Raw genomic sequence first — 72,089 nt, forward strand, 5'->3', positions numbered from 1 at the left:
AGATTTCTTAAGCACTACTGTTTTAAAGAACAGGTTAAAAAGAAAATCCTAATGTGATTACTTTATAATGTGGGTGTTCTTTATCTTATCTTAGTCTGTAGAAGCTTGTGCATGGCTGGACACCAAATAATATTCATTTACGTGCTAAGTGGTATCTAGAGAGTGGGATAGGTTTAATAAATACCCTAAACCTAACGCGTACCCTTACCCTAACCCATACAGTAACCCTAAGCCGTACCCTAACCCTAACCGTAACCCTAACCCTAAACTACCCTTGACTACTTCTGCCTCCAGTAGATTTCCTAAGCACTAGTGTTTTAAGGAACAGGTTAAAAAGAAAATCCCAATGTGATTTCTTTATAATCTGTGTGTTCTTTATCTTATCCTAGTGTATAAAAGCTTCTCCATGGCTGGATGGCAAATAATATTCCTTTACATGCAAATTGGTATCTAGAGAGTGGGATAGGTTTAATAAACACCCTAACACTAATGCGTACTCTAACCCCAAACCATACCCTAAACCTAACACGTACCCTAATCCTAACCCGTACTCTAACCCTACCCCTAACCCTAAAACTGAACCTAACCCTAACCCTAAACAATACACTATGCCTTACGCTCATCCGTTTCCTAACCCGTACCCCAAGCAGTACCCTAACCCTAACCCTAACCCTAACCTATACCCTACACTGTGCCCTCACCCATACCATAACCCGTACCCTTACACTAAATCTAACCCTAACCCTAACCCTAAACTACCCTTGAATGCTTCTACCTCCAGTAGATTTCCTAAGCACTAGTGTTTTTAGGAACAGGTTGAAAAGAAAATATTAATGTGATTTCTATATAATGTGGGTGTTCTTTATCTAATCCTGGTGTCTAAAAGCTTCTCCATGGCTGGACCCCAAATAATATTCCTTTACGTGCAAAGCATCACTAGAGAGTTGGATAGGTTTAATAAATATCCTAACCCTGATGCGTACCCTAACCCTAACCAATACCCTAAACCTAACACGTACCGTAATCTTAACCCATACCCTAAACCTAGCCCTAACCCTAAACCTAATCCTAACCATAACCCTAACCCATACCCTACACCGTAACCTAAGCCGTACCCTAAGTCGTACCCTAACCCTAAGCCTAACCCTAACCCTAACCCTAAACTACCCTTGACTGCTTCTGCCCCAATAGATTTTCTAAGCACTAGTGTTTTAAGGAATAGGTTAAAAAGAAAATCCTAATGTGACTTCTTTATAATGTGTGTGTTCTTTATCTTATCCTAGTGCCTAAAAGATTCTCCATGGCTGGACCCAAAATAATATTCCTTTACGTGCAAAGTGGTATCTACAGAGTGGGATAGGTTTAATAAATACCCTAAACCTAAAACGTACCCTAACCCTAACAGATAACGTAATCCTAACACGTACCCTAATCTTAACCCGTCCCTAAACCTAGCCCTAACCTTAAACTAACCCTAACCCTAACCCATACCCTACACCGTACCCTAGCCTGTACCCAATCCCGTATCCTAACCATAACCCTAAACCTAACCCTAACCTTAAATTACCCATGACTGCTTCTGCCTCCAGTAGATTTCCTAAGCACTAGTGTTTTAAGGAACAGGTTAAAAAGAAAATCCTAATGTGATTTATTTATAATGTGTGTGTTCTTATCTTATCCTAGTGTCTAAAATCTTCTCCATGGCTGGACCCCTAATAATATTCCTTTAGGTGGTAAGTGATATCTAGAGAGTGGGATAGGTTTAATAAATACCCCAACCCTAATGCCTACCCTAACCCTAACACATACCCTACACCTAACACGTACCCTAATAATAACCCGTACCCTGAACATAGCCCATACCCTAAACCTAACCCTAAAACTATCCCTAACACATACCCTACACCGTGGCCTCACCAGTACACTAAACCGTACCCTAACACTAACCATAACCCTAACCCTAACCCTAAACTACTCTTGACTGCTTCTGCCTTCAGTAGATTTCCTAAGCACTCGTGTTTTAAGGAACAGGTTAAAAAGAAAATCCTAATGTGATTTCTTTATAATGTGTGTGTTCATTATCTTCTCCTTGTGTCTAAAAGCTTCTCCATGGCTGTACTCCAAATAATATACCATTACGTGCAAAATGGTATCTAGAGAGTAGTAGAGATTTATTAAATACCCTAACCATAACATGTACCCTAACCCTAACTCACACCCTAATCCTAACAGGTACCCTAATCCTAACCCGTACACTAAACATAGCCTTAACCCTAAAACTAACACTAACCCATACTGTATAATGTACCCTCACCCGTACCCTAACCCATACATTAAGCCGTACCCTAACCTGAAGCCTAACCCTAGCCCTAAACTACTCTTGACTGCTTCTGCCTCCAACAGATTTCCTAAGCACTAGTGTTTTAAGGAACAGTTTTATAAAAAATCGTAATGGGATTTCTTTATAATCTGTGTGTTCTTTATCTTATCCTAGTGTCTAAAAGCTTCTCCATGGCTGGACCCTAAATAATATTCCATTACGTGCAAAGTGGTATCTAGAGAGAGGGATAGGTTTAATAAATGCCCTAACCCTAACGCGTACCCTAACCCTAACCCATACTGTAAACCTAAGACGTACCCTAATCCTAACCCGTACACTAAACATAGCCCTAACCCTAAAACTAACCCTAACCCATACCGTATGCTGTACCCTCACCCATACCCTAACCCGTACTCTAAGCCGTAACGTAATTCTAACCCTAACCCTAACACTTACCCTAAACTACACTTGAATGCTTCTGCCTCCAGTAGATTTCCTAAGCACCAGTGTTTTAAGGAATAGGTTGAAAAGAAAATACTAATGTGATTTCTTTATAATGTGTGTGTTCTTTATCTTATCCTAGTGTCTACAAGCTACTCCATGGCTGGACCCCAAATAATATTCCTTTACGTGCTAAGTGGTATCTAGAGAGTGAGATAGGTTTAATAAATACCCTAACCCCAAACCGTACCCTAAACCTAACATGTACCCTAATCCTAACCCGTACTCTAAACCTAGCCCTAACCCTAAAACTAAACCTAACCCTAACCTTAACTAATACCCTACGCCTTACGCTCATCCGTTTCCTAACCTGTACCCTAAGCAGAACCCTAACCTAACACTAACACTAACCTATACCCTACACCGTGGCCTCACCCGTACCCATCCCGTACCCTAACCGTAACTCTAACCCTAAACTACCCTTCACTGCTTCTGCCTCAAGTAGATTTCCTAAGCACTAGTGTTTTAAGGAACATGTTAAAAAGTAAATCCTAAAGTAATTTGTTTATAATGTGTGTGTTCTTTATCTTATCCTAGTGTCTAAAATCTTCTCCATGGCTGGACCCGAAATAATATTCCTTTATGTCCTAAGTGGTATCTAGAGAGTGGGATAGGATTAATAAATACCCTAACCCCAATGCGAACCTTAACCCTAACCCATACCTTAACCCTAACACGTACTGTAATCCTAACGCGTACCCTAAACCTAGGCCTAACCCTAAAACTAACGCTAACCCTAACACTAACCCATACCCTCACCCATAACCTAAGCCGTACCCTAACCCTAACACTAACCCTAACACTAACCCTAACACTAACACTAACACTAACCCTAAACTATGCTTGACTGCATCGGCGTCCAATAGATTTCCTCACAACTAGTGTTTTAAGGAACGGGTTAAAAAAAAGATCCTAATGTGATTTCTTTATAACGTGTGTATTCTTTATCTTATCCTAGTGCCTAAAATCTTCTCCATGGCTGGATCCCAAATAATATTCCTTTACATGTTAAGTGGTATCTAGAGAGTGGGATAAGTTTAATAAATACCCTAACCCTAATGCGTACCCTAACCCTAACCCATACCCGAACCCTAACACGTACCCTAATCCTAACCCGTGCCCTAAACCTAGCCCTAAACCTAAAACTAAGCCTAACCCATACCCTACTCCGTACCATCACCCGCACCCTAACTCGTACCCTAAACCATACCCTAAGCCTAACCGTATCCCTAAACCTAACCCTAAACTACCCTTCAGTGCTTCTGCTTCCAGTAGATTTCCTCAGCACGAGTGTTTTAAGGAACATGTTAAAAACAAAATCCTAAAGTGATTTCTTTATAATGTGTGTGTTCTTTATCTTATCCTAGTGTCTAAAATCTTCTCCATGGCTGGACCCCAAATAATATTCCTTTACGTGCTAAGTGGTATCTAGAGAGTGGGATAGCTTTAATAAATAACCTAACCCTAACACGTACCCTAACCGTAACCCATACCCTAAACCTAACACGTACACTAATCTTAACCCGTACCCTAAACCAACAGAAAATCCTAAAACTAACCCTAACCGTAACCCTAACCCATTCCCAATGACGTATCATCACCCGTACTATAACCCGTACCCTAAGCCATACCGTAAACCTAAACCTAACCCTAACCCTAACCCTAAACTACCCTTCACTGCTTCTGCCTCCAGTAGATTTCCTAAGAACTAGTGTTTTAAAGAACAGGTTAAAAATAATATCCTAATGTGATTTCTTTATATTGCGTGTGTTATTTATCTTATCCTAGTGTCTAAAAGATTCTCCATGGCTCGTCCCCAAATAATACTCCTTTACATGCTAAGTGGTATCTAGTGAGTGGGATAGCTTTAAGAAATACCCTAACCCTAACGTGTACCCTAACCCTAACCCATACAGTAACCCTAAGCTGTACCCTAACTCTAACCCTAACCCTAACCCTAACCCTAACCCTAAACTAGTCTTGACTGCTTCTGCCTTCAGTAGATTTCCTAAGCACTCGTGTTTTAAGGAACAGATTAAAAAGAAAATCCTAATGTGATTTCTTTATAATGTGTGTGTTCTTTACCTTATCCTAGTGTCTAAAAGCTTCTCCATGGCTGGATCCCAAATAATATTCCATTACGTGCAAAATGGTATCTAGAGAGTGGGACAGGTTTAATAAATACCCTAACCGTAACACGTACACTAACTTTAACACACACCCTAAACCTAACACGTACCCTGATCCTAAACCGTATCCTAAACTTAGCCCTAAACCTAAAACTAAACCTAACCCTAACCCTAACCCATAGCCTAACACTAACACGTACCCTAATCCTTACCCGTCCTCTAAACCTAGACCTAACCATAAAACTAACCCTAACCCTAAGCCTAAACCATGCACTACGCCATACCCTCACCTGTACCCTAAGCCATACCGTAACCCTAACACTAACCCTAACCCTAAGGCTAACCCTAAACTACCCTTGACTGCTTCTGCCTCTAACAGATTTCCTAAGCACTAGTGTTTTAAGGAACAGTTTAAAAAGAAAATCGTAATGTGATTTCTTTATAATATGTGTGTTCTTTATCTTATCCTAGTGTCTAAAATCTTCTCCATTGCTGGACCCCAAATAATATTCCTTTACGTGCTAAGTGGTATATAGAGAATGGGAAAGGTTTAATAAATAGCCTAACCGTAACGCGTACCCTAACCCTAAACCATACCGTAAACCTAACACGTACCCTAAATCTAGACCTAACCCTAAAACTAACACTAACCCTAACACTAACCCATACCCTCACCCGTACCCTAAGCCGTATCCTAAGCTGTACCCTAACCCTAACCATAACCCTAACACTAACACTACTCCTAAACTACCCTTGAGTGCTTCTGCCTCCAGTAGGTTTCCTCAGCACGAGTGTTTTACGGAACATGTTAAAAACAAAATCCTAAGGTGATTTCATTATAATGTGTGTGTTCTTTATCTTATCCTAGTGTCTAAAATATTCTCCATGCCTGGAACCCAAATAATATACCTTTATGTGCTAAGTGGTATCTAGAGAGTGGGATAGCTTTAATAAATAACCTAACCCTAACGCGTACCCTAACCGTAACCCATACCCTAAACCTAACACGTACACTAATCTTAACCCGTACCCTAAACCTAGACCAAACTCTAAAACTAACCCTAACTATAACCCTAAACCATTCCCTAGCCGTACCCTCACCAGTACCCTAACCCATACCCTAAACCATACCGTAACCCTAACCCTAAACCTAAATTACCCTTCACTGCTTCTACCTCCAGTAGATTTCCTAAGCACTAGTGTTTTAAGGAACAGGTTAAAAAGAAAATCCTAATGTGACTTCTTAATAATGTGTGTGTTTTTTATCTTATCCTAGTGCCTACAAGATTCTCCATGGCTGTAACCAAAATAAAATTCCTTTACGTGGTAAGTGATATCTAGAGAGTGGGATAGGTTGAATAAATACCCCAATCCTAATGCATACCCTAACTCTAACACATACCCTACACCTAACACGTACCCTAATAATAACCCGTACCCTAAACCTAGCCCATAACCTAATCGTAACCCTAAAACTATCCCTAACACATACCCTACACCGTGGCCTCACCAGTACACTAAACCGTACCCTAACACTAACCATAACCCTAACCCTAACCTAACCCTAAACTACTCTGGACTGCTTCTGCCTTGAGTAGATTTCCTAAGCACTCGTGTTTTATGGAACAGGTTTAAAAGAAAATCCTAATGTGATTTCTTTATAATGTGTGTGTTCTTTATCTTATCCTTGTGTCTAAAAGTTTCTCCATGGCTGGACCCCAAATAATATTCCATTAGGTGCAAAATGGTATCTAGAGAGTAGGATAGATTTATTAAATACTGTAACCATAACACGTACCCTTACCCTAACTCATACTCTAATCCTAATACGTACCCTAATCCTAACCCGTACACTAAAAATAGCCCTAACCCTAAAACTAACCCTAACTCATACCGTATGCTGTACCCTCACCCGTACCCTAACCTGTACCCTAAGCCGTACCCTAAACCTAACCCTAATCCTAAACCTAACCCTAAATTACCCTTGACTGCTTCTGCCTCCAGTAGATTTCCTAAGCACTAGTGTTTTAAGGAACAGGTTTAAAAAAATTCCTAATGTGATTTCTTTATAATGTGTGTGTTCTTTTTCTTATCCTAGTGTATAAAAGCTTTTCCATGGCTGGACCTAAAATAATATTCCTTTACGTGCAAAGTGGTATCCAGAGAGTGGGATAGGTTTAAGAAATACTCTAACCCTAACGCGTACCCTAACCCTAACCCATACAGTAACCCTAAGCTGTACCGTAACTCTAACCGTAACCCTAGCCCTAAACTTAAACTACTCTTGACTGCTTCTGCATTCAGTAGATTTCCTAAGCACTCGTATTTTAAGGAACAGTTTAAAAAGAAAATCCTAATGTCATTTCTTTATATTGTGTGTGTTCTTTATCTTATCCTAGTGTCTAAAAGCTTCTCCATGGCTGGACCCCAAATAATATTCCTTTATGTGCTATGTGGTATCTAGAGAGTGGGATATTTTAATAAATACCCTAACCCTAACGTATACCCTAACCCTAAGCCCTACCCTAAACATAACCCGTACACTAAATCTAACCCATACCCTAAACCGAGCCCTAACCCTAAAACTAACCCTAACCCTAACCATAACCCGTACCCTACACCATACAATAAACCGTACCCAAACCCGTAGCCTAAGCTGTACCCTAAAACTAACCTTAACCCTAAACCTAACCCTAAGCTTCCCTTGACTGCTTCTGCCTCCAATAGATTTCCTAAGCACTAGTGTTTCAAAGAACAGGTTAAAAAGAGAATCCTCATGTGATTTCTCTATAATGGGTGTGTTCCCTATCTTATCCTAGTGTCTAAACTCTTCTCCATGGCTGGACCCTAAATAATATTCCTTTACCTGCTAAGTGGTATCTAGAGAGAGGGATAGGTTTAATAAATACCCTATCCCTAACGCGTAACCTAACCCTAACTCCTAACCGAACCCTTACACGTACCGTAATCCAAATTCGTACCCTAAATCGAGCCCTAACCCTGAAACAAACCCTAACCCTAACCGTAACCCATGCCCTACTCCGTATCCTAACGGGTACCCGAACCTGTACGCTAAGCCGTACCCTAACCCTAACCCTAACCCTAAGCTACCCTTGAATGCTTCTGCCTCCAATAGATTTCCTAAGCACTAGTGTTTTAAGGAACAGGTTACAGAGAGAATCCTCATATGATTTCTTTATAATGGATGTGTCCTTTACTTATCCTAGTCTCTAAACTCTTCTCCATGGCTGTACCCCAAATAATATTCCTTTACGTGCTACGTAGTATCTGGAGAGTGGGATAGGTTTAATAAATACCCTAACCGTAACGTGTACCCTAACCCTAACCCCTACCCTAACACTAACACGTACCCTAATCCTAACCTGTACCCTAAACCGAGCCCTAACCCTAAAACTAACCTTAACCCTAACCCTAAATCATACCCTACGCCATACCCTAACCTGTACTCGAAACTGTACGCTAAGCCGTATCCTAATCCTAACACTAAACCTAAACCTAACCCTGAGCTACCCTTGACTGCTTCTGCCTCCAATAGATTTCCTAAGCACTAGTGTTTTAAGGAACAGGTTAAAAAGCGAATCCTAATGTGATTTCTGGATAATGGCTGAGTTCCTTATCTTATCCTAGTCTCTAAACTCTTCTCCATTCCTGGACCAGGAATAATATACCTTTACGTGCTAAGTGGTATCTAGAGAGTGGGATCGGTTTAATAAATACCCTAACCCTAATGCGTACCCTAACCCTAACCCCTACACTAACCGTACCACGTACACTAATCCTAACCCGTACCCTAAACCAAGCCCTAACCCTGAAACTAACCTTAACCCTTACCGTAACCCATACCCTATGCCGTACCCTAACCCGTACCCGAACCCGTACGTTAAGCCATACCCTAACACTAACCCTAACACTAAGCTACCCTTGACTGCTTCTGCCTCCAATAGATTTCTTAAGCACTAGTGTTTTAAGGAACAGGTTGAAAAGAGAATCCTCCTGTGATTTCTGTATAATGGGTGTGTTCCTTAACTTATCCTAGTCTCTAAACTCTTCGCCATGGCTGGACCTGAAATAATATTCCTTTATGTGTTATGTGGTATCTAGAGAGGGGGATAGGTTTAATAAATAACCTAACCCTAACGCATATCCTAACCCTAACCCCTACCCTAACCCTAACACATACCCTAATAATAACCCTTACCCTAAACCGAGCCCTAACCATAAAACTAACCCTAAACCTAACCCATACACTACGCCGTACCCTAAACCGTACCCGAAACTGTATGCTAAGCCGTACCCTAACCCTAACCCTAACCCAAGCCTAAACACTAAGCTACCTTTGACTGCTTCTGCCTCCAATAGATTTCTTAAGCACTACTGTTTTAAGGAACAGGTTAAAAAGAGAATCCTCATGTGATTCCTTTATAATGGGTGTGTTCCTTTTCTTATCCTAGTGTCTAAACTCTTCTCCATGGCTGTACCCCAAATAATATTCCTTTACGTGCTAAGTGGTATCTAGAGAGTGGGATAAGTTTAATAAATACCCTAACCCTAATGCGTAATCTAACCCTAACCCCTACAGAAACTCTAACACATACCCAAATCTAATCTGTACCCTAAACCGAGCCCTAACCCTAAACCTAAATCATACCCTATGCCGTACCCTAACCAATATCCGAACATGTACGCTAAGCCGTGCACCCAACCTAACCCTAACGCTAACACTAACCCTAAGTTACCCTTGACTGCTTCTGACTCCAATAGATTTCCTAAGCACTAGTGTTTTAGGGAACAGGTTAAAAAGAGAATCCTTATGTGATTTGTTTATAATGGGTGAGTTCATTATCTTATGCTAGTCTCTAAACTCTTCTCCAAGGCTGGATCACAAAAAATATTCCTTTACCTGCTATGTGGTATCTAGACAATGGAATAGTTTTAATATATAACCTAAACCTAACGTGTAACCTAACCCTAACCACTACCCTAACCCTAACATGTACCCTAATACTAACCCATACACTACACCGAGCCCTAAGCCTAAAACTAACCCTAACCCTAACCATACCCTACGCTGTACCCTAACCCGTACCCGAACCCGTACCCAAAGCAGTACCCTAACCATAACCCTAACCCTAACCCTAAGCCTAACCCAAAGCTACCCTTGACTGCTTCTGCCTCCAATAGATTTTCTAAGCATTAGTGTTTTAAGGAACAGGGTAAAAAGAGAATCCGCATGTGCTTTCTGTATAATGGGTGTGGTCCTTACCTTATCCTAGTCTCTAAACTATTCTCCATGGCTGGACCCCAAATAATATTCCTTTACGTGCTATGTGGTATCTAGAGAGTGGGATAGGTTTAATAAATACCCTAATCCTAACGTGTACCGAAACCCTAACCCCTACCCTAACCATAACCCATACACTAATCCTAACCCATACCCGAAACCGAGCCCTAAACCTAAAACTAACCCTAACCCTAACCCTAACACATACCCTACGCCGTACCCTAACCCATACCAAAACCCGTACCATAAGCCGTACCCTAACCCAAACCCAAACCCAAACCCTAACCCTAAGCTGCCCTTGACTGCTTCTGCCTCCAATAGATTTCCTAAGCACTAGTGTTTTGAGGAACAGTTTAAAAAGGGAATCCTCAGGTTATTTCTGTATAACGGGTGTGTTCCTTATCTTATACTAGTTTCTAAACTCTTCCCCATGGCTGGATCCCAAATAATATTCCTTTACGTGCTATGTGGTATCTAGAGAGTGGGATAGGTTTAATAAATAGCCTAACCCTAACGCGTACCCTAACCCTAACCCCTACCATAACACTAACACGTACCCTAATCCTAACACGTACCCTAAACCGAGCGCTAACCCTAAAACTAACCATAACCATAACCCTAAACAATACCCTACGCCGTGCCCTAACCCGTACCCGTACCCATATGCTAAGCCTACCCTAACCTTTACCCTAACCCTAAGCTACCCTTGTCTGCTTCAGCCTCCAATAGATTTCCTAAGCACTAGTGTTTTAAGGAACAGGTTAAAAAGAGAATCCTCATATGATTTCTTTATATTGGGTGTCTTCCTTTTCTTATCCTAGTGTCTAAACACTTCTACATGGCTGGACCCCAAATAATATTTCTTTACGTTGTAAATGGTATCTAGAGAGTGGGATAGTTTTAATAAATAACCTAACCCTAACGCGTAATCTAACCCTATCCCCTACCCTAACTGTAACACATACCCAAACCTAACCTGTACCCTTAACTGAGCCCTAACCCTAAAACTAACCCTAACCTTAACACTAAACCATACCCTACACCGTACCCTAAGCCGTACACGAACCTGTAGCCTTAGCCGTACCCTAACACTAACCCTAACCCTAACCCTAACTCTAAGTTACCCTTGACAGCTTCTGCCTCTAATAGATTTCCTAAGAACTAGTTTTTTAAGGAACAGGTTAAAAAGAGAATCCTCAGGTGATTTCTTTATACTGGGTGTGGTCCTTATCTTTCCCTGGTGTCGAAACTCTTCTCCATGGCTGGACCCCAAATAATATTCCTTTACATGCTAAGTGGTATCTAGAGAGCGGGAAGAGTTTAATAAATAAACTAAACCTAACGCGTAACCTAACCCTAACCCTAACCCCTACCCTAACCCTAACACGTACCCTAATACTAACCCGTATCTTAAACGAGTCCTAACCCTAAATTTAACCCTAACTCTAACCCTAACCCATACCCTATGCTGTACCTTAACCCGTAACCGAACCCGAACCCTAAGCCGTACCATAAACCTAACCCTAACCCTAAGACTAACCCTAAGCTACCCTTGACTGCTTCTGCCTCCAATAGATTTTCTAAGCACTAGTGTTTTAAGGAACAGGTTAAAAAGAGAATCCTCATGTGATTTCTTTATAGTGGCTGTGGTCCGAATCTTTCCCTAGTGTCTAAACCCTTCTCTATGGCTGGACCCCAAATAATACTCCTTTACATGATAAGTGGTATCTAGAGATCGGGATAGGTTTAATAAATACACTAACCCTACCGCGTACCCTATCCCTAACCCGTAGCCTAATCCTAAACCGTAACCTAAACCGAGCCCTAAATCTAAAACTAACCCTAACACTTACGCTAACACATACCCTATGCCATACCCAAACCCGTACCCGAAACCATACCCTAAGCCGTACCCTAACCCTAACCCTAACCCTAACCCTAACCCTAACCCTAACCCTAACCCTAAGCTACCCTTGACTGCTTCTGCCTCCAATAGATTTCCTAATCACCAGTGATTTAAGGAACAGGTTGAAAAGAGAATCCTCATGAGATTTCTTTATAGTGGGTGTGGTCCTTATCTTTCCCTAATATCTAAACCCTTCTCCATGGATGGACCCCAAATAATACTCCTTTACATGCTAAGTGGTTTCTAGAGAGTGGGATAGGTTTAATAAATACCCTAACCCTAACGCATACCCTAAACCTAACCCCTACCCTAACACTAACACGTACCCTTATCCTAACCCGTACCCTAAACCAAGCCCTCACTCTAAAACTAAACCTAACTCTAACCCTAATCCATACCCTAAGCCATACAGTAACCCGTACCCGAACCCGTACCCTAAGCCGTACCCTAACCATAACCCTAACCATAACCCTAAGCTACCCTTGACTGCTTCTGCCACCAATAGGTTTCCTAAGCACTAGTGTTTTAAGGAACTGGTTAGAAAGAGAATCCTCATGTGATTTCTGTATAGTGGGTGTGTTAATTATCTTATCCTAGTGTCTAATCTCTTCTCCATTGCTGGACCCCAAATAATATTCCCTTAACGGCTAACTGGTATCTAGAGAGTGGGATAGGTTTAATAAATACCCTAACCCTAACACGTACCCTAACCCTAACCCTAATCCTAACACGTACACTAATCCTAACCCGTACCCTAAACCGAGCCTTAACCCTAAAACTAACCCTAACCCTAACCCTAACCTAACCCAACCCTAAGCTACACTTGACTGCTTCTGCCTCCAATAGATTTCCTAAGCACTAGTGTTTTAAGGCACAGGTTAAAAAGAGAATCCTCATGTGATTTCTTTATAATGGGTGTGTTCCTTATCTTATCCTAGTGTCTAAACAATTCTCCATGGCTGGACCCCAAATAATATTTCTTTACGTGCTAAGTGGTATATAGAGAGTGGGATAGGTTTAATAAATAAACTAACCCTAATGCGTAATGTAACCCTAACCCCTACCTTAACTCTAACACATACCCAAATCTAACCTGTACCGTAAACCGAGCCCTAATCCTAAAACTAACCATAACCCTAACCCTAACCCATACCCTACGCCCTGCCCTAACCCATACCCAAACACGTACCCTAAGCCATACCCTTACCCAAACACTAACCCTAACCCTAACCCTAAGTTACCCTTGACTGCTTCTGCCTCCAGTAGATTTTCTAAGCACTAGTGTTTGGAGAAAAAGGTTAAAAATAGAATCCTCATGTGATTTCTGTATAATGGGTTTGTTCCTTAAGTTATCCTAGTCTCTAAACTCTTCTCCATGGCTGGACGCCAAATAATACTCCTTTACGTGCTAAGTGGTATCTAGAGAGTGGGATAGGTTTAGTAAGTACCCTATCCCTAACGCGTACTCTAACCCTAACCCCTACCATAATTCTAACAAATACCCAAATCTAACCTGTACCCTAAACCGAGCCCTAACCCTAAAACTAACCCTAACCCTAAAGCCTACCCTACGCCGTACCCTAACCCTAACACTAACAATTAACCTAACCCTATGCTACCTTTGACTGCTTCTGCCTCCAATAGATTTCCTAAGCACTAGTGTTTGGAGAAAAAGGTTAAAAATAGCATCCTCATGTGATTTCTTTATTATGGGTGTGTCCCTTATCTTATCCTATTGTCTAAACTCTTCTCATGGCTAGACCGCAAATAATATTCCTTTACGTGCTATGTGGTATCTAGAGAGTGGGATAGGTTTAATAAATAACCTAACCCTAATGTGTACCCTAACCTTAACCCCCACCCTAACCCTAACACGTAAACTAATCATACCCCGTATCCTAAACCGAGCCCTAACCGTAAAACTAACCGTAACCCTAACACTAAACCATACCCTACACCGTACCCTAACCCGTACACGAACCCATACCCTAAGCCGTATCCTAACCCTAACTCTAACCCTAACCCTAACCCTAAGCTACTCTTGACTGCTTCTGCCTCCAATAGATTTTCTAAGCACTAGTGTTTTAAGGAACAGGTTAAAAAGAGAATCCTCATGTGATTTCTCTATAATGGGTGTGTTCCCTATCTTATCCTAGTGTCTAAACTCTTCTCCATGGCTGGACCCTAAATAATATTCCTTTACCTGCTAAGTGGTATCTAGAGAGAGGGATAGGTTTAATAAATACCCTATCCCTAACGCGTAACCTAACCCTAACTCCTAACCGAACCCTTACACGTACCGTAATCCAAATTCGTACCCTAAATCGAGCCCTAACCCTGAAACAAACCCTAACCCTAACCGTAACCCATGCCCTACTCCGTATCCTAACGGGTACCCGAACCTGTACGCTAAGCCGTACCCTAACCCTAACCCTAACCCTAAGCTACCCTTGAATGCTTCTGCCTCCAATAGATTTCCTAAGCACTAGTGTTTTAAGGAACAGGTTACAGAGAGAATCCTCATATGATTTCTTTATAATGGATGTGTCCTTTACTTATCCTAGTCTCTAAACTCTTCTCCATGGCTGTACCCCAAATAATATTCCTTTACGTGCTACGTAGTATCTGGAGAGTGGGATAGGTTTAATAAATACCCTAACCGTAACGTGTACCCTAACCCTAACCCCTACCCTAACACTAACACGTACCCTAATCCTAACCTGTACCCTAAACCGAGCCCTAACCCTAAAACTAACCTTAACCCTAACCCTAAATCATACCCTACGCCATACCCTAACCTGTACTCGAAACTGTACGCTAAGCCGTATCCTAATCCTAACACTAAACCTAAACCTAACCCTGAGCTACCCTTGACTGCTTCTGCCTCCAATAGATTTCCTAAGCACTAGTGTTTTAAGGAACAGGTTAAAAAGCGAATCCTAATGTGATTTCTGGATAATGGCTGAGTTCCTTATCTTATCCTAGTCTCTAAACTCTTCTCCATTCCTGGACCAGGAATAATATACCTTTACGTGCTAAGTGGTATCTAGAGAGTGGGATCGGTTTAATAAATACCCTAACCCTAATGCGTACCCTAACCCTAACCCCTACACTAACCGTACCACGTACACTAATCCTAACCCGTACCCTAAACCAAGCCCTAACCCTGAAACTAACCCTAACCCTTACCGTAACCCATACCCTATGCCGTACCCTAACCCGTACCCGAACCCGTACGTTAAGCCATACCCTAACACTAACCCTAACACTAAGCTACCCTTGACTGCTTCTGCCTCCAATAGATTTCTTAAGCACTAGTGTTTTAAGGAACAGGTTGAAAAGAGAATCCTCCTGTGATTTCTGTATAATGGGTGTGTTCCTTAACTTATCCTAGTCTCTAAACTCTTCGCCATGGCTGGACCTGAAATAATATTCCTTTATGTGTTATGTGGTATCTAGAGAGGGGGATAGGTTTAATAAATAACCTAACCCTAACGCGTATCCTAACCCTAACCCCTACCCTAACCCTAACACATACCCTAATAATAACCCTTACCCTAAACCGAGCCCTAACCATAAAACTAACCCTAAACCTAACCCATACACTACGCCGTACCCTAAACCGTACCCGAAACTGTATGCTAAGCCGTACCCTAACCCTAACCCTAACCCAAGCCTAAACACTAAGCTACCTTTGACTGCTTCTGCCTCCAATAGATTTCTTAAGCACTACTGTTTTAAGGAACAGGTTAAAAAGAGAATCCTCATGTGATTCCTTTATAATGGGTGTGTTCCTTTTCTTATCCTAGTGTCTAAACTCTTCTCCATGGCTGTACCCCAAATAATATTCCTTTACGTGCTAAGTGGTATCTAGAGAGTGGGATAAGTTTAATAAATACCCTAACCCTAATGCGTAATCTAACCCTAACCCCTACAGAAACTCTAACACATACCCAAATCTAATCTGTACCCTAAACCGAGCCCTAACCCTAAACCTAAATCATACCCTATGCCGTACCCTAACCAATATCCGAACATGTACGCTAAGCCGTGCACCCAACCTAACCCTAACGCTAACACTAACCCTAAGTTACCCTTGACTGCTTCTGACTCCAATAGATTTCCTAAGCACTAGTGTTTTAGGGAACAGGTTAAAAAGAGAATCCTTATGTGATTTGTTTATAATGGGTGAGTTCATTATCTTATGCTAGTCTCTAAACTCTTCTCCAAGGCTGGATCACAAAAAATATTCCTTTACCTGCTATGTGGTATCTAGACAATGGAATAGTTTTAATATATAACCTAAACCTAACGTGTAACCTAACCCTAACCACTACCCTAACCCTAACATGTACCCTAATACTAACCCATACACTACACCGAGCCCTAAGCCTAAAACTAACCCTAACCCTAACCATACCCTACGCTGTACCCTAACCCGTACCCGAACCCGTACCCAAAGCAGTACCCTAACCATAACCCTAACCCTAACCCTAAGCCTAACCCAAAGCTACCCTTGACTGCTTCTGCCTCCAATAGATTTTCTAAGCATTAGTGTTTTAAGGAACAGGGTAAAAAGAGAATCCGCATGTGCTTTCTGTATAATGGGTGTGGTCCTTACCTTATCCTAGTCTCTAAACTATTCTCCATGGCTGGACCCCAAATAATATTCCTTTACGTGCTATGTGGTATCTAGAGAGTGGGATAGGTTTAATAAATACCCTAATCCTAACGTGTACCGAAACCCTAACCCCTACCCTAACCATAACCCATACACTAATCCTAACCCATACCCGAAACCGAGCCCTAAACCTAAAACTAACCCTAACCCTAACCCTAACACATACCCTACGCCGTACCCTAACCCATACCAAAACCCGTACCATAAGCCGTACCCTAACCCAAACCCAAACCCAAACCCTAACCCTAAGCTGCCCTTGACTGCTTCTGCCTCCAATAGATTTCCTAAGCACTAGTGTTTTGAGGAACAGTTTAAAAAGGGAATCCTCAGGTTATTTCTGTATAACGGGTGTGTTCCTTATCTTATACTAGTTTCTAAACTCTTCCCCATGGCTGGATCCCAAATAATATTCCTTTACGTGCTATGTGGTATCTAGAGAGTGGGATAGGTTTAATAAATAGCCTAACCCTAACGCGTACCCTAACCCTAACCCCTACCATAACACTAACACGTACCCTAATCCTAACACGTACCCTAAACCGAGCGCTAACCCTAAAACTAACCATAACCATAACCCTAAACAATACCCTACGCCGTGCCCTAACCCGTACCCGTACCCATATGCTAAGCCTACCCTAACCTTTACCCTAACCCTAAGCTACCCTTGTCTGCTTCAGCCTCCAATAGATTTCCTAAGCACTAGTGTTTTAAGGAACAGGTTAAAAAGAGAATCCTCATATGATTTCTTTATATTGGGTGTCTTCCTTTTCTTATCCTAGTGTCTAAACACTTCTACATGGCTGGACCCCAAATAATATTTCTTTACGTTGTAAATGGTATCTAGAGAGTGGGATAGTTTTAATAAATAACCTAACCCTAACGCGTAATCTAACCCTATCCCCTACCCTAACTGTAACACATACCCAAACCTAACCTGTACCCTTAACTGAGCCCTAACCCTAAAACTAACCCTAACCTTAACACTAAACCATACCCTACACCGTACCCTAAGCCGTACACGAACCTGTAGCCTTAGCCATACCCTAACACTAACCCTAACCCTAACCCTAACTCTAAGTTACCCTTGACAGCTTCTGCCTCTAATAGATTTCCTAAGAACTAGTTTTTTAAGGAACAGGTTAAAAAGAGAATCCTCAGGTGATTTCTTTATACTGGGTGTGGTCCTTATCTTTCCCTGGTGTCGAAACTCTTCTCCATGGCTGGACCCCAAATAATATTCCTTTACATGCTAAGTGGTATCTAGAGAGCGGGAAGAGTTTAATAAATAAACTAAACCTAACGCGTAACCTAACCCTAACCCTAACCCCTACCCTAACCCTAACACGTACCCTAATACTAACCCGTATCTTAAACGAGTCCTAACCCTAAATTTAACCCTAACTCTAACCCTAACCCATACCCTATGCTGTACCTTAACCCGTAACCGAACCCGAACCCTAAGCCGTACCATAAACCTAACCCTAACCCTAAGACTAACCCTAAGCTACCCTTGACTGCTTCTGCCTCCAATAGATTTTCTAAGCACTAGTGTTTTAAGGAACAGGTTAAAAAGAGAATCCTCATGTGATTTCTTTATAGTGGCTGTGGTCCGAATCTTTCCCTAGTGTCTAAACCCTTCTCTATGGCTGGACCCCAAATAATACTCCTTTACATGATAAGTGGTATCTAGAGATCGGGATAGGTTTAATAAATACACTAACCCTACCGCGTACCCTATCCCTAACCCGTAGCCTAATCCTAAACCGTAACCTAAACCGAGCCCTAAATCTAAAACTAACCCTAACACTTACGCTAACACATACCCTATGCCATACCCAAACCCGTACCCGAAACCATACCCTAAGCCGTACCCTAACCCTAACCCTAACCCTAACCCTAACCCTAACCCTAACCCTAACCCTAAGCTACCCTTGACTGCTTCTGCCTCCAATAGATTTCCTAATCACCAGTGATTTAAGGAACAGGTTGAAAAGAGAATCCTCATGAGATTTCTTTATAGTGGGTGTGGTCCTTATCTTTCCCTAATATCTAAACCCTTCTCCATGGATGGACCCCAAATAATATTCCTTTACATGCTAAGTGGTTTCTAGAGAGTGGGATAGGTTTAATAAATACCCTAACCCTAACGCATACCCTAAACCTAACCCCTACCCTAACACTAACACGTACCCTTATCCTAACCCGTACCCTAAACCAAGCCCTCACTCTAAAACTAAACCTAACTCTAACCCTAATCCATACCCTAAGCCATACAGTAACCCGTACCCGAACCCGTACCCTAAGCCGTACCCTAACCATAACCCTAACCATAACCCTAAGCTACCCTTGACTGCTTCTGCCACCAATAGGTTTCCTAAGCACTAGTGTTTTAAGGAACTGGTTAGAAAGAGAATCCTCATGTGATTTCTGTATAGTGGGTGTGTTAATTATCTTATCCTAGTGTCTAATCTCTTCTCCATTGCTGGACCCCAAATAATATTCCCTTAACGGCTAACTGGTATCTAGAGAGTGGGATAGGTTTAATAAATACCCTAACCCTAACACGTACCCTAACCCTAACCCTAATCCTAACACGTACACTAATCCTAACCCGTACCCTAAACCGAGCCTTAACCCTAAAACTAACCCTAACCCTAACCCTAACCTAACCCAACCCTAAGCTACACTTGACTGCTTCTGCCTCCAATAGATTTCCTAAGCACTAGTGTTTTAAGGCACAGGTTAAAAAGAGAATCCTCATGTGATTTCTTTATAATGGGTGTGTTCCTTATCTTATCCTAGTGTCTAAACAATTCTCCATGGCTGGACCCCAAATAATATTTCTTTACGTGCTAAGTGGTATATAGAGAGTGGGATAGGTTTAATAAATAAACTAACCCTAATGCGTAATGTAACCCTAACCCCTACCTTAACTCTAACACATACCCAAATCTAACCTGTACCGTAAACCGAGCCCTAATCCTAAAACTAACCATAACCCTAACCCTAACCCATACCCTACGCCCTGCCCTAACCCATACCCAAACACGTACCCTAAGCCATACCCTTACCCAAACACTAACCCTAACCCTAACCCTAAGTTACCCTTGACTGCTTCTGCCTCCAGTAGATTTTCTAAGCACTAGTGTTTGGAGAAAAAGGTTAAAAATAGAATCCTCATGTGATTTCTGTATAATGGGTTTGTTCCTTAAGTTATCCTAGTCTCTAAACTCTTCTCCATGGCTGGACGCCAAATAATACTCCTTTACGTGCTAAGTGGTATCTAGAGAGTGGGATAGGTTTAGTAAGTACCCTATCCCTAACGCGTACTCTAACCCTAACCCCTACCATAATTCTAACAAATACCCAAATCTAACCTGTACCCTAAACCGAGCCCTAACCCTAAAACTAACCCTAACCCTAAAGCCTACCCTACGCCGTACCCTAACCCTAACACTAACAATTAACCTAACCCTATGCTACCTTTGACTGCTTCTGCCTCCAATAGATTTCCTAAGCACTAGTGTTTGGAGAAAAAGGTTAAAAATAGCATCCTCATGTGATTTCTTTATTATGGGTGTGTCCCTTATCTTATCCTATTGTCTAAACTCTTCTCATGGCTAGACCGCAAATAATATTCCTTTACGTGCTATGTGGTATCTAGAGAGTGGGATAGGTTTAATAAATAACCTAACCCTAATGTGTACCCTAACCTTAACCCCCACCCTAACCCTAACACGTAAACTAATCATACCCCGTATCCTAAACCGAGCCCTAACCGTAAAACTAACCGTAACCCTAACACTAAACCATACCCTACACCGTACCCTAACCCGTACACGAACCCATACCCTAAGCCGTATCCTAACCCTAACTCTAACCCTAACCCTAACCCTAAGCTACTCTTGACTGCTTCTGCCTCCAATAGATTTTCTAAGCACTAGTGTTTTAAGGAACAGGTTAAAAAGAGAATCCTCACGTGATTTCTTTATAGTGGGTGTGGTCCTTATCTTTCCCTAGTGTCTACACACTTCTCCATGGTTGGACCCCCAAAAATATTCCTTTACATGCTAAGTGGTATCTGGAGTGTGGGATAGGTTTAATAAATACCCTAACCCTAAAGCGTAACCTAACCCTAACCCTAAACCTAACCCTATTGTACACTTGAATGCTTCTGCCTCCAATGAGTTTTCTAAGCACGAGTGTTTTTGAGGAACACGTTAAAAAGAGAATCCTCATGTGATTTCTGTATAATGGGTTTGTTCCTTATGTTATCCTAGTCTCTAAACTCTTCTCCATGGCTGGACGCCAAATAATATTCCTTTACGTGCTAAGTGGTATCTAGAGAGTGGGATAGGTTTAATAAATACAATAACCCTAACACGTACCCAAACCCTAACCCTTACCCTAAGGCTAACACGCACCCTAATCCTAACCAGTACCCTATACTGAGCCCTAGCCCTAAAACTAACCCTAACCCTAACTCTAAGCCATAACCTATGCCGTACCCGAACCCGTACGCTAAGACGTACCCTAATGCTAACACAATCCCTCGCCTTACACGAACACCTCCCCGAACCCGTACCCTAAGCCGTACCCTAACCCTAACCCTCACACTAACCATAACCCTAAGCTACCCTTGACTGCTTCTGCCTACAATTGATTTCCTAAGCAAGAGTGTTTTAAGGCACAGGTTAAAAAGAGAATCCTCATGGGATTTCTTTATAATGGGTGTGTTCCTTATCTTATGTTACTGTCTAAACTGTTCTCCATGGCTGGACCCCAAATAATATTCCTTTACATGCTAAGTGGTATCTAGAGAGTGCGATAGGTTTAATAAATACCCTAACCCAAACACGTACACTAACCCTAACGTGTACACTAACGCTAACACATACCCTAATTCTAACTCGTACCCTAAACCAAGACCTAACCCTAAAACTAACTCTAAACCTAACCCTAACACATACCCTATGCCGTACCCTAACCTGTACCCGAACTCGTATCCTATACCGTACCCTAACCCTAACCCTAACCCTAACCTTATGCTACCCTTGACTGCTTCTGCATCCAATAGATTTCCTAAGCACTAGTGTCTTAAGGAACAGGTTAAAAAGAGAATCCTCATGCGATTTCTTTATTATGGGTGTGTTCCTTATCTTATCCTATTGTCTAAACTCTTCTCATGGTTGGACCCCAAATAATATTCCTTTACATGCTATGTGGCATCTAGAGAGTGGGATAGGTTTAATAAATACCCTAACCCTAATGTGTACCCTAACCCTAACCCCTACCCTAAACCTAACACGTAACCTAATCCTATCCCGTACTCTAAACCGAGCCCTAACCCTAACCCTAACACTAACCCATACCCTATGCTGTACCCTAACCCCTACACGAACCCATACCCTAAGCTGTACCCTAAACCTAACTCTAACCCTAACCCTAACCCTAAGCTACCCTTGACTGCTTCTGCCTCCAATAGATTTCCTAAGCACTAGTGTTTTAAGGAACAGGTTCAAAACATAATCCTCATGTGATTTCTGTATAATGGGTGTGTTCCTTATCTTATCCTAGTGTCTAAACTCTTCTCCATGGCTGGACCCCAAACAATATTCCTTTACGTGCTAAGTGGTATCTAGAGAGTGGGGTAGGTTTAATAAATACACTAACCCTAACGCGTAACCTAACCCTAACCCCTACCCTAACCCTAACACATGCCCTATTCCTAACCCGTACCCTATAACGAGCCCTAACCCTAAAACTAACCCTAACCCTAAACCATACCCTATGCCGTACCCTAACCCCTATCTGAACCCACACCCTAAACCGTGCCCTAACCCTAACCCTAAGCTAACCTTGACTGCTTCTGCTTCCAATAGATTTCCTAAGCACTAATGTTTTGAGGAACAGGTTAAAAATACAGTCCTCATGTGATTTATGTATACAGGGTGTGTTCCTTATCTTATCCTAGTGTCTAAACTCTTCACCATGGCTGGACCCCAAATAATATTTCTTTACGTGCTAAGTGGTACCTAGAGAGTGGGACAGGTTTAATAAATACCCTAACCCTAATGCGTATCCTAACCCTAACCACTACCCTAACCCTAACACGTAACGTAATCCTAAACCGCACCCTAAACCGAGCCCTAACCCTACAACTAACCCTAACCGTAACAGATACCCTACACCGTTCCCTAACCCCTATCTGAATCCGAACCCTAAGCCGTACCCTAATCCTAACCATAACCCTAAACCTAAACCTAAGCTTCCCTTGACTGCTTCTGCCTCCAACAGATTTCCTAAGCACTAGTGTTTTAAGAAACAGGTTAAAAAGTGAATCCTCATGTGATTTCTGTATACTGGGTGTGTTCCTTATCGTATCCTAGTGTCTAAACTCTTCTCCATGGCTGGACCCCAAATAATATTCCCTTACGTGCTAAGTGGTATCTAGAGAGTGGGATAGGTTTAATTAATACCCTAACCCTAACGCGGACCCTAACCCTAAACACTACCCTAACCCTAACACGTACACTAATCCTAAGCCATACACTAACCCGAGCCCTAACCCTAAATCTAACCCTAACCCTAACCTTAACCCATACCCTACGCCATACGCTAACCCGTACCCGAAACCGTGCCCTAAGCCATACCCTAACCCTAACCCTAACCCTAACCCGAAGCTACCTGGACTGCTTCTGCCTCCAGTAGATTTCCTAGGCACTAGTGTTTTAAGGAACAGGTTAAAAAGAGAATCCTCATGTGATTTCTTTATAATGGGTTTGTTCCTTATCTTATCCTGGTGTCTAAACTCTTCTCCATGGCTGGACCCCAAACAATATTCCTTTACGTGCTAAGTGGTATCTAGAGAGTGGGATAGGTTCAATATATACCCTAACCCTAACGCGTACTCTAACCCTAACCCCTAAATTAATTCTAACAAATACCCAAATCTAAACTGTACCCTAAACCGAGCCCTAACCCTAAAACTAACCCTAACCCTAAAGCCTACCCTCCGCCGTACCCTAACCCGTACCCGAACCCTATGCTAAACCGTACCCTAACCCTAACCCTAACCCTAACCCTATGCTACCCTTGACTGATTCTGTATCCAATAGATTTCCTAAGCACTAGTGTCTTAAGGAACAGGTTAAAAAGAGAATCCACATGTGATTTCTTTATAATGGGTGTGTTCCTTATCTTATCCCAGTGTCTAAACTCTTCTCCATGGCTGGACCCCAAACAATATTCCTTTACGTGCTAAGTGGTATCTAGAGAGTGGGATAGGTTTAATAAATATCCTAACCTTAACGTGTAACCTAACCCTAACCCTTACCCTAACCCTAACACGTACCTTAATCTTAAACCTTACCGTAAACCGAGCCATAACCCTAAAACTAACCCTAACCCTAAACCATACCCTACGCCGTACCCTATCCCCTATCTGAACCCGCATCCTAAGCCGTGCCCTAAACCTAACCCTAACCCTAACCCTAACCCTAAGTTACCCTTGACTGCTTCTGCCTCCAGTAGATTTCCTAAGCACTAGTGTTTTAAGGAACAGGGTAAAAAGAGAATCCTCATGTGATTTCTTTATAATGGATGTGTTACTTATCTTATCCTAGTGTCTAAACTCTTCTAAATGTTTAGACCCCAATAAAATTCCTTTACGTGCTACGTGGAATCTAGAGAGTGGGATAGGTTTAATAAATTCAATAACCCTAACGCTTACCCTAAACCTAACCCCTACCCTAACCCTAACAGGTAGCCTAATCCTAACCCATACCCTAAACCGAGCCCTAACCGTAAAACTAACACTAACACTAACCCTAACCTATACCCTACGCCGTACCCTAAACCGTACGAGAACCAGTATGCTAAGCCGTAGCCTAACCCTAAACCTAACCCTAAGCTACCCCTGACTGCTTCTGCCTCCAATAGATTTTTCTAAGCACTAGTGTTTTGAGGAACAGGTTAAAAATAGAATCCTCATGTGATTTCTGTATACTGGGTATGTTCCTTATCTTATCCTAGTATCTAAACTCTTCTCCATGGCTGGAACCCAAATAATATTCCTTTACGTGCTAAGTGGTACCTAGAGAGTGGGATAGGTTTAATAAATACCCTAACCCTAACGCGTATCCTAACCCTAACCCCTACCCTAACCCTAACACGCAGCCTAATCCTAACCCGTACCCTAAATCGAGCCCTAACCCTAAAATTAACCCTAACCGTAACAGATACCCTATGCCGTACCCTAAACCCTATCTGAACCCATAACCTAAGCCGTACCCTAACCCTAACCGTAACCCTAACACTAAACCTAAGCTTCCCTTGACTGCTTCTGCCTCCAATAGATTTCCTAAGCACTAGTGTTTTAAGGAACAGGTTAAAAAGAGAATCCTCATGTGATTTCTGTATACTGGGTGTGTTCCTTATCTAATCCTAGTCTGTAAACCCATCTCCATGGCTGGAAGCCAAATAATATTACTTTACGTGCTAAGTGGTATCTAGAGAGTGGGATAGGTTAAATAAATACCCTAACCTTAACGCGTAACCTAACCCTAAACACTACCCTAACCCTAACACGTACACTAATTCTTACACATACCTTAAACCGAGCCCTCAACCTGAAACTAACCCTAACCCTAACCCTAACCCATACACTACACCGTACCCTAACCCGTACCCGAACCCCTGCCCTAAGCCGTACCCTAACCCTAAACCTAACCCTAACCCGAAGCTACCTTGACTGCTTCTGCCTCCAATAGATTTCCTAAGCACTAGTGTTTTAAGGAACAGGGTAAAAAGACAATCCTCATGTGATTCCTTTATAATGGGTGTGTTCCTTATCTTATCCTCGTGTCTAAACACTTCTACATGGCTGGACTCCAATAAAATTCTTTTACGTGCTACATGGAATCTAGAGAGTGGGATAGGTTTAATAACTACAATAACCCTAACGAGTACCCTAAACCTAACCCCAACCCTAACCGTAACACGTAGCCTAATCTTAACCCGTACCTTAAACTGAGCGCTAACCCTAAAACTAACACTAACACTAACCCTAACCTATACCCTATGCCGAACCCTAAACCGTACCCGAACCAGTATGCTAAGCCGTAGCCTAACCCTAAACATAACCCTAAGCTACCCATGACTGCTTCTGCCTCAAATAGATTTCCTAAGCACAAGTGTTTTAAGGAACAGTTTAAAAAGAGAATCCTCATGTGATACCTTTATAATGGGTGTGTTCCTTATCTTATCCTAGTGTCTAAACTCTTCTCCATGGCTGGAACCCAAATAATATTCCTTTATGTATTAAGTGGTATCTAGAGTGTGGAATAGGTTTAATAAATACCCTAACCCTAACGCGTATCCTAACCCTAACCTCTACCCTAACCCTAACATGTAGCCTAATCCTAACCCGTACCCTAAATCGAGCCCTAAAACTAAAACTAACCATAACCCTACCATAACACATACACTACGCCATACTCTAACCGGTATCCAAACCCATCCCCTAAGCCGTACCCTAACCCTAACTCGAAACCTAACCCTAAGCTACCCTTGACCGCATCTGCCTCCAATAGATTTTCTAAGCACTAGTGTTTTGAGGAACAGGTTAAAAATAGAATCCTCATGTGATTTCTGTATACGGGGTATGTTCCTTATCTTATCCTAGGATGTAAACTCTTCTCCATGGCTGGAACCGAAATAATATTCCTTTACGTGCTAAGTGGAACCTAGAGGGTGGGATAGATTTAATAAATACCCTAACCCTAATGCGTAACCGAACCGTAAACCCTACCCTAATCCTAAAACGTACCCTAATCCAAACCGTACCCTAAACCGAGCCCTAACCCTAAAATTAACCCTAACCCTAACCCATATCCTACGCCATACCCTAACCCGTATCCGAACCTGTCCCCTAAGCCGTACCCTAAGCCTAATCCTAACCCTAAGCTACCCTTGACTGCTTCTGCCTCCAACAGATTTCCTAACCACTAGTGTTTTAAAGAACAGGTTAAAAAGAGAATCCTCATGTGATTTCTTTATAATGGGTGTGTTCCTTATCTTATCCTATTGTTTACACTCTTCTCCATGGCTGGAACCAAAATAATATTCCTTTACGTGCTAAGTGGTATCTAGAGATTGGGATAGGTTTAATAAATACCCTAACCCTAACGCGTACCCTAACCCTAACCCCTACCCTAACCCTAACACGTAGCCTAATCCTAACCCGTACCCTAAACCAAGCGCTAACCCTAAAACTAACCCTAACCCTATCCCTAACATATACCCTATGCCGTGCCCTAACCCGTACCCAATCCAGTATGCTAAGGGGTAGCCTAACCCTAAACCTTACCCTAAGCTACCCTTGACTGCTTCTGTCTCCAATAGATTCCCTAAGCAGTAGTGTTTTGAGGAACAGGTTAAAAATACAATCCTCATGTGATTTCTCTATACTGGGTGTGTTCCTTATCTTATCCTAGTATCTAAACTCTTCTCCATGGCTGGACCCCAAATAATATTCCTTTATGTGCTAAGTGGTACCTAGAGAGTGGGATAGGTTTAATAAATACCCTAACCCTAATGCGTATCCAAAACCTAACCCATACCCTAACCCTACCACATACCCTAATCCTAACCCGTACCCTAAACCGAGCCCTAAACCTAAAACTAACCCTAACCCTCACCCTAACCCATAACCTACGAATTACCCTAACCCGTACTCGAATCCGTGCCCTAAGCCGTACCCTAACCCTAAACCTAACCGTAACCCTAAGCTACCCTTGACTGCTTCTGCCTCCAATAGATTTCCTAAGCACGAGTGTTTAAAGGAACAGGTTAAAAAGAGAATCCTAATGTGATTTCTTTATAATGGGTGTGTTCCTTACCTTATACTAGTGTCTAAACTCTTCTCCATGGCTGGACTCCAAACAATATTCCTTTACATGCTAAGTGGTATCTAGAGAGTGGGATAGGTTTCATAAATACCCTAACCCTAACGCATACCCTAACCCTAACCCTTACCCTAATCCTAACACGTACCTTAATCTTAAACCTTACCCTAAACCGAGCCCTAACCCTAAAACTAAACCTAACCCTAAACCATACCCTACGCCGCACCCTAACACCTATCTGAATCTGCACCCTAAGCCGTGCCCTAACCCTAACCCTAACCCTAACCCTAACCCTAAGCTACCCTTGACTGCTTATGCCTCCTATAGATTTCCTAAGCACTAGTGTTTTAAAGAACAGGTTAAAAAGAGAATCCTCATGGGATTTCTTTATAATGGGTGTGTTCCTTATCTTATCCTATTGTTTAAACTCTTCTCCATGGCTGGAACCCAAATAATATTCCTTTACGTGCTAAGTGGTACCTAGACAGTGGGATAGGTTTAATAAATACCCTAACCCTAACGCATATCCCAACCCTAAACCCTACCCTAACCCTAAAACCTAGCCTAATCCTAACCCGTACCCTAAATCGAGCCCTAAACCTAAAATTAACCCTAAACCTAACCCTAACCCATACCCTACGCCACACCCTATCCCGTATCCGAACCCGTCAAATAAGCCATACCCTAACCCTAACCCTAACCCGAACCCTAACCCTAAGCTACCTTTGACTGCTTCTGCCTCCAATAGATTTCCTAAACACTAGTGTTTTGAGGAACAGGTTAAAAATAGAATCCTCATGTGATTTCTGTACACTGGGTTTTTTCCTTATCTTATCCTAGTATCTAAACTCTTCTCCATGGCTGGACCCCAAATAATATACCTTTACGTGCTAAGTGGTACCTAGAGAGTGGGATAGGTTTAATAAATGCCCTAACCCTAACGCGTGTCCTAACCCTAACCCCTACCCTAACTCTAACACATACTGTAATCCTAACCCGCACCCTAAACCGAGCCCTAACCCTACAACTAACCCTAACCGTAACAGATACCCTATGCCGTACCCTAACACCTATCTGAACCTGTAACCTAAGCCGTACCCTAACCCTAACCGTAACGCTAACCCTAACCCTAAGCTTCCCTTGACTGCTTCTGCCTCCAATAGATTTCCTAAGCACTAGTGTTTTAAGGAACAGGTTAAAAAGAGAATCCTCATGTGATTCCTTTATAATGGGTGTGTTCCTTATCTTATCCTAGTGTCTAAACTCTTCTCCATGGCTGGTCCCCATATAATATTCCTTTACGTGCTATATGGTATCTAGAGAGTGGGATAGGTTTAATAAATACCCTAACCCTAACGTGTACCCTAACCCTAACTCCTACCATAACACTCACACGTACACTAAACCGAACCCTAACCCTAAAACTAACCCTAACCCTAAACCATACCCTACGCCATACCCTAACCCGTACCCAAACCAGTATGCTAAGCCTTACCCTAATCCTAACCCAAACCCTATCCCTAAAACTAACCCATTCCCTACCCTGTACCCTAACCCATACCCGAACCCGTACCCTAAGCCATACCCTAACACTAACCCTAACCCTAACTCTAACCCTAAGCTACCCTTGACTGCTTCTGCCTCCAATAGATTTCCTAAGCACAAGTGTTTTAAGGAACAGTTTAAAAAGAGAATCCTCATGTGATTCCTTTATAATCGGTGTGTTCCTTATCTTATCCTAGTGTCTAAACTCTTCTCCATGGCTGGTCCCCATATAATATTCCTTTACGTACTAAGTGGTATCTAGAGAGTGGGATAGGTTTAATAAATAGCCTAACCCTAACGCGTACCCTAACCCTAACCTCTACCCTAACCCTAACACGTACCCTAATCCTAACCCGTACCCTAAACCGAGCCCTAGCCCTAAAACTAACGCTAACCCTAACCCTAACCCATACCCTACGCCGTACCTTAACCCATACCCAAACCCGAACCCTAAGCTACCCTTGACTGCTTCTGCCTTCAATAGATTTCCTAAGCACTAGTGTTTTGAGGAACAGGTTAAAAAGGGAAACCTCATGTGATTTCTGTATAATGGGTGTGTTCCTTATCTTATACTAGTTTCTATACTCTTCTCCATGGCTGGACCCCAAATAATATTCCTTTATGTGCTATGTGGTATCTAGAGAGTGGGATAGGTTTGATAAATACCCTAACCCTAACGTGTACCCTAACCCTAACTCCTACCATAACAGTAACACGTACCCTAAACTGAGCCCTAACCCTAAAACTAACCCTAACCCTAAACCATACCCTACACCATGCGCTAACCCGTACCTGAACCCGTATGCTAAGCCTACCCTAACCCTAACCCTAAGCTACCCTTGACTGCTTCTGCCTCCAATAGATTTCCTATGCACTAGTGTTTTATGGAACAGGTTAAAAAGAAAATCCTCATATGATTTCTTTATAATGGGTGTGTTCCTTTTCTTATCCTAGTGTCTAAACTCTTCTCCATGGCTGGACCCCAAATAATATACCTTTACGTTGTAAATGGTATCTAGAGAGTGGGATAGTTTTAATAAATAACCTAACGGTAACGCGTAATGTAACCCTAACCCCTACCCTAACTCTAACACAAACCCAAATCTAACCTGTACCCTAAAACGAGCCCTAACCCTAAGACTAACCCTAACCTTAACACTAAACCATACCCTACGCCATACCCTAAACCGTACACGAAAATGTAGCCTTAGCCGTACCCTAACACGAACCGGAACTCTAACCCTTACCCTAAGCTACCCTTGACTGCTCCTGCCTCCAATAGATTTCCTAATCTCTAGTGTTTTGAGGAACAGGTTAAAAAGGGAATCCTCATGTGATTTCTGTATAATGTGTGTGTTCCTTATCGTATCCTAGTCTCTAAACTCTTCTCAATGGCTGGACCCCAAAGAATATTCCTTTACTTGCTATGTGGTATCTAGAGAGTGGGGTAGGTTTAATAAATACCCTAACCCTAACGTGTACCCTAACCCTAACCCCTACCCTAACCATAAACCGTACACTAATGCTAGCCCTTACCCTAAACCGAGCCCTAACCCTAAGATTAACCCTAACACTAAAATTTACTCATTCCCTACGCCATACCCTAACCCGTACCCTAACCGGTACCCTAAGCCGTACCCTAACACTAACCCTAACCCTAAACCTATCGCTAAGCTACCCTTTACTGCTTCTGCCTCCAATAGATTTCCTAAGCACTAGTGTTTTAAGGAAGTGGTTACAAAGAGAATCCTAATGTGATTTCTTTATAATGTGTGTGTTCCTTATCTTATACTAGTTTCTACACTCTTCTCCATGGCTGGACCCCAAATAATATTCTTTTATGTGCTAAGTGGTATCTAGAGAGTGGGATAGGTTTAATAAATAACCTAACCCTAATGCGTATCCTAACCCTAACCCCTACCCTAACACTAACACGTAGCCTAATCGTAACCCGTACACAAAACATACCCTAACCCTAAAATTAACCCTAACCCTAAACCTAACCCATACCCTACGCCATACCCTACCCCATATCCGAACTCGTCCAATAAGCTGTACCCTAACCGTAAGCCTAAACCTAACCCTAACCCTAAGATACCCTTGACTGCTTCTGCCTCCAATAGATTTCCTAAGCACTAGTGTTTTAAGGAAAAGGTTAGAAACAGAATCCTCATGTGCTTTCTTTATTATGGGTGTGTTACTTTTCTTATCCTAGTGTCTAAACTCGTCTCCATTCCTGGACCCCAAATAATATTCCTTTACGTGCTAAGTTGTATCTAGAGAGTGGGATAGGTTTAATAAATAAACTAACCCTAATGCATAATCAAAACCTAACCCCTACCCTAACTCTAACACATACCCAAATCTAAACTGTACTCTAAACCGAGCCCTAACCCTTAATCTAACCCTAACCCTAAAGCCTACCCAATGCCGTACACTAACCCGTACCTGAACCCGTATGCTAAGCCGTACCCTAACCCTAACCCTAACCCTAACCCTATGCTACCCTTGACTGTTTCTGCCTCCAATAGATTTCCTAAGCACTAGTGTCTTAAGGAACAGGTTAAAAAGAGAATCCTCATGTAATTTCTTTATAGTGGGTGTGGTGCTTATGTTTCCCTATTGTCTAAACCCTTCTCCATGGCTGGACCCCAAATAATATTCCTTTACATGCTAAGTGGTATCTAGAGTGTGGGATAGGTTTAATAAAAACCCTAACCCAAAGCGTAACCTAACCCTAACCCCTACCCTAACACGTACCCTAATCCTAACCCATGCACTAAAGCGAACCCTAAGCCTAAAACTAAGCCGAAACCTAACCCTAACCCATACCCTACACCGTACCCTAACCCGTACCTGAACCCATATGCTAAGCCGTACCCTAACCCTAACCCTAACCCTATCCATAACCCTAAGCTACCCTTGACTGCTTCTGCCCCCAATAGATTTTCTAAGCACTAGTGTTTTGACGAACAGGTTAAAAAGAGAATCCTCATGTGATTTCTGTATAATGGGTTTGATCCTTATCTTATCCTAGGCTCTAAACTCTTCTCCATGCCTGGACCCCAAATAATATTCCTTTACGTGCTATGTGGTATCTAGAGAGTGGGATAGGTTTAATAAATACCCTAACGCTAATGCATAACCTAACACTAACACGTACCCTAATCCTAAACCGTACCCTAAACAGAGCCCTAAACCTAAAACTAACCCTAACCCTAACCCTAACACATACCCTACGAAATACCCAAACCCGTACCCGAACCCGGACCCTATGCTGTACCCTAAACCTAACCCAAAGCCTAACCCTAACCCTAAGTTACCCTTGACTGCTTCTGCCTCCAATAGATTTCCTAAGCACTAGTGTTTTGAGTAACATATTAAAAAGAGAATCCTCATGTGATTTCTTTATAATGGGTGTGTTCCTAATCTTATCCTAGTGTCTAAAATGTTCTCCATGGCTGGTCCCCAAAATAATATTCATTTACGTGCTAAGTGGTATCTAGAGAGTGGGATAGGTTTAAGAAATACCCTAACCCTACCGTGTACACTAACCCTAACTCCTACCATAACCCTAACACGTACCCTAATCCTAACTCATACCCTAAACCGAGCCCTAACCCTAAAACTAACCCTAACACTAACCCATACCCTATGCCGTACCCGAACCTATACCCAAACCCGTACCCTAAGCCGTACCCTAACCCAAACCCTAACCCTAACCCTAAACCTAAGCTACCCTTGACTGCTTCTGCCTCCAATAAATTTCCTAAGCACTAGTGTTTTGAGGAACAGGTTAAAAAGGGAATCCTCATGTGATTTCTGTATAATGGGTGTGTTCCTTATCTTATACTAGTTTCTAAACTCTACTCCATGGCTGGACGCCAAATAATATTCCTTTACGTGCTATGTGGTATCTAGAGAGTAGGATAGGTTTAATAAATACCCTAAACCTAACGCGTACCCTAACCCTAATCCCTACCCTAACACTAACACGTACCCTAATCCTAACACGTACCCTAAACGGAGCCCTAACCCTAAAACTAACCCTAACCCTAACCCATACACTACGCCGTAACCAAACCCGAACCCGAACCCGTATGCTAAGCCTACCCTAACCCTAACCCTAACCCTAAGTTACCCTTGACTGCTTCTGCCTGCAATAGATTTACTAAGCACTAGTGTTTTAAGGAACAGGTTAAAAAGAGTATCCTCATGTGATTTCTTTAGAATGGGTGTGTTCCTTTTCTTATCCTAGTGTCTAAACTCTTCTCCATGGCTGGAACCCAAATAATATTCCTCTATGTTGTAAATGGTATCTAGAGAGTGGGATAGTTTTAATAAATAACCTAACCCTAACGCATAATCTAACCCTAACCCCTACCCTAACTCTAACACATACCCAAATCTAACCTGTACCCTAAACGGAGCCCTAACCTTAAAACTAACCCTAACCTTAACACTAAACCATACCCTATGCCGTACCCTAAACCGTACACGAACCTGTAGCCTTAGCCGTACCATAACACTAACCCTAACCCTAACCCTAACCCTAAGCTACCCTTGACTGATTCTGCTTCCAATAGATTTCCTATGCATTAATTTTTTAAGGAACAGGTTAAAAAGAGAATCCTCATGTGATTTCTTTATAGTGGGTGTGGTCCTTATCTTTCCATGGTGTCTAAACTCTTCTCCATGGCTGGACCGCAAATAATATTCCTTTACATGCTAAGTGGTATCTAGAGAGTGGGATAGGTTTAATAAATACCCTAACCCTAACGCGTACCCTAACCCTAACACCTACCCTAACCCTAACACGTACACTAATCCTAACCTGTACCCTAAACCGAGCCCTAACCCTAAAACTAACCCTAACCCTAACCCTAACCTACCTCAAACCTAAGCTACACTTGACTGCTTCTGCCTCCAATAGATTTCCTAAGCACTAGTGTTTAAAGGCACGGGTTAAAAAGAGAATCCTCATGTGAGTTCTTTATAATGGGTGTGTTCCTTATCTGATGCTATTGTCTAAACACTTCTCCACGGCTGGACCCCAAATAATAGTTCTTTACGTGCTAAGTGGTTTATAGAGAGTGGGATAGGTTTAATAAATAAACTAACCCTAATGCGTAATCTAACCCTAACCCCTACCCTAACCCTAACACATACCGAAATCTAACCTGTACCCTAAACCGAGCCCTAACCCTAAAAGTAACCCTAACCCTAAAGCATACCCTACGCCGTACTCTAACCCATACCCGAACCCGTACGCTAAGCCGTACCCTAACCCAAATCCAAACGCTAACCCTAACCCTAAGTTACCCTTGACTGCTTCTGCATCCAATAGATTTCCTAAGCACTAGTGTTTTAAGGAACAGGTTAAAAAGAGAATCCTCGTGTGATTTCTTTATAATGGGTGTGTTCCTTTTCTTATCCTAGTGTCTAAACTCTTCTCCATGGCTGGAACCCAAATAATATTCCTCTACGTTGTAAATGGTATCTAGAGAGTGGGATAGTTTTAATAAATAACCTAACCCTAACGCGTAATCTAACCCTAACCCCTACCCTAACTCTAACACATACCCAAATCTAACCTGTACCCTAAACCGAGCACTAACCTTAAAACTAACCCTAACCTTAACACTAAACCATACCCTATCCCGTACCCTAAACCGTACACGAACCTGTAGCCTTAGCCATACCATAACACTAACCCTAACCCTAACCCTAACCCTAAGCTACCCTTGACTGCTTCTGCATCCAATAGATTTCCTAAGCACTAATTTTTTAAGGAACAGGTTAAAAAGAGAATCCTCATGTGATTTATTTATAGTGGTGTGATTTATTTATAGTGGGTGTGGTCCTTATCTTTCCATGGTGTCTAAACTCTTCTCCATGGGTGAACCGCAAATAATATTCCTTTACATGCTAAGTGGTATCTAGAGAGTGGGATAGGTTTAATAAATACCCTAACCCTAACGCGTACCCTAACCGTAACACCTACCCTAACACTAAACTTAACCCTAAAACTAACCCTGACCCATACCCTATGCCGTACCCGAACCCGTAATGTAAGCCGTACCCTAACCCTAACCCTAACGCTAACCCTAAGCTACCCTTGACTGCTTCTGCCTCCAATAGATTTCCTAAGCACTAGTGTTTTAAGGAACAGGTTAAAAAGAGGATCCTCATGTGATTTCTTTATAATCGGTGTGTTCCTTATCTTATCCTAATCTCTAAATTCTTCTCCAAGGCTGGACCCAAATAATATTCCTTTAAGTGGTACGTGGTATTTAGAGAGCGGGATAGGTTTAATAAATACACTAACCCTAACTCGTACCATAACCCTAACCCCACCCTAACCCTAACACGAACTGTAATCCTAACCCGTATCCTAAATGAGGCCTAACCCTAAAACTAACCCTAACCCTAACCCTAACACATACCCTATGCCATACCCTAACCTGTAACCGAACCCGAACCCTAAGCCGTACCCTCACACTAACCCTAACCCTAAACCTAACCCTAAGCTACCCTTGACTGCTTCTGCCTCCAATAGATTTCCTAAGCACTAGTGTTTTAAGGAACAGTTTAGAAAGAGAATCCTCACGTGATTTCTTTATAATGGGTGTGTTACTTATCTTATCCTAGTGTCTAAACTCTTCTCCATGGCTGGACCCCAAATAAAATTCCTTTACATGCTAAGTTGTATCTAGAGATTGGGATAGGTTTAATAAATACCCTAACCCTAACGCGTACCCTTACCCAAACCCCTACACTAACCCTAACACGTACCCTAATCCTAACACGTTCCCTAAACCGAGCCCTAACCCTAAAACTAACCCTAAACCTAACCCTAACCCATACCCTAGGCCGTACCCTAACCCGTATGCAAAGCCGTACCCTAACCCTAACCCGTACCCTAACCTGTACCCTAATCCTAACCCATACCCTAAACCGAGCCCTAACCCGAAAACTATCCCTAACCCTAACCCTAACCCATATCCTACGCCGTACCCTAACCCATACCCGAACCCGTATGCTAAGCCTATCCTAATCCTAACCGTAACCCTATCCCTAATCTACCCTTGACTGCTTCTGCATCCAATAGATTTCCTAAGCACTAGTGTGTTAAGGAACAGTTTAAAAAGAGAATCCTCATGTGATTTCTTTAAAATGGGTGTGTTCCTTTTCTTATCCTATTGTGTAAACTCTTCTCCATTGCTGGACTCCAAATAATATTCCTTTACGTGCTAAATGGTATCTAGAGAGTGGGATAGGTTTAATAAATAAGTTAACCCTAACGCGTAATGTAAACCTGAAACCTACCCTAACTCTAACACATACCCAAATCTAACGTGTACCCTAAACCGAGCCCTAACCTTGAAACTAACCCTTGCCCTAACACTAAGCCATACCCTATGCCGTACCCTAACCCGTACACAAACCTGTAGCCTTAGCCGTACCCTAACACTAACCCTAACCGTAACACAAACCGTAAGCTACCAATGACTGCCTCTGCCTCCAATAGATTTCCTAAGCACTAGTTTTTTAAGGAACAGGTTAAAAAGAGAATCCTCATGTGATTTCTTTATAATGGGTGTGCTCCTTATCTTTCCATGTTGTCTAAACTCTTCTCCATGGCTGGACCCCAAATAATATTCCTTTACGTTCTAAATGGTATCTAGAGTGTGGGGTAGGTTTAATAAATACCGTATCCCAAATGCGTACTCTAAACCTAACCCCTACCCTAATTCTAACAAATACCCAAATCTAACCTGTACCATAAACCTAGCCCTAACCCTAAAACTAACCCTAACCCTAAAGCCTACCCTACGCCGTACCCTAACCCGAACCCGTATGCTAAGACGTACCCTCACCCTAACCCTAATCCTAACCCTAACCCTATGCTACTTTTGACTGCTTCTGCCTCGAATAGATTTCCTAAGCACTAGTGTCTTAAGGAACAGGTTAAAAAGAGAATCCTCATGTGATTTCTTGATAGTGGGTGTGGTCCTTATCTTTCCCTAGTGTCTAAACACTTCTCCATGGCTGGATCCCAAATAATATTCCTTTACATGTTAAGTGGTATCTAGAGTGTGGGATAGGTTAAATAAATACCCTAACCGTAAAGCGTAACCTAACCCTAACACCTACCCTAACACTAACACGTACCCTTATCTTAACCAGTACCTGAAACCGAGCCGTAATTCTAAAACTAACCCTAACCCTAACCCTAATCCATACCCTACAACGTAAGTTAACCCGTACCCAAACCTGTACCCTAAGCCATACCCTAACCCTAACGCTAACCCTAACCGTAACCCTAAGCTACCCTTTACTGTTTCTGCCTCCAATAGATTTCCTAAGTACTAGTGTTTTAAGAAACTGGTTAAAAAGAGAATCCTCATGTGATTTCTTTATAATGGGTGTGTTCCTTAAGTTATCCTAGTGTCTAAACTCTTCTCCACGGCTTAACCCCAAATAATATTCCTTTATGTGCTAAGTGGTATATAGAGAGTGGGATAGGTTTAATTAATACACTAACTCTATCACGTACCGTAACCCTAACCCTAACACGTACCATAATCTTAACCCGTAACGAAAACGAGCCCTAACCCTAAAACTAACCTTAACCCTAAACCTATACCATACCCTACGCTGTACCCTTATCCATAACCGAACCCGTACCCTAAGCCGTACCCTAACCCTAACCCTAACCCTAACCCTATGCTTCCCTTGAATGCTTCTGCCTCCAATTAGTTTTCTAAGCACTAGTGTTTTGAGGAACAGGTTAAAAAGAGAATCCTCATGTGATTTCTGTATAATGGGTTTGTTCCTTAAGTTATCCTAGTCTCTAAACTCTTCTCCATGGCTGGACGCTAAATAATATACATTTACGTGCTAAGTGGTATCTAGAGAGTGGGATAGGTTTAATAAATAACCTAACCCTAACACGTACCCTAACCCTAACACCTACCCTAATGCTAATACGTACCCTAATCCTAACCCGTACCCTATACCGAGCCCTAACCCTAAAACTAACCCTAACACTAACCCATACCCTATGCCGTACCCGAACCCATACCCTAAGACGTACCCTAACCCTAACCCAATCCCTAACCATAAGCTAGCCTTGATTGCTTCTGCCTCCTTTAGATTTTCTAATCACTAGTGTTTTAAGGAACAGGTTAAGAGGAGAATGCTCATGTGATTTCTTTATAATGGGAGTGTTCCTTTTATTATCCTAGTGTCAAAACTCTTCTCCATGGCTGGACCCCAAATAATATTCCTTTACGTTCTAAAGGGTATCCAGAGAGTGGGATAGTTTTAATAAATACCCTAACGCTAACACGTAATCTAACCCTAACCCCTACCCTAACTCTAACACATACCCAAATCTAACCTGTACCCTAAACCGAGCCCTAACCCTAAATCTAAACCTAACCCTAAAGTATACTCTACGCCGTACCCTAAACCGTACCCGAACCCGTACCCTAAGCCATACCCTAAACCTAACCCTAACCCTAAACCTAACCCTAAGCTACCTTTGACTGCTTCTGCCTCCAATAGATTTCCTAAGCACTAGTGTTTTAAGGAACAGGTTAAGAAGAGAATCCTCATGTCATTTCTTTATAATGGGTGTGTTCCTTTTCGTATCCTAGTGCCTAAACTCTTCTCCATGGCTGGACCACAAATAATATTCCTTTACGTGCTAAGTGGTACCTAGAGAGTGGGATAGGTTTAATAAATACCCTAACCCTAACGCGTATCCTAACCCTAACCCCTACCCTAACCCTAACACGCAGCCTAATCCTAACCCGTACCCTAAATCGAGCCCTAACCCTAAAATTAACCCTAACCGTAACAGATACCCTATGCCGTACCCTAAACCCTATCTGAACCCATAACCTAAGCCGTACCCTAACCCTAACCGTAACCCTAACACTAAACCTAAGCTTCCCTTGACTGCTTCTGCCTCCAATAGATTTCCTAAGCACTAGTGTTTTAAGGAACAGGTTAAAAAGAGAATCCTCATGTGATTTCTGTATACTGGGTGTGTTCCTTATCTAATCCTAGTCTGTAAACCCATCTCCATGGCTGGAAGCCAAATAATATTACTTTACGTGCTAAGTGGTATCTAGAGAGTGGGATAGGTTAAATAAATACCCTAACCTTAACGCGTAACCTAACCCTAAACACTACCCTAACCCTAACACGTACACTAATTCTTACACATACCTTAAACCGAGCCCTCAACCTGAAACTAACCCTAACCCTAACCCTAACCCATACACTACACCGTACCCTAACCCGTACCCGAACCCCTGCCCTAAGCCGTACCCTAACCCTAAACCTAACCCTAACCCGAAGCTACCTTGACTGCTTCTGCCTCCAATAGATTTCCTAAGCACTAGTGTTTTAAGGAACAGGGTAAAAAGACAATCCTCATGTGATTCCTTTATAATGGGTGTGTTCCTTATCTTATCCTCGTGTCTAAACACTTCTACATGGCTGGACTCCAATAAAATTCTTTTACGTGCTACATGGAATCTAGAGAGTGGGATAGGTTTAATAACTACAATAACCCTAACGAGTACCCTAAACCTAACCCCAACCCTAACCGTAACACGTAGCCTAATCTTAACCCGTACCTTAAACTGAGCGCTAACCCTAAAACTAACACTAACACTAACCCTAACCTATACCCTATGCCGAACCCTAAACCGTACCCGAACCAGTATGCTAAGCCGTAGCCTAACCCTAAACATAACCCTAAGCTACCCATGACTGCTTCTGCCTCAAATAGATTTCCTAAGCACAAGTGTTTTAAGGAACAGTTTAAAAAGAGAATCCTCATGTGATACCTTTATAATGGGTGTGTTCCTTATCTTATCCTAGTGTCTAAACTCTTCTCCATGGCTGGAACCCAAATAATATTCCTTTATGTATTAAGTGGTATCTAGAGTGTGGAATAGGTTTAATAAATACCCTAACCCTAACGCGTATCCTAACCCTAACCTCTACCCTAACCCTAACATGTAGCCTAATCCTAACCCGTACCCTAAATCGAGCCCTAAAACTAAAACTAACCATAACCCTACCATAACACATACACTACGCCATACTCTAACCGGTATCCAAACCCATCCCCTAAGCCGTACCCTAACCCTAACTCGAAACCTAACCCTAAGCTACCCTTGACCGCATCTGCCTCCAATAGATTTTCTAAGCACTAGTGTTTTGAGGAACAGGTTAAAAATAGAATCCTCATGTGATTTCTGTATACGGGGTATGTTCCTTATCTTATCCTAGGATGTAAACTCTTCTCCATGGCTGGAACCGAAATAATATTCCTTTACGTGCTAAGTGGAACCTAGAGGGTGGGATAGATTTAATAAATACCCTAACCCTAATGCGTAACCGAACCGTAAACCCTACCCTAATCCTAAAACGTACCCTAATCCAAACCGTACCCTAAACCGAGCCCTAACCCTAAAATTAACCCTAACCCTAACCCATATCCTACGCCATACCCTAACCCGTATCCGAACCTGTCCCCTAAGCCGTACCCTAAGCCTAATCCTAACCCTAAGCTACCCTTGACTGCTTCTGCCTCCAACAGATTTCCTAACCACTAGTGTTTTAAAGAACAGGTTAAAAAGAGAATCCTCATGTGATTTCTTTATAATGGGTGTGTTCCTTATCTTATCCTATTGTTTACACTCTTCTCCATGGCTGGAACCAAAATAATATTCCTTTACGTGCTAAGTGGTATCTAGAGATTGGGATAGGTTTAATAAATACCCTAACCCTAACGCGTACCCTAACCCTAACCCCTACCCTAACCCTAACACGTAGCCTAATCCTAACCCGTACCCTAAACCAAGCGCTAACCCTAAAACTAACCCTAACCCTATCCCTAACATATACCCTATGCCGTGCCCTAACCCGTACCCAATCCAGTATGCTAAGGGGTAGCCTAACCCTAAACCTTACCCTAAGCTACCCTTGACTGCTTCTGTCTCCAATAGATTCCCTAAGCAGTAGTGTTTTGAGGAACAGGTTAAAAATACAATCCTCATGTGATTTCTCTATACTGGGTGTGTTCCTTATCTTATCCTAGTATCTAAACTCTTCTCCATGGCTGGACCCCAAATAATATTCCTTTATGTGCTAAGTGGTACCTAGAGAGTGGGATAGGTTTAATAAATACCCTAACCCTAATGCGTATCCAAAACCTAACCCATACCCTAACCCTACCACATACCCTAATCCTAACCCGTACCCTAAACCGAGCCCTAAACCTAAAACTAACCCTAACCCTCACCCTAACCCATAACCTACGAATTACCCTAACCCGTACTCGAATCCGTGCCCTAAGCCGTACCCTAACCCTAAACCTAACCGTAACCCTAAGCTACCCTTGACTGCTTCTGCCTCCAATAGATTTCCTAAGCACGAGTGTTTAAAGGAACAGGTTAAAAAGAGAATCCTAATGTGATTTCTTTATAATGGGTGTGTTCCTTACCTTATACTAGTGTCTAAACTCTTCTCCATGGCTGGACTCCAAACAATATTCCTTTACATGCTAAGTGGTATCTAGAGAGTGGGATAGGTTTCATAAATACCCTAACCCTAACGCATACCCTAACCCTAACCCTTACCCTAATCCTAACACGTACCTTAATCTTAAACCTTACCCTAAACCGAGCCCTAACCCTAAAACTAAACCTAACCCTAAACCATACCCTACGCCGCACCCTAACACCTATCTGAATCTGCACCCTAAGCCGTGCCCTAACCCTAACCCTAACCCTAACCCTAACCCTAAGCTACCCTTGACTGCTTATGCCTCCTATAGATTTCCTAAGCACTAGTGTTTTAAAGAACAGGTTAAAAAGAGAATCCTCATGGGATTTCTTTATAATGGGTGTGTTCCTTATCTTATCCTATTGTTTAAACTCTTCTCCATGGCTGGAACCCAAATAATATTCCTTTACGTGCTAAGTGGTACCTAGACAGTGGGATAGGTTTAATAAATACCCTAACCCTAACGCATATCCCAACCCTAAACCCTACCCTAACCCTAAAACCTAGCCTAATCCTAACCCGTACCCTAAATCGAGCCCTAAACCTAAAATTAACCCTAAACCTAACCCTAACCCATACCCTACGCCACACCCTATCCCGTATCCGAACCCGTCAAATAAGCCATACCCTAACCCTAACCCTAACCCGAACCCTAACCCTAAGCTACCTTTGACTGCTTCTGCCTCCAATAGATTTCCTAAACACTAGTGTTTTGAGGAACAGGTTAAAAATAGAATCCTCATGTGATTTCTGTACACTGGGTTTTTTCCTTATCTTATCCTAGTATCTAAACTCTTCTCCATGGCTGGACCCCAAATAATATACCTTTACGTGCTAAGTGGTACCTAGAGAGTGGGATAGGTTTAATAAATGCCCTAACCCTAACGCGTGTCCTAACCCTAACCCCTACCCTAACTCTAACACATACTGTAATCCTAACCCGCACCCTAAACCGAGCCCTAACCCTACAACTAACCCTAACCGTAACAGATACCCTATGCCGTACCCTAACACCTATCTGAACCTGTAACCTAAGCCGTACCCTAACCCTAACCGTAACGCTAACCCTAACCCTAAGCTTCCCTTGACTGCTTCTGCCTCCAATAGATTTCCTAAGCACTAGTGTTTTAAGGAACAGGTTAAAAAGAGAATCCTCATGTGATTCCTTTATAATGGGTGTGTTCCTTATCTTATCCTAGTGTCTAAACTCTTCTCCATGGCTGGTCCCCATATAATATTCCTTTACGTGCTATATGGTATCTAGAGAGTGGGATAGGTTTAATAAATACCCTAACCCTAACGTGTACCCTAACCCTAACTCCTACCATAACACTCACACGTACACTAAACCGAACCCTAACCCTAAAACTAACCCTAACCCTAAACCATACCCTACGCCATACCCTAACCCGTACCCAAACCAGTATGCTAAGCCTTACCCTAATCCTAACCCAAACCCTATCCCTAAAACTAACCCATTCCCTACCCTGTACCCTAACCCATACCCGAACCCGTACCCTAAGCCATACCCTAACACTAACCCTAACCCTAACTCTAACCCTAAGCTACCCTTGACTGCTTCTGCCTCCAATAGATTTCCTAAGCACAAGTGTTTTAAGGAACAGTTTAAAAAGAGAATCCTCATGTGATTCCTTTATAATCGGTGTGTTCCTTATCTTATCCTAGTGTCTAAACTCTTCTCCATGGCTGGTCCCCATATAATATTCCTTTACGTACTAAGTGGTATCTAGAGAGTGGGATAGGTTTAATAAATAGCCTAACCCTAACGCGTACCCTAACCCTAACCTCTACCCTAACCCTAACACGTACCCTAATCCTAACCCGTACCCTAAACCGAGCCCTAGCCCTAAAACTAACGCTAACCCTAACCCTAACCCATACCCTACGCCGTACCTTAACCCATACCCAAACCCGAACCCTAAGCTACCCTTGACTGCTTCTGCCTTCAATAGATTTCCTAAGCACTAGTGTTTTGAGGAACAGGTTAAAAAGGGAAACCTCATGTGATTTCTGTATAATGGGTGTGTTCCTTATCTTATACTAGTTTCTATACTCTTCTCCATGGCTGGACCCCAAATAATATTCCTTTATGTGCTATGTGGTATCTAGAGAGTGGGATAGGTTTGATAAATACCCTAACCCTAACGTGTACCCTAACCCTAACTCCTACCATAACAGTAACACGTACCCTAAACTGAGCCCTAACCCTAAAACTAACCCTAACCCTAAACCATACCCTACACCATGCGCTAACCCGTACCTGAACCCGTATGCTAAGCCTACCCTAACCCTAACCCTAAGCTACCCTTGACTGCTTCTGCCTCCAATAGATTTCCTATGCACTAGTGTTTTATGGAACAGGTTAAAAAGAAAATCCTCATATGATTTCTTTATAATGGGTGTGTTCCTTTTCTTATCCTAGTGTCTAAACTCTTCTCCATGGCTGGACCCCAAATAATATACCTTTACGTTGTAAATGGTATCTAGAGAGTGGGATAGTTTTAATAAATAACCTAACGGTAACGCGTAATGTAACCCTAACCCCTACCCTAACTCTAACACAAACCCAAATCTAACCTGTACCCTAAAACGAGCCCTAACCCTAAGACTAACCCTAACCTTAACACTAAACCATACCCTACGCCATACCCTAAACCGTACACGAAAATGTAGCCTTAGCCGTACCCTAACACGAACCGGAACTCTAACCCTTACCCTAAGCTACCCTTGACTGCTCCTGCCTCCAATAGATTTCCTAATCTCTAGTGTTTTGAGGAACAGGTTAAAAAGGGAATCCTCATGTGATTTCTGTATAATGTGTGTGTTCCTTATCTTATCCTAGTCTCTAAACTCTTCTCAATGGCTGGACCCCAAAGAATATTCCTTTACTTGCTATGTGGTATCTAGAGAGTGGGGTAGGTTTAATAAATACCCTAACCCTAACGTGTACCCTAACCCTAACCCCTACCCTAACCATAAACCGTACACTAATGCTAGCCCTTACCCTAAACCGAGCCCTAACCCTAAGATTAACCCTAACACTAAAATTTACTCATTCCCTACGCCATACCCTAACCCGTACCCTAACCGGTACCCTAAGCCGTACCCTAACACTAACCCTAACCCTAAACCTATCGCTAAGCTACCCTTTACTGCTTCTGCCTCCAATAGATTTCCTAAGCACTAGTGTTTTAAGGAAGTGGTTACAAAGAGAATCCTAATGTGATTTCTTTATAATGTGTGTGTTCCTTATCTTATACTAGTTTCTACACTCTTCTCCATGGCTGGACCCCAAATAATATTCTTTTATGTGCTAAGTGGTATCTAGAGAGTGGGATAGGTTTAATAAATAACCTAACCCTAATGCGTATCCTAACCCTAACCCCTACCCTAACACTAACACGTAGCCTAATCGTAACCCGTACACAAAACATACCCTAACCCTAAAATTAACCCTAACCCTAAACCTAACCCATACCCTACGCCATACCCTACCCCATATCCGAACTCGTCCAATAAGCTGTACCCTAACCGTAAGCCTAAACCTAACCCTAACCCTAAGATACCCTTGACTGCTTCTGCCTCCAATAGATTTCCTAAGCACTAGTGTTTTAAGGAAAAGGTTAGAAACAGAATCCTCATGTGCTTTCTTTATTATGGGTGTGTTACTTTTCTTATCCTAGTGTCTAAACTCGTCTCCATTCCTGGACCCCAAATAATATTCCTTTACGTGCTAAGTTGTATCTAGAGAGTGGGATAGGTTTAATAAATAAACTAACCCTAATGCATAATCAAAACCTAACCCCTACCCTAACTCTAACACATACCCAAATCTAAACTGTACCCTAAACCGAGCCCTAACCCTTAATCTAACCCTAACCCTAAAGCCTACCCAATGCCGTACACTAACCCGTACCTGAACCCGTATGCTAAGCCGTACCCTAACCCTAACCCTAACCCTAACCCTATGCTACCCTTGACTGTTTCTGCCTCCAATAGATTTCCTAAGCACTAGTGTCTTAAGGAACAGGTTAAAAAGAGAATCCTCATGTAATTTCTTTATAGTGGGTGTGGTGCTTATGTTTCCCTATTGTCTAAACCCTTCTCCATGGCTGGACCCCAAATAATATTCCTTTACATGCTAAGTGGTATCTAGAGTGTGGGATAGGTTTAATAAAAACCCTAACCCAAAGCGTAACCTAACCCTAACCCCTACCCTAACACGTACCCTAATCCTAACCCATGCACTAAAGCGAACCCTAAGCCTAAAACTAAGCCGAAACCTAACCCTAACCCATACCCTACACCGTACCCTAACCCGTACCTGAACCCATATGCTAAGCCGTACCCTAACCCTAACCCTAACCCTATCCATAACCCTAAGCTACCCTTGACTGCTTCTGCCCCCAATAGATTTTCTAAGCACTAGTGTTTTGACGAACAGGTTAAAAAGAGAATCCTCATGTGATTTCTGTATAATGGGTTTGATCCTTATCTTATCCTAGGCTCTAAACTCTTCTCCATGCCTGGACCCCAAATAATATTCCTTTACGTGCTATGTGGTATCTAGAGAGTGGGATAGGTTTAATAAATACCCTAACGCTAATGCATAACCTAACACTAACACGTACCCTAATCCTAAACCGTACCCTAAACAGAGCCCTAAACCTAAAACTAACCCTAACCCTAACCCTAACACATACCCTACGAAATACCCAAACCCGTACCCGAACCCGGACCCTATGCTGTACCCTAAACCTAACCCAAAGCCTAACCCTAACCCTAAGTTACCCTTGACTGCTTCTGCCTCCAATAGATTTCCTAAGCACTAGTGTTTTGAGTAACATATTAAAAAGAGAATCCTCATGTGATTTCTTTATAATGGGTGTGTTCCTAATCTTATCCTAGTGTCTAAAATGTTCTCCATGGCTGGTCCCCAAAATAATATTCATTTACGTGCTAAGTGGTATCTAGAGAGTGGGATAGGTTTAAGAAATACCCTAACCCTACCGTGTACACTAACCCTAACTCCTACCATAACCCTAACACGTACCCTAATCCTAACTCATACCCTAAACCGAGCCCTAACCCTAAAACTAACCCTAACACTAACCCATACCCTATGCCGTACCCGAACCTATACCCAAACCCGTACCCTAAGCCGTACCCTAACCCAAACCCTAACCCTAACCCTAAACCTAAGCTACCCTTGACTGCTTCTGCCTCCAATAAATTTCCTAAGCACTAGTGTTTTGAGGAACAGGTTAAAAAGGGAATCCTCATGTGATTTCTGTATAATGGGTGTGTTCCTTATCTTATACTAGTTTCTAAACTCTACTCCATGGCTGGACGCCAAATAATATTCCTTTATGTGCTATGTGGTATCTAGAGAGTAGGATAGGTTTAATAAATACCCTAAACCTAACGCGTACCCTAACCCTAATCCCTACCCTAACACTAACACGTACCCTAATCCTAACACGTACCCTAAACGGAGCCCTAACCCTAAAACTAACCCTAACCCTAACCCATACACTACGCCGTAACCAAACCCGAACCCGAACCCGTATGCTAAGCCTACCCTAACCCTAACCCTAACCCTAAGTTACCCTTGACTGCTTCTGCCTGCAATAGATTTACTAAGCACTAGTGTTTTAAGGAACAGGTTAAAAAGAGTATCCTCATGTGATTTCTTTAGAATGGGTGTGTTCCTTTTCTTATCCTAGTGTCTAAACTCTTCTCCATGGCTGGAACCCAAATAATATTCCTCTATGTTGTAAATGGTATCTAGAGAGTGGGATAGTTTTAATAAATAACCTAACCCTAACGCGTAATCTAACCCTAACCCCTACCCTAACTCTAACACATACCCAAATCTAACCTGTACCCTAAACGGAGCCCTAACCTTAAAACTAACCCTAACCTTAACACTAAACCATACCCTATGCCGTACCCTAAACCGTACACGAACCTGTAGCCTTAGCCGTACCATAACACTAACCCTAACCCTAACCCTAACCCTAAGCTACCCTTGACTGATTCTGCTTCCAATAGATTTCCTATGCATTAATTTTTTAAGGAACAGGTTAAAAAGAGAATCCTCATGTGATTTCTTTATAGTGGGTGTGGTCCTTATCTTTCCATGGTGTCTAAACTCTTCTCCATGGGTGAACCGCAAATAATATTCCTTTACATGCTAAGTGGTATCTAGAGAGTGGGATAGGTTTAATAAATACCCTAACCCTAACGCGTACCCTAACCCTAACACCTACCCTAACCCTAACACGTACACTAATCCTAACCTGTACCCTAAACCGAGCCCTAACCCTAAAACTAACCCTAACCCTAACCCTAACCTACCTCAAACCTAAGCTACACTTGACTGCTTCTGCCTCCAATAGATTTCCTAAGCACTAGTGTTTAAAGGCACGGGTTAAAAAGAGAATCCTCATGTGAGTTCTTTATAATGGGTGTGTTCCTTATCTGATGCTATTGTCTAAACACTTCTCCACGGCTGGACCCCAAATAATAGTTCTTTACGTGCTAAGTGGTTTATAGAGAGTGGGATAGGTTTAATAAATAAACTAACCCTAATGCGTAATCTAACCCTAACCCCTACCCTAACCCTAACACATACCGAAATCTAACCTGTACCCTAAACCGAGCCCTAACCCTAAAAGTAACCCTAACCCTAAAGCATACCCTACGCCGTACTCTAACCCATACCCGAACCCGTACGCTAAGCCGTACCCTAACCCAAATCCAAACGCTAACCCTAACCCTAAGTTACCCTTGACTGCTTCTGCATCCAATAGATTTCCTAAGCACTAGTGTTTTAAGGAACAGGTTAAAAAGAGAATCCTCGTGTGATTTCTTTATAATGGGTGTGTTCCTTTTCTTATCCTAGTGTCTAAACTCTTCTCCATGGCTGGAACCCAAATAATATTCCTCTACGTTGTAAATGGTATCTAGAGAGTGGGATAGTTTTAATAAATAACCTAACCCTAACGCGTAATCTAACCCTAACCCCTACCCTAACTCTAACACATACCCAAATCTAACCTGTACCCTAAACCGAGCACTAACCTTAAAACTAACCCTAACCTTAACACTAAACCATACCCTATCCCGTACCCTAAACCGTACACGAACCTGTAGCCTTAGCCATACCATAACACTAACCCTAACCCTAACCCTAACCCTAAGCTACCCTTGACTGCTTCTGCATCCAATAGATTTCCTAAGCACTAATTTTTTAAGGAACAGGTTAAAAAGAGAATCCTCATGTGATTTATTTATAGTGGTGTGATTTATTTATAGTGGGTGTGGTCCTTATCTTTCCATGGTGTCTAAACTCTTCTCCATGGGTGAACCGCAAATAATATTCCTTTACATGCTAAGTGGTATCTAGAGAGTGGGATAGGTTTAATAAATACCCTAACCCTAACGCGTACCCTAACCGTAACACCTACCCTAACACTAAACTTAACCCTAAAACTAACCCTGACCCATACCCTATGCCGTACCCGAACCCGTAATGTAAGCCGTACCCTAACCCTAACCCTAACGCTAACCCTAAGCTACCCTTGACTGCTTCTGCCTCCAATAGATTTCCTAAGCACTAGTGTTTTAAGGAACAGGTTAAAAAGAGGATCCTCATGTGATTTCTTTATAATCGGTGTGTTCCTTATCTTATCCTAATCTCTAAATTCTTCTCCAAGGCTGGACCCAAATAATATTCCTTTAAGTGGTACGTGGTATTTAGAGAGCGGGATAGGTTTAATAAATACACTAACCCTAACTCGTACCATAACCCTAACCCCACCCTAACCCTAACACGAACTGTAATCCTAACCCGTATCCTAAATGAGGCCTAACCCTAAAACTAACCCTAACCCTAACCCTAACACATACCCTATGCCATACCCTAACCTGTAACCGAACCCGAACCCTAAGCCGTACCCTCACACTAACCCTAACCCTAAACCTAACCCTAAGCTACCCTTGACTGCTTCTGCCTCCAATAGATTTCCTAAGCACTAGTGTTTTAAGGAACAGTTTAGAAAGAGAATCCTCACGTGATTTCTTTATAATGGGTGTGTTACTTATCTTATCCTAGTGTCTAAACTCTTCTCCATGGCTGGACCCCAAATAAAATTCCTTTACATGCTAAGTTGTATCTAGAGATTGGGATAGGTTTAATAAATACCCTAACCCTAACGCGTACCCTTACCCAAACCCCTACACTAACCCTAACACGTACCCTAATCCTAACACGTTCCCTAAACCGAGCCCTAACCCTAAAACTAACCCTAAACCTAACCCTAACCCATACCCTAGGCCGTACCCTAACCCGTATGCAAAGCCGTACCCTAACCCTAACCCGTACCCTAACCTGTACCCTAATCCTAACCCATACCCTAAACCGAGCCCTAACCCGAAAACTATCCCTAACCCTAACCCTAACCCATATCCTACGCCGTACCCTAACCCATACCCGAACCCGTATGCTAAGCCTATCCTAATCCTAACCGTAACCCTATCCCTAATCTACCCTTGACTGCTTCTGCATCCAATAGATTTCCTAAGCACTAGTGTGTTAAGGAACAGTTTAAAAAGAGAATCCTCATGTGATTTCTTTAAAATGGGTGTGTTCCTTTTCTTATCCTATTGTGTAAACTCTTCTCCATTGCTGGACTCCAAATAATATTCCTTTACGTGCTAAATGGTATCTAGAGAGTGGGATAGGTTTAATAAATAAGTTAACCCTAACGCGTAATGTAAACCTGAAACCTACCCTAACTCTAACACATACCCAAATCTAACGTGTACCCTAAACCGAGCCCTAACCTTGAAACTAACCCTTGCCCTAACACTAAGCCATACCCTATGCCGTACCCTAACCCGTACACAAACCTGTAGCCTTAGCCGTACCCTAACACTAACCCTAACCGTAACACAAACCGTAAGCTACCAATGACTGCCTCTGCCTCCAATAGATTTCCTAAGCACTAGTTTTTTAAGGAACAGGTTAAAAAGAGAATCCTCATGTGATTTCTTTATAATGGGTGTGCTCCTTATCTTTCCATGTTGTCTAAACTCTTCTCCATGGCTGGACCCCAAATAATATTCCTTTACGTTCTAAATGGTATCTAGAGTGTGGGGTAGGTTTAATAAATACCGTATCCCAAATGCGTACTCTAAACCTAACCCCTACCCTAATTCTAACAAATACCCAAATCTAACCTGTACCATAAACCTAGCCCTAACCCTAAAACTAACCCTAACCCTAAAGCCTACCCTACGCCGTACCCTAACCCGAACCCGTATGCTAAGACGTACCCTCACCCTAACCCTAATCCTAACCCTAACCCTATGCTACTTTTGACTGCTTCTGCCTCGAATAGATTTCCTAAGCACTAGTGTCTTAAGGAACAGGTTAAAAAGAGAATCCTCATGTGATTTCTTGATAGTGGGTGTGGTCCTTATCTTTCCCTAGTGTCTAAACACTTCTCCATGGCTGGATCCCAAATAATATTCCTTTACATGTTAAGTGGTATCTAGAGTGTGGGATAGGTTAAATAAATACCCTAACCGTAAAGCGTAACCTAACCCTAACACCTACCCTAACACTAACACGTACCCTTATCTTAACCAGTACCTGAAACCGAGCCGTAATTCTAAAACTAACCCTAACCCTAACCCTAATCCATACCCTACAACGTAAGTTAACCCGTACCCAAACCTGTACCCTAAGCCATACCCTAACCCTAACGCTAACCCTAACCGTAACCCTAAGCTACCCTTTACTGTTTCTGCCTCCAATAGATTTCCTAAGTACTAGTGTTTTAAGAAACTGGTTAAAAAGAGAATCCTCATGTGATTTCTTTATAATGGGTGTGTTCCTTAAGTTATCCTAGTGTCTAAACTCTTCTCCACGGCTTAACCCCAAATAATATTCCTTTATGTGCTAAGTGGTATATAGAGAGTGGGATAGGTTTAATTAATACACTAACTCTATCACGTACCGTAACCCTAACCCTAACACGTACCATAATCTTAACCCGTAACGAAAACGAGCCCTAACCCTAAAACTAACCTTAACCCTAAACCTATACCATACCCTACGCTGTACCCTTATCCATAACCGAACCCGTACCCTAAGCCGTACCCTAACCCTAACCCTAACCCTAACCCTATGCTTCCCTTGAATGCTTCTGCCTCCAATTAGTTTTCTAAGCACTAGTGTTTTGAGGAACAGGTTAAAAAGAGAATCCTCATGTGATTTCTGTATAATGGGTTTGTTCCTTAAGTTATCCTAGTCTCTAAACTCTTCTCCATGGCTGGACGCTAAATAATATACATTTACGTGCTAAGTGGTATCTAGAGAGTGGGATAGGTTTAATAAATAACCTAACCCTAACACGTACCCTAACCCTAACACCTACCCTAATGCTAATACGTACCCTAATCCTAACCCGTACCCTATACCGAGCCCTAACCCTAAAACTAACCCTAACACTAACCCATACCCTATGCCGTACCCGAACCCATACCCTAAGACGTACCCTAACCCTAACCCAATCCCTAACCATAAGCTAGCCTTGATTGCTTCTGCCTCCTTTAGATTTTCTAATCACTAGTGTTTTAAGGAACAGGTTAAGAGGAGAATGCTCATGTGATTTCTTTATAATGGGAGTGTTCCTTTTATTATCCTAGTGTCAAAACTCTTCTCCATGGCTGGACCCCAAATAATATTCCTTTACGTTCTAAAGGGTATCTAGAGAGTGGGATAGTTTTAATAAATACCCTAACGCTAACACGTAATCTAACCCTAACCCCTACCCTAACTCTAACACATACCCAAATCTAACCTGTACCCTAAACCGAGCCCTAACCCTAAATCTAAACCTAACCCTAAAGTATACTCTACGCCGTACCCTAAACCGTACCCGAACCCGTACCCTAAGCCATACCCTAACCCTAACCCTAACCCTAAACCTAACCCTAAGCTACCTTTGACTGCTTCTGCCTCCAATAGATTTCCTAAGCACTAGTGTTTTAAGGAACAGGTTAAGAAGAGAATCCTCATGTCATTTCTTTATAATGGGTGTGTTCCTTTTCGTATCCTAGTGCCTAAACTCTTCTCCATGGCTGGACCACAAATAATATTCCTTTACATGCTAAGTGGTATCTACAGAGCGGGATAGGTTTAATAATTACCCTAACCCTAACGCGTACCCTAACCCTAACCCCTACGCTAACCCTAACACGTACCCGATTCCTAACCTGTACTCTATACCGAGCCCTAACCCTAACCATAACCCTAAACGTAACCCTATCTGAACCCGCAACCTAAGCTGTGCCCTAACCCTAACACTAACCCTGACCATAACCCTAACCTACCCTTGACTGCTTCTGCCTCCAATAGATTTCCTAAGCACTAGTGTTTTAAAGAGCAGGTTAAAAAGAGAACACTCATGTGATTTCTTTATAATGGGTGTGTTCCTTATCTTATCCTAGTGTCTAAACTCTTCTCCATGGCTGGACCCAAAACAAGTTTCCTTTACGTACTAAGTGGTATCTAGAGAGTGGGATAGGATTAATAAATACCCAAACCCTACCGCGTACCCTATCCCTAACCCCTACCCTAACACTAACAGGTACCCTAATCCTAACCCATACCCTAAACCGATCCCTAACCCTAAAACTAACCGTAAACGTAACCTTAACGCATACCCTATGCCGTACCCTAACCCATATCCGAACCTGTACCCTAAGCCGTACCCTAAACCTAACCCTAACCCTAAGCTACCCTTGACTGCTTCTGCCTCCAATAGATTTCCTAAGCACTAGTGTTTAAAAGAACAGGTTAAAAATAGAATCCTCATATGATTTCTTTCTAATGGGTGTGTTCCTTATCTTATCCTAGTGTCTTCTCCATGGCTGGAACCCAAATAATATTACTTTACGTGCTAAGTGGTACCTAGAGAGTGAGATAGGTTTAATAAATACCCTAACCCTAACGCGTACCCTAACCCTAACCTCTACCCTAACCCTAACACATACCCTATTCCTAACCCGTACCCAATACCGAGCCCTAACCCTAAAACTAACCCTAACCCTAAACCATACCCTAGGCCGAACCCTATCCCTTATCTCAACCCGCACCGTAAGCCGTGCCCTATCCCTAACCCTAACCCTAATCCTAAGCTACCCTTGACTGCTTCTGCATCCAATAGATTTCCTAAGCACTAGTGTTTTAAAGAACAGTTTAAAAGGAGAATCCTCATGTGATTTCTTTATAATGGATGTGTTCCTTATCTTATCCTATTGTTTAAACTCTCCTCCATGGCTGGAAAGCAAATAATATTACTTTACGTGCTAAGTGGTACCTAGACAGTGGGATAGGTTTAATAAATAACCTAACCCTAACGCGTATCCTAACCCTAACACCTACCCTAACACTAACACGTAGCCTAATCCTAACCCGTACCCTAAATCAAGCCCTAACGCTAAAATTAACCCTAAACCTAACCCTAACCCATACCCTACGCCATAGCGTAACCCGTATCCGAACCCGTCCCCTAAGCCGTACCCTAACTCTAACCCTAAACCTAACCCTAACCCTAAGCTACCCTTGAATGCTTCTGCCTCCAATAGAATTCCTAAGCACTAGTGTTTTAAAGAACAGGTTAAAAATAGCATCCTCATGTGATTTCTTTCTAATGGGTGTGTTCCTTATCTTATCCTAGTGTCTAATCTCTTCTCCATGGCTGGAAGCCAAATAATATTACTTTACGTGCTAAGTGGTATCTAGAGAGTGAGATAGGTTTAATAAATACCCTAACTCTAACGCGTATCCTAACCCTAACCCTTACCCTAACCATAACACGTACCCTAATCCCAACTCGTACCCTATACCGAGCCCTAAACCTAAAACTAACCCTAACCCTAACCCTAACCCATACCCTACACCGTATCCTAACCCGTACCCCAAGCCGTACCCTAACGCTAACCCTAAGTTGGCCTTGACTGCTTCTGCCTCCAATAGATTTCTTAAGCTTTAGTGTTTTAAGGAACCAGTTAAAAAGAGAATCCTCATGTGATTTCTTTATAATGGGTGTGCTCCTTATCTTATCCTAGTCTCTAAACTCTTGTCGATGGCTGGACCCCAAATAATATCCCTTTACGTGCTTACTGGTATCTAGAGAGTGGAATAGGTTTAATAAATACCCTAACCCTAGCGCGTATCCTAACACTAACCCTCACCCTAACCCTAACAGGTACCGTAATCCTAACTCATATCCTAAACCGAGCCCTAACCTTAAAACTAACCGTAACTCTAACCCTAACCCATACCCTACGCCGTCCCCTAACACGTAACCGAACCCGAACCTTAAGCCGTACCCTAACCGTAACCCTAACCCTAACCCTAACCCTAACCCTAACCTTAAGCTACCCTTGACTGCTTCTTCCTCCAATAGATTTCCTAACCACTAGTGTTTTAAGGAACAGGTTAGAAAGAGAATCCTCATGTGATTTCTTTATAAAAGGTGTGTTACTTATCTTATCCTAATGTCTAAACTCTTCTCCATGGCTGGACACCAAATAATATTCCTTTACGTGCTAAGCGGTATCTAGAGAGTGGGATAGGTTTAATAAATACCCTAAACCTAACATGTACCCTAACCCTAACCGATACACTAAACCTAACACGTACCCTAATCCTAACCTGTATCCTAAACCTAGCCCTAACCTTAAAACTAAGCCTAACCGTAACCCATACCCTACACCATACCCTCACTCGTACCCTAAGCCGTACCCTAACCCTAACCCTACCACTAATCTTAAGATTAAACTACCCTTGACTGCTTCTGCCTCCAGTAGATTTCCTAAGCACTAGTGTTTTAAGGAACAGGTTAAAAAGAAAATCCTAATGTGATATGTTTATAATCTGTGTGTTCTTTAACTTATCCTAGTGTCTAAAAGCTTCTCCATGGCTGGACCCCAAAATATATTCCTTTACGTGCTAAGTGGTATGTAGAGAGTGGGGTAAGTTTAATAAATACCCTAACCCTAACGCATACCCTAACCCTAATCCATACCCTGAACCTAACACGTACACTAATCCTAACCTGTAACCTAAACCTAGCCCTAACCCTAAAACTAACCCTACCCTAACCCACACCCTATGCCGTACCCACACCCGTTCCGTAACCCATACGCTAAACCTAACCCTAACCCTAACCGTAAACTACCCTTGACTGCTTCTGCCTGGAGTAGATTTTCTAAGCACGAGTGTTTTCAGGAACAGGTTAAAAAGAAAATCCTAATGTGATTTCTTTACAATGTGTGTGTTCTTTATCTTATCCTAGGGTCTCAAATCTTTTCAATGGCTGGACCGCAAATAATATTCCTTGATGTGCTAAGTGGAATCTAGAGAGTGGGATTGGTTTAATAAATACCCTAACCATAACGCTTACCCTAACCCTAACCCATACCCTAACCCTAAGCCGTACCCTAACGCTAAACCTAACCCTAACCCTAACGCGAAACTACCCTTGACTGCTTCTGCTTCCAGTAGATTTCCTAAGCAGTAGTGTTTTAAGGAACAGGTTAAAAAGAAAATCTTAATGAGATTTCTTTATAATGTGTGTGTTCTTTATCTTATCCTAGTGTCTAAAAGCTTCTCCATGGCTGGACCCCAAATAATATTGCTTTACGTGCAAAGTGATAGCTACAGAATGGGATAGGTATAATAAATATCCTATCTCTAACGTGTATCCTAAACCTAACCCATACCCTAACCCTAACACATACCCTAATATTAACCCGTACTCTAAACCTAGCCCTTACCCTAAAACGAAACCTATCCCTAACCCTAACACATAACCTACGCAGTATGCTCACCCGTACCCTAACACATACGCTATTCCGTACACTAACCCTAACCCTAACCCAAAACTACACTTGACTGCTTCGGCTTCCAGTAGATTTCCTAAGCAGTAGTGTTTTAAGGAACAGGTTAAAAAGAAAATCTTAATGAGATTTCTTTATAATGTGTGTGTTCTTTATCTTATCCTAGTGTCTAAAAGCTTCTCCATGGCTGGACCCCAAATAATATTCCTTTACGTGCAAATTGATAGCTACAGAATGGGATAGGTATAATAAATATCCTATCCCTAACGTGTACCCTAAACCTAACCCATACCCTAACCCTAACACGTACCCTAATATTAACCCGTACTCTAAACCTATCCCTTACCCTAAAACTAAACCTATCCCTAACCCTAACACATACCCTACGCAGTATGCTCACCCGTACCCTAACCCGTACGCTATTCTGTACACTAACCCTAACCCTAACCCAAAACTACACTTGACTGCTTCTGCCTCCAATAGATTTCCTAAGCACTAGTGTTTTAAGGAACAGGTAAAAAAGAAAATCCTAATGTGATTTCTTTCTAATGTGTGTGTTCTTTATCCTTTCCTAGGGGCTAAAAGCTTCTCCATGACTGGACACCAAATAATATTCCTTTACGTGCTAAGTGGAATCTAGAGAGTGGGATTGGTTTAATAAATACCCTAACCCTAAAGTGTACTGTAACCCTAACCAATACCCTAAATCTAACACGTAACCTAATCCTTACTCGTACCATAAACATAGCCCTAACCCTAAAACTAACCCTAACCATAACCCTAACCCATACCCTACACCGTACCCTCACGCGTACCCTAAGCCGTACCCTAACAATAACCCTAACCCTAAACCTAACCCTAAACTACCCTTGACTGCTTCTGCCTCCAGTAGATTTCCTAAGCACTAGTGTTTCAAGAAACAGGTTAAAAATAAAATCCTAATGTGATTTCTTTATAATGTGTGTGTTCTTTATCTTATCCTAGTGTCTAAAAGCTTCTCCATGGCTGGACCCCAAACAATATTCCTTTACGTGCTAAGAGGAATCTAGAGAGTGGGAGAGGTTTAATGAATACCCTAACCCTAACGCGTTCCCTAACCCTAACCCATACCCAAAACGTAACACGTACACTAATCCTAACCCGTACCCTAAACCTAGCCCTAACACTAAAACTAAGCCAAGACACGAAAGCAAAAAAAGTCTATAAACAGAGAAATGGACAAAGAAGAAGTGGTATATGAACAGATTGGAATATTAGTCATGAAAGAAAATAAAAGAATGGCATAGGCCGCACCACAGATGAGCCTACAGATAATCACACACCGTGAAGTAAGTCAGAATGCGAGAGACAAATGTCTTGGATATCACTTATGTCATCTGGAAATTCATTAAAATGACCATATTTCCACAGAGAAAGACAATCTCAGATTGAGAAGACAAACTTATTGTTAAGCCAAAGAAAAGGTGTGAGGAATGGAGAAATTAGGTTATTGGGGTGAACAAACATATACTAATACATACAAAATATATCATCCACAAAGTCCTATGGAATTCCAAGAGTGGTCTACTCAACACTCTGTAATAACCTACATGGAAAAGACTAAGAGATCAACAGATATATGTATATGTGTAAATGAACAAGATTCTGTACACCTAAAAAAAAGACATTTTTCAACCAAATTTGCTCTGATAAAAACTACAACTTAAAGACAAAAACAAGAATTAAGGAGGCTAAAACTTATGGGGGTTTGTCCTGGCACATTCCACTCTAATCTGCAACCTAAAAGCACAACTTGCAGCAAGGTTCTGTTTCCCTAGCAAGCAGTGTTGGCAACGTAGAAATGCTGCCATCCTAAGGCCGTTTCCTTAAATAGCAGCTTTACATCTACTGCTAATGGTCATTAATATTCACAAAGAGGGCAGGGCTGTAAATAACTCATGCCCTCAAAAAATGTCCTGGGGTAGGGAATGGCCAAAAAAGTTCACAACACGGAAAACTTTTCAAGAAAACAGTTTGAAGAGGTAAGTGTTACTCACTCTGTTATTTAAAACAAAGAAGAACATGGATAAAAGCTCAATATTAGGAATTATAGGTGGGATGCAAATCCAAACTACAAAAGGACTTCGACACCCAATATTCAAAATGCCATCCGTAAAATGTCTACAAACAATGAATGCTGACAGGTTAGTGGAGAAAGGCATACCCACTATGCTGTTGGTTGGATGTAAATTGGTAACAGCTAATTATGAGAACAGAATGGAGCTGCATTTAAAAGGTAAAAACTGAGCTACCATATGATGCGGCCGATCGCCTAATGGGCCTATACAATAAGAAGACCAGAATCGGAAAGGCACAGACAGGCAAACATGCACTGCAACAATATTTACAATAGCCAAGACATGCAAGGAAACAAAATATCCATCAACAGATAAGTGGACAAAGAAGAACTGGTATACGTCTGGAATGGAATAGTAGCTTCAGGAAAAAAATGAACAGTGCCGTTTTCAGGACTGCAGATGAGCCTAGAAATAAGCATATTAGGCTAAGTAAGTCAAAAGGGAAGACAAATATCCTACGGTATCATTTATACATGTTATCCTAACATTGCTACCAATGAACCTATTTCCACAGAAAAAGACACTCAGAGACTTATAAAACAAACTAATGGTTAACCAAAATGAAAGGTGGGAGGATGGATAAATTAGGATTATGGGGCTAACATACATATACTAATGTATGTTAAATGTACATAAACATATAACATATAAACTATATGAATTATATAATCACCAATACATATAAAATATATAATGACCAAACACCTACCAAATACCAAGGGAGATCTACTCAACATTCTATAATAACATACATGGTAACAGGATCCGAAGATGAACAGACATATGTATGAATCATTGAGCAGATTCTGTACAGCCAGACAATCACAACACTCTAATCAAATTTACTCCGATAAGAAATATAAATTAAATTTAATAAACAAACATAAGTAAGGACACATAACCTTCTGGGGACTTCTCCCTGCACATTCCACTCTAATGTACAACTTTGGAACACTACCTCCAGGAAGACTCTGTGTCCCTAGTAACAAGAGTTGAGAACGTAATAACACTGCCGCCTTGTGGCTGTTTCCCACAACAGCAGCTTTAAACCCAGTGCTAATGGTTGCTTAATAGTCACAAGGACTGCAGGGCTGTAAATGACACCTGCCCTCAAAAAATGCCCTGGGGTAGGGAATAGGTAAGAAAATTCAACACATGACAAATTTTTCAAGAAGTCAATATGAAGAGGGAAGTTGTAATCACTCTTTAAAGACAAAAGGAAAAGAAAAAACAGAACATGCCTAAATCTCAGTATAAGGAATTAGTAGCCACATGCAAATCCAACCTCCAAAAAGATTTCAGCTCACACCAGTCAAATGACCATTAGCAAAAATTCTACAACTATAAATGCTGAAGGGGTTTTAGAGAACTGTGTACATCCTAACTGCTGGTGGGATGTAAAGTGGTAACAGCACTAATGAAAACTGAATGGAGCTGCTTTAAAAGGTAAAAACTGAGCTACCATATGATGCGGCAGGGCACCTTTTGGGCCTATAACCTAAGACCACCAGAATCGGAGAGACACAGGCAGGCAAATGTGCACTGCAGCATTACTGAAATACCCAAGACACGGAAGAAAAAAAAAAGGTCCATAAACAGATAAATGGACAAAGAAGAAGAGGTATATGGACAGATTGGAATATTAGTCACGAAAAAAAATAAAAGAATACCACAGGCAGCACCACAGATGAGCCTAGAGATAATCACACAACGTGAAGTAAGTCAGAATGCGAAAGACAAATGTCCTAGGATATCACTTATGTCATCTGAAAATTCATAAAAATGAACATATTTCAAAGAGAAAGACAATCTCAGATTGAGAAGACAAACTTATGGTTCAGGCAAAGAAAAGGTGTGAGGAATGGAGAAATTAGGATATTCGGGTTAACAAACATATACTAATACATACAAAATATATCATCCCCAAAGACCTATGGAATACCAAGAGTGGTCTACTCAACACTCTGTAATAACCTACATGGAAAAGGACCCAAAGATCAATAGATATATGTATATGTGTAAATGAACAAGATTCTGTACACCTAGAACAAAAGACATTTTTCAATCAAATTTGCTCTGATAAAAACTACAACTTAAAGACACAAACAAGAATTAAGTAGGCTAAAACTTATGGGGGTTTATCCTGGCACATCCTACTCTAATCTGCAACCTAAATGCACAAATTGCAGCAAGTTTCTGTTTACCTAGCAAGCAGCGTTGGCAACGTAGAAATGCTGCCATGCTAAGGCCGTTTCCTTAAACAGCAGCTTTAAATCTACTGTTAATGGTCACTAATATTCTCAAGGACTGCAGGGCTGTAAATGACTCATGCCCTCAAAAAATGTCCTGCGGTAGGGAATGGCCAAAATAGTTCACAAGACGGAAAACTTTTCAAGAAAAGAGTTTGAAGAGGTAAATATTACTCACTCTGTTATTTAAAACAAAGAAGACCATGGATAAAAGCTCAATATTAGGAATTATAGGTGGGATGCAAATCCAAACTACAAAAGGGCTTCGCCACCCAATATTCAAAATGCCATCCGTAAAATGTCTACAAACAATGAATGCTGACAGGTTAGTGGAGAAAGGCGTACCCACTATGCTGTTGGTTGGATGTAAATTGGTAACAGCTAATCATGAGAACAGAATGGAGCTGCATTTAAAAGGTAATAACTGAGCTACCATATGATGCGGCCGATCGCCTAACGGGCCTATACAATAAGAAGACCAGAATCGGAAAGGCACAGACAGGCAAACATGCACTGCAACAACATTTACAATAGCCAAGACATGCAAGGAAACAAAATATCCATCAACAGATAAGTGGACAAAGAAGAACTGGTATACGTCTGGAATGGAATAGTAGCCTCGGGAGAAAAATGAACAGTGCCATTTTCAGGACTGCTGATGAGCCTAGAAATAATCATATTAGGTTAAGTAAGTCAGAAGAGAATGACAAATATCCTATGATATCATTTATACAAGTTATCCTAAGATTGCTACCAATGAACCTATTTCCACAGAGAAAGACACTCACAGACTTCTACAACAAACTAATGGTTAAACAAAATGAAAGGTGGGAGGATGGATAAATTAGGATTATGGGGCTAACATACATATATTAATGTATGTTAAATGTATATAAACATATAACATATAAACTATATGAATTATATAATCACCAATACATATAAAATATATAATGATCAAACACCTACCAAATACCAAGGGAGGTCTACTCAACATTCTGTATTAGCATACATGGTAACAGGATCCAAAGATGAACAGACATATGTATGAATCATTGAGCAGATTCTGTACAGCCAGACAATCACAACACTCTAATGAAATTTACTCCGATAAGAAATATAAATTAAATTTAAAAAACAAACTTAAATAAGGAGACATAACATTCTGGGGGCTTGTCCCAGCACATTCCACTCTAATTTACAACCTCGAAAAACTACCTCCAGGAAGACTCTGTTGCCCTAGTAAGAAGAGTTGAGAATGTAATAATGCTGCCACCTTGTGGCTGCTTCCCACTATGGCAGCTTTAAACCCAGTGCTAATGGTTGCTTAATAGTCAGAAGGACTGGAGGGCAGTAAATGACACCTTCCCTCAAAAAATGCCCTGGGTTAGGGAATAGGCAAGAAAATTAAAAACATGACAAATATTTCAAGAAGTCAATATGAAGAGGGAAGTTGTACTCACTCTTTAAAAAGAGGTATATGGACAGATTGGAATATTGGTCACGAAAAAAAAAAAAAGAATAGCATAGGCAGCACCAGAGATGAGCCTAGAGATAATCACACAAAATAAAGTAAGTCAGAATGCGAAAGACAAATGTCCTAGGATATCACTTATGTCATCTGAAAATTCATAAAAATGAACATATTTCCACAGAGAAAGACAATCTCAGATTGAGAAGACAAACTTATGGTTAAGCCAAAGAAAACGTGTGAGAAATGGAGAAATGAGAATATTCGGGTTAACAAACATATACTAATACATACAAATTATATCATCCCCAAAGACCTATGGAATACCAAGAGTGGTCTACTCAACACTCTGTAATAACCTACATGGAAAAGGACCCAAAGATCAATAGATATATGTATATGTGTAAATGAACAAGATTCTGTACACCTAGAACAAAAGACATTTTTCAATCAAATTTGCTCTGATAAAAATTACAACTTAAAGACACAAACAAGAATTAAGGAGGCTAAAACTTATGGGGCTTTGTCCTGGCACATTCCACTCTAATCTGAAACCTAAAAGCACAAATTGCAGCAAGGTTCTGTTTACCTAGCAAGCAGCATTGGCAACGAAGAAATGCTGCCATCCTAAGGCCTTTTCCTTAAACAGCAGCTTTACATCTACTGCTAATGGTCACTAATATTCTCAAGGACTGCAGGGCTGTAAATGTCTCATGCCCTCAAAAAAAGTCCTGCGGTAGGGAATGGCCAAAATAATTCGCAACACGGAAACCTTTTCAAGAAAATAGTTTGAACAGGTAAGTGTTACTCACTCTGTTATTTAAAACAAAGAAGAGCATGGATAAAAGCTCAATATCAGGAATTATTGGTTGGATGCAAATCCAAACTACAAAAGGACTTCGACACCCAATATTCAAAATGTCATCCGTAAAAATCTACAAACAATAAATGCTGACGGGTTAGTGGAGAAAGGCATACGCACTATGCTGTTGGTTGGATGTAAACTGGTAACAGCTAATTATGAGAACAGAATGGAGCTGCATTTAAAAAGTAAAAACTGAGCTACCATATGATGCGTCTAAACCCCTAATGGGCCTGTACCCTAATAAGACCAGAATCGGAAAGGCACAGACAGGCAAACATGCACTGCAGCATTATTTACAATAGGCAAAACACGCAAGCAAACAAAATGTCCATCAACAGATAAATGGATAAGGAAGAAGCGGCATACGTACCGAATGGAATAGTAGCCTCGGGAAAAAAATAAACAGTGCCGTTTTCAGGACTGCAGATGAGCCTAGAAATAATCATATTAGGTTAAGTAAGTCAGAAGAGAATGACAAATATCCTATGATATCATTTATACATGTTATCCTAAGATTGCTACCAATGAACCTATTTCCACAGAAATGACACTCACAGACTTATAAAACAAAGTAATCGTTAACCAAAATGAAAGGTAAGGGGATGGATAAATTAGGATTATGAAAATAACATACATATACTACTGTATGTTAAATGTATATAAACATATAACATATAAACTATATGAATTATATAATCACCAATACATATAAAATATATAATAGCAAAACACCTACCAAATACCAAGGTAGGTCTACTCAACTTTCTGTAATAACATACATGGTAACAGGATCCGAAGACGAACAGACATATGTATGAATCATTGAGCAGATTCTGTACAGCCAGACAAACGCAACACTCTAATCAAATTTTCTCCGATAAGAAATATAAATTAAATTTAAGAAACAAACATAAGTAAGGAGACATAACCTTCTGGGTGCTTGTCCCAGCACATTCCACTCTAATTTACAACCTCAAAACACTACCTCCAGGAAGACTCTGTTGCCCTAGTAACAAGAGATGAGAACGTAATAATACTGCCGCCTTGTGGCTGTTTCCCACACCAGCAGCTTTAAACTCAGTGCTAATGGTTACTTAATAGTCACAAGGACTGAAGGGCTGTAAAAGACACCTGCCCTCAAAAAATACCCTGGGGTAGGGAATAGGCTAGAAAATTCAACACATGACAAATTTTTTAAGAAATCAATATGAAGAGGGAAGTTGTACTCACTATTAAAAAAAAGAGGGAGAGGTGGGGCAAGATGGCGGAAGGGTAAGACAGGGAGACCACCTTCCTTCCCACATATACAATAGAAATACATCTACACGTGAAACTTCTCCTACAGAACACCCACAGAACACTGTCAGAAGAAGTCAGCCCTCCCAAAAGGCAAGAAACTCCACACGCACCTGGGTAGGGCAACAGAAAAATGAAATAACAGAGACAAAAGAATAGGGACGGGACCTGCACCAGTGGGACGGAGCTGTGAATAAGGAAAGGTTTGCACACACTAGGAAGCCCCTTCGCGGGCAGAGACTGCGGAGGCAGACGGGGGAAGCTTCGAAACCACGGAGGAGAGCACAGCAACAGGAGTACGGAGGGCAAAGCGGAGACATTCCCGCACAGAGGAGGGGAGCCGACCAGCACTCACCAGCCCAAGAGGCTTAAGTGCTCACTCGCCGGGGTGGGCGGGCCTGGGAGCTGTGGCTAGGGCTTCCTTCGGATGGCAGGGAGAGGACTGGGGTTGGTAGTATGAACACAGCCTGAAGGGTTAAATAACAAATGAAAGTAAGGATACAACAGCTTTTGTGAGTTTATCCGGGCACATTCCACTCTAATTTATAAGCGAGGAACACCACTGGCCAGGGGGACTGTTTCCCTAGTTTCCAGAGTGGGGAACGTAGAAAGGATGCCGCCCTCTGGACATTACCTGCAAAAGCAGTTGTAAAGCCTGTGCTAATGGTCACTTCATATGAACAACTACTGCAGGGCTGTAACTGAAACCTGCCCTCAAAATTTCTTGAGGGAGGGAATGGCCAGAACATTTCAAATTGTAACACATACTTTAAGAAAACACTTTGACGAACTAAGCTGTAATCACACTTTAAAAAATAAAAAGGACATGTCTTAAAACTCAATTTCAACGGATTATGAGACACATGCAAATTCAACCACAAAGAGGTATCAGCTCACACCAGTCAGAAGAACCATCAGCAAGTCAACTATAAACAATAAATGCTAAACGTGTTGTGGAGAAATGCATACCCTCCACTTTAAGAGGGACGAAACCTGGAAAGAGCCACTAATGAGAACAGAAGAGAGGTGCCTTTAAAAGGTAAACATTGAGCTACCAAATGATCCAGCAGGCCCATTCCTGGACCTAGAACCTAAGAAGACAGAATTGGAATGACACAGGCAGGCAAATCTGCACTGCACAGTATTACTCTAGCCAAGATATGGAAGTAACCAAAAAGTTCACCAACAGTTGGGTGGACATAGAAGAACTGCTACATGTCGAGATGGAATATTAGCTAGCGAAAAAAATGAAACAATGCCATTTGCAGCACCATAGGTGAGTCTACAAGTAATCACGCAACTTGTGGTGAGAAAGCGAAAGACACATGTCCTATCATATCACTTAGAGGTGTTACCTAAAAACTGATACCAATGAAGATATTTCCACAGAGAAAGGCAATCACAGATTCATTAAACAATCTTATGGTTCACCAAATGGAAAGGTGTGAGGATTGGATACGTTACGACATTGGGCTTAACAGAGATATACAAACACATGTGAAATATATAATCACCAAAGACCTACGGAACACCAAGAGAACACTACTCAACATTGTGTCATAACCTACATGGGAAAAGGATCCGAAGAAGAATAGATATATGTATATGTTTGAAAGAACCACATCTTGCACACCTAGAACACACAAAACATTGTAAACAAATTTGCTGTGATAAAAAATAAAAATTAAGGTAAAAATACGAACCAGAAGTAATGAGACATAAACATAAAGGGCTTTTTCCTGGCACATTCCATTCTAATTTACAACCTACAACACCACTTCCATTAAGGCTCTGCTTCCCTAGTACCCAGATTTGGGAATGGAGAAATGCTGCCTCCTTTGGCCGGTTCCCACAACAGCAGCTTTAAACCCATTGCTAAAGGTCACTGAATAGTCACCAAACTTGCAGTTCTGTAAATGACACCTGCCCTCCAAAATATCCTGGGGTCAAAAATCGACCAAAAAATTCAAAAGAGGACAAAATTCTGAGAAGACAATTTCAAGACGTATACTGTACTCACACTATTTTCTTTCTTTCTTTTTTTAACAGAAAAGGAAAAGGCGTGGGAAAATCATGAATTTTAGGGATTTTTAAAGACATGCAAACCCGAATTACAAAACCCTATCAGCTCACAGCGGTCAGAATGGTCATTAGTAAAAAGCTGCAAACAATACATGCTGAAGGGATTTTGGAGAAATGCGTACCCTCCATTCTAAGGGGGACCTGGTAAGAGCCACTACTGAAAACACAATGGAGGTGCTTTTAAAAGGGAAACTTTGAGCTACCACTCAGTCAATCACAGCCACTGCTGGGCCTATACCCTGAGAAAATGAGAATCTAAAAGTCACATGCTGGGGGTTTCCTTGGTGGCGTAGTGGTTGAGAATCTGCCTGCCAACGCAAGGGACACGGGTTCAAGCCCTGGTCTGGGAAGATCCCACATGCCGCGGAGCAACTAAGCCCGTGAGCCACAACTATTGAGCCTGCGCATCTGGAGCTTGTGCTCCGGAGCAAGAGAGGCCGCGACAGTGAGAAGCCCGCACAACGCGATGAAGAGTGGCCCCTGCTTGCTGCATCTATAGAAAGCCCTCACGAAGACCCAACACATCCAAAATTAAATAAATACATAAATAAAACTGAAAACAAAAAGTCACAGGCAGGCAGTCCTACACTCCAGCAATGTTTATCATAGCCAACACTAGGAAGCAATGAAAATGTCCATCAACAGAGGAATGCACCAAGAAGAAGTGGTCCATGTACATATTGGAATATTACGCCAATAAAACATATAAATTAAAATTAAATAACAAATGAAAGTAAGAGACATCAGCTTTTGTGGGTTTATCCGGGCACATTCCACTCTAATTTATAAGCGAGGAACACCACTGGCCGGGAGGTCTGTTTCCCAAGTTTCCAGAGTGGGGAACATAGAAAGGATGCCGCCCTCTGGACATTACCTGCAAAAGCAGCTTTAAAGCCTGTGCTAATGGTCACTTCATTTGAACGACTACTGCAGGGCTGTAACTGAAAGCTGCCCTCAAAATTTCTTGAGGGAGGGAATGGCCAGAACATTTCAAATTGTAACACATACTTTAAGAAAACACTTTGACGAACTAAGCTGTAATCACACTTTAAAAAATAAAAAGGACATGTCTTAAAACTCAATTTCAACGGATTATGAGACACATGCAAATTCAACCACAAAGAGGTATCAGCTCACACCAGTCAGAAGAACCATCAGCAAGTCAACTATAAACAATAAATGCTAAACGTGTTGTGGAGAAATGCATACCCTCCACTTTAAGAGGGACGAAACCTGGAAAGAGCCACTAATGAGAACAGAAGAGAGGTGCCTTTAAAAGGTAAACATTGAGCTACCAAATGATCCAGCAGACCCATTCCTGGACCTAGAACCTAAGAAGACAGAATTGGAATGACACAGGCAGGCAAATCTGCACTGCACAGTATTACTCTAGCCAAGATATGGAAGTAACCAAAAAGTTCACCAACAGTTGGGTGGACATAGAAGAACTGCTACATGTTGAGATGGAATATTAGCTAGCGAAAAAAATGAAACAATGCCATTTGCAGCACCATAGGTGAGTCTACAAGTAATCACGCAACTTGTGGTGAGAAAGCGAAAGACACATGTCCTATCATATCACTTAGAGGTGTTACCTAAAAACTGATACCAATGAAGATATTTCCACAGAGAAAGGCAATCACAGATTCATTAAACAATCTTATGGTTCACCAAATGGAAAGGTGTGAGGATTGGATACGTTACGACATTGGGCTTAACAGAGATATACAAACACATGTGAAATATATAATCACCAAAGACCTACGGAACACCAAGAGAACACTACTCAACATTGTGTCATAACCTACATGGGAAAAGGATCCGAAGAAGAATAGATATATGTATATGTTTGAAAGAACCACATCTTGCACACCTAGAACACACAAAACATTGTAAACAAATTTGCTGTGATAAAAAATAAAAATTAAGGTAAAAATACGAACCAGAAGTAATGAGACATAAACATAAAGGGCTTTTTCCTGGCACATTCCATTCTAATTTACAACCTACAACACCACTTCCATTAAGGCTCTGCTGCCCTAGTACCCAGATTTGGGAATGGAGAAATGCTGCCTCCTTGTGGCCGGTTCCCACAACAGCGGCTTTAAACCCATTGCTGAAGGTCACTGAATAGTCACCAAACTTGCAGTTCTGTAAATGACACCTGCCCTGCAAGAAAATCCTGGGGTCAAAAATCGACCAAAAACTTCAAAAGAGGGCAAACTTCCGGGAAGACAATTTCAAGACGCATATTGTACTCACACTATTTTCTTTCTTTCTTTTTAACAGCAAAGGAAAAGGCGTGGAAAAATGATGAATTTTAGGAATTTTTAAAGACATGCAAACCGAAATTGCAAAACCCTATCAGCTCACAGCAGTCAGAATGGTCATTAGCAAAAAGCTGCAAACAATACCTGCTGAAGGGATTTTGGAGAAATGCGTACCCTCGGTTCTAAGGGGCACAAGGTAAGAGCCACTAGTGAAAACACAATGGAGATGCTTTGAAAAGGGAAACTTTGAGCTACCAGTCAATCAATCTCACCCAATGCTGGGCCTATACCCTGAGAAAATGAGAAGCAAAAAGTCACATGCTGGGGGATTCCCTGGTGACGCAGTGGTTGAGAATCTGCCTGCCAATGCAGGGGACACGGGTTCGGGCCCTGGTCTGGGAAGATCCCACATGCCACGGAGCAACTAAGCCCGTGAGCCACAACTATTGAGCCTGTGCGTCTGGAGCTTGTGCTCTGGAAAAAGAGAGGCCGCGACAGTGAGAGGCCCACGCACCGCGATGAAGAGTGACGCCCGCTCGCCGCAACTACAGAAAGCCCTCGCGAAGAAGCAACACAGCCAAAAATAAATTAATAAATAAATAAAACTTAAAACAAAATGTCACAGGCAGGCAGTCCTACACTACAGCAATGTTTATCATAGCCAACACTTGGAAGCAATGAAAATGTCCATCAACAGAGGAATGCACCAAGAAGAAGTGGTCCATGTACACATTGGAATATTACTCCAATTAAAAATATAAATTAAAATTAAATAACAAATAAAAGTAAGGAGACATCAGCTTTTGTGGGTTTATCCGGGCACATTCCACTCTAATTTATAAGCGAGGAACACCACTGGCCGGGAGGTCTGTTTCCCTAGTTTCCAGAGTGGGGAACGTAGAAAGGATGCCGCCCTCTGGCCATTACCTGCAAAAGCAGCTTTAAAGCCTGTGCTAATGGTCACTTCATATGAACAACTACTGCAGGGCTGTAACTGAAACCTGCCCTCAAAATGTCTTGAGGGAGGGAATGGCCAAAACCTTTCAAATTGTGACACATACTTTAAGAAAACACTTTGAAGAACTAAGCTATAATCACACTTTGAAAAATAAAAAGGACATCTCTTAAAGCTCAATTTCAACAGATTATGAGACACATGCAAATTCAACCACAAAGAGGTATCAGCTCACACCAGTCAGAAGAACCATCAGCAAGTCAACTATAAACAATAAATGCTGAAGGTGTTGTGGAGAAATGCATACCCTCCACTTTAAGAGGGACGAAACCTGGAAAGAGCCACTAATGAGAATAGAATGGAGGAGCCTTTAAAAGGTAAACATTGAGCTACCAAATGATCCACCAGGCCCATTCCTGGACCTAGAAACTAAGAGGACAGAATTGGAAAGACACAGGCTGGCAAATCTGCACTGCACCGTATTACTCTAGCCAAGATATGGAAGTAACCAAAAAGTTCACCAACAGATGGGTGGACATAGAAGAACTGCTACATGTCGAGATGGAATATTAGCTAGCAAAGAAACGAAAAACTGCCATTTGCAGCACCATAGGTGAGTCTACAAGTAATCACGCAACTTGCGGTAAGTGAGAAAGCGAAAGACACATGTCCTATCATATCACGTAAAGGTGTTACCTAAAAACTGATACCAATGAAGATACTTCCACAGAGAAAGGCAAACACAGAGTCATTAAACAATCTTTTGGTCCACCAAATGGAAAGGTGTGAGGACTGGATACATTACGACATTGGGCTTAACAGAGATATACAAACACATGTGAAATATATAATCACCAAAACCTACGGAATACCAAGAGAACACTACTGAAAATTGTGTCATAACCTACATGGGAAAAGGATCCGAAGAAGAATAGATATATATATATGTGTGAAAGAACCACATCTTGCACACCTAGAACACACAAAACATTGTAAACAAATTTGCTGTGATAAAAAATAAAAATTAAGGTAAAAATACGAACCAGAAGTAATGAGACATAAACATAAAGGGCTTTTTCCTGGCACATTCCATTCTAATTTACAACCTACAACACCACTTCCATTAAGGCTCTGCTTCCCTAGTACCCAGATTTGGGAATGGAGAAATGCTGCCTCCTTTGGCCGGTTCCCACAACAGCAGCTTTAAACCCATTGCTAAAGGTCACTGAATAGTCACCAAACTTGCAGTTCTGTAAATGACACCTGCCCTCCAAAATATCCTGGGGTCAAAAATCGACCAAAAAATTCAAAAGAGGACAAAATTCTGAGAAGACAATTTCAAGACGTATACTGTACTCACACTATTTTCTTTCTTTCTTTTTTTAACAGAAAAGGAAAAGGCGTGGGAAAATCATGAATTTTAGGGATTTTTAAAGACATGCAAACCCGAATTACAAAACCCTATCAGCTCACAGCGGTCAGAATGGTCATTAGTAAAAAGCTGCAAACAATACATGCTGAAGGGATTTTGGAGAAATGCGTACCCTCCATTCTAAGGGGGACCTGGTAAGAGCCACTACTGAAAACACAATGGAGGTGCTTTTAAAAGGGAAACTTTGAGCTACCACTCAGTCAATCACAGCCACTGCTGGGCCTATACCCTGAGAAAATGAGAATCTAAAAGTCACATGCTGGGGGTTTCCTTGGTGGCGTAGTGGTTGAGAATCTGCCTGCCAACGCAAGGGACACGGGTTCAAGCCCTGGTCTGGGAAGATCCCACATGCCGCGGAGCAACTAAGCCCGTGAGCCACAACTATTGAGCCTGCGCATCTGGAGCTTGTGCTCCGGAGCAAGAGAGGCCGCGACAGTGAGAAGCCCGCACAACGCGATGAAGAGTGGCCCCCGCTTGCTGCATCTATAGAAAGCCCTCACGAAGACCCAACACATCCAAAATTA

At 41.8% G+C, this 72,089-nt stretch overlaps 1 long non-coding RNA gene across 1 annotated transcript; it reads left to right on the forward strand.

The window, feature by feature from the left end:
- The first annotated feature begins 14,584 nt into the window (after positions 1–14,584).
- LOC309621527 lies at positions 14,585–28,117 on the forward strand. Its single transcript, XR_014240069.1, has 2 exons — positions 14,585–14,662; positions 27,690–28,117. It is a non-coding gene; the product is annotated as an uncharacterized lncRNA (long non-coding RNA).
- The last annotated feature ends 43,972 nt before the right edge of the window (positions 28,118–72,089 follow it).

The sequence above is a fragment of the Balaenoptera borealis genome (assembly GCF_965194805.1).
Source record: "Balaenoptera borealis genome assembly, contig: HAP1_SCAFFOLD_582, whole genome shotgun sequence".
In the NCBI taxonomy this organism is placed as follows: domain Eukaryota; kingdom Metazoa; phylum Chordata; class Mammalia; order Artiodactyla; family Balaenopteridae; genus Balaenoptera; species Balaenoptera borealis.